This window comes from Theobroma cacao, chromosome 7 (genome assembly GCF_053813885.1).
Source record: "Theobroma cacao isolate CCN51 chromosome 7, ASM5381388v1, whole genome shotgun sequence".
In the NCBI taxonomy this organism is placed as follows: domain Eukaryota; kingdom Viridiplantae; phylum Streptophyta; class Magnoliopsida; order Malvales; family Malvaceae; genus Theobroma; species Theobroma cacao.
In genome coordinates, this window is record NC_142645.1 from 12,233,278 (window position 1) to 12,305,366 (window position 72,089).

The 72,089-nt window shown below is 34.3% G+C and overlaps 1 protein-coding gene, 1 long non-coding RNA gene and 2 pseudogenes across 4 annotated transcripts; 2 read left to right on the forward strand and 2 right to left on the reverse strand.

Annotated features, from left to right (window-relative positions):
* The first annotated feature begins 10,411 nt into the window (after positions 1-10,411).
* Positions 10,412-24,612, forward strand: LOC148761692 (uncharacterized). 2 transcript variants are annotated; one of them, XR_016027320.1, is made up of 3 exons: positions 23,111-23,233; positions 23,324-23,653; positions 24,007-24,612. XR_016027320.1 is itself a non-coding variant. In XM_088807810.1 (2 exons), exons 1-2 carry the CDS (start codon positions 10,879-10,881, stop codon positions 24,388-24,390), a joined length of 609 nt encoding a protein of 202 aa, XP_088663936.1. In that variant the 5' UTR covers positions 10,412-10,878; the 3' UTR covers positions 24,391-24,602. The 2 variants fall into 2 exon arrangements, 1 of the variants encoding a protein (XP_088663936.1); XM_088807810.1 differs by lacking the exons at positions 23,111-23,233; positions 23,324-23,653 and adding an exon at positions 10,412-11,103 and having other exon boundaries at positions 24,007-24,602.
* On the forward strand, positions 12,742-18,564 carry LOC148761693 (uncharacterized; annotated as a pseudogene). Its single transcript, XR_016027482.1, has 5 exons — positions 12,742-13,487; positions 13,614-14,232; positions 14,296-14,939; positions 17,755-18,018; positions 18,104-18,564. The product of XR_016027482.1 is annotated as an uncharacterized LOC148761693 (transcript).
* Positions 24,613-27,601: 2,989 nt separating the features above from the next.
* LOC18594637 (putative carotenoid cleavage dioxygenase 4, chloroplastic pseudogene) lies at positions 27,602-29,255 on the reverse strand (annotated as a pseudogene).
* A 37,305-nt stretch (positions 29,256-66,560) lies between these two features.
* LOC148761694 (uncharacterized) lies at positions 66,561-67,773 on the reverse strand. Its single transcript, XR_016027384.1, has 3 exons — positions 67,671-67,773; positions 66,940-67,013; positions 66,561-66,590 (listed from the first exon to the last, which is right to left on the reverse strand). It is a non-coding gene; the product is annotated as an uncharacterized LOC148761694 (long non-coding RNA).
* Between the last annotated feature and the right edge of the window lie 4,316 nt (positions 67,774-72,089).

Genomic DNA, 72,089 nt, shown 5'->3' on the forward strand with positions numbered 1-72,089 from the left:
GAAAAACTACGAATTACAAAATTGCCATATCATGTTATTGAGTTTTATTATATGGTGGATTATATATTAATTAATCACTGCAGTAGGGGGTTTCTGTGGACCAGCTTTTTAGAGGGGCACGGTAAACCCCATTATATTCTTACCTCAAATGGAGAGGCGCGTAGGGTCTCTCCTAGGGTAAAGTTTAGGGTTCACTTCACGCTAAACCACCACTTGAGGGGGAACTCAGCCAACGCCAACGAACGGCTATGTTTTCGAAACAAAAACATGATTTATGTGAAATGTGAATTTTAATAGTCTTGGCGGTCTCGGTAGGATGCCTCGGCCAAGGTGTCCCCGAGAATGGATTTATGGCACAAGCCTAGATTTTTATGAGATTCATAAGCCTTTTTACGTATTTTGAACGAGATGTGTTCTAATTGTATAACCCAGTTTATGATGATTTACTTTATTGTCTCCATGTACTCAACTCTAGATGTTTATGATGATGTCTGTTTACTCATTGAGATTTTATAATCTCACCACCTTCATTTCCACCCATTTCAGGTTCAGTATAGACTGTAGATAGCTGATCTCATCGAGGACTACAGTGGGATCTGCATTTTCCAAACCGTAGGTTCACAGTCCTCTTTACTTTTGTTTATTCGGGGGCACTCTTGTTATTGTAAATTAAATTAAATATTTTGGCTTACTGTATTTAAGTATGTATAAATTTATTTAGCTTTTACGCTATAAAAATTATTCACGTATAACTCTATAAATATTGTTTTATAAGAAAATAGAATATTTTACTTAATATTTCTTTTATTTTCTTATTATATTCAAATAACCATAATTTCGTTTTAAATGAAGATTTTAGACTTTTAAACTCATTTTGAATATGAATTGTGTGTTTTGTACTTGTATATTACGTTTTAGCCAATTTCGAAATTTTTGAGAAAAATGACCAAATTACTCATGTGAGACGAAAAATTAATATTTTATTTGTTTAAAGTTGAAAACAGCTTAAAATCTTTTAGAACACGATATTTGACAATGGTTGCTCACAAGGGAACAGAGAAACTGATAGTAAAGCCTTGCAGGGTTTCAGGTTGACATTCCGGGCAATAAGTGTCTACCGGGACACCGCGGCGGTTGTCACTGGCTCGAAGGGAGTACCAGGTCGTGACAAATTTGCTCCACCAAAACTTTAGAAAAATCTGGAAATTTCACTTAAGACTTGGATAAGTCAAAGGGAATGCATGGTGGAAAAAGTAGGACAAGTGGATGGCTAGAAAACAAAATGAATTAATAAAATATTTAAAATATGAATAAAATAATATTATTTCATTAAACAATAAAAAGGCATAAAAAAAAAATCAGCCCACCCATTCTTCTTCTTCAACATTCGGCCAAGCAAGAAAAAAGAGAGAGAAAGGAGAAACTAAAACCCTAGCCAAGAAATTTAAAGGGAAAATAGGTGGAAATTCAAAAATCAAGTGAAAAAAGGTAACATTTCTTAAATTTGTCTTGTGCTTTACCTTTCCCATGCATTTCCCATCATTTTTCATGGTTGAATCATGTGATTTGAGGATGATTTCAATTCTGGTCATATGGGTTTAGAGAGAGAAAGTTGTTAGATAAATTTGATTTTGAGCTATGTTAGTGTTTAATGTTAGTTTAGCATGTTTATGAGTAAAACAACAAGAAAAATATTTATCTTCTCCATGAATTTCTCTAGGCCGAATCTAGCCAATGGTATGTGAGGATGAGGTTGACTTTATTTTAAGAGAATTGGGTGGAAAAATGATGAATTATGAGGTTGAAAATTAAATGGGAATTTTCGGTGCAATAAATTGAAATTTTTACCCACTAGGGGTAAAAACGTAATTTATAGTTCGGACTGATAAATTAGACCAAATTCACAGTCATTGAGGTATTGTGGATATAATTGGATAATTGAAATTGAAATGGATGGAATTGGAGTCGAATTGGGGATTTTAAGACTTTACACCGTGTATAGGCGAGTTAGGTCGGACACCGCAATTAAGCGATTGTCTAGACATTTCAAATCCTATCTAGTGCATACGCATGGATAAGAGCCTAAAATAATTTATGATAAATTGACACAATTTATTGAATTTTGTGTCATAGATTAAGGATAGGTGGTGAGTCAATTGTTTCGGGTTAGAGACTACACCCGAGGGTGGAAGATAGGAGTATTTCTACTCCTAATACAGTGAGTAAATTTATTATCGTCTTAATTATCTAGAGTAGTTTTGTCACGACCCGGAACTCCCATCGAGCCCGTGACAACCGCCTCGACGTCCCGATAGGCACTCATTACCCCGAATGCCGATCGAAACCCCGCAAGGCTTAGCATCAGCTTCTGCATCTCCCCAGTGAGTGACAGTTATTAAATTTCACATTTCAAAAAAAAATCATAAGTCATTTCCAAATCAAAACAATAAAATATTACTTTCTGGCTCATAGGGGCATTTTCGTCATTTTTCTTCGAAAATACCAAAACTCGTCAAAAACATGATGTAAAAGCTAAATATATTCATACATACTTTAAATCAAATAACTGAAGAATAAAATTACTTTTTCAGTGACACGTGGGCCCCCAACTGACTAAGAAGATGTAGGGCTATGAACCCTTACTTCCTATGATGCAACTCCGAGATTAATTCTCGTCTTAATCAACTATCAACAAACTGTCCTGAGCCTGAAAAATGGATAGGAAGAGGGGTGAGATTAAATCATCCCAGTGAGTAAACAATTACCATCAAAAGCATCTAAAGCCGAGTAGATGGAGATAATATAAAAAAGTTATATCTCAATAATATTCATAACACAAATTTCGTTTCAATCTATACCAAACAATTTATTTTCATCAAAAATTCCCGGCTTATGAATTTCTTAAACTTGGCCCCTGCCAAAATCATTCTCGCAGGTACCTTCGTCAAGGTATCCCACTAAGACCGCCAAGGCTGTTCAATGACCCATACCCATAAACATGTTTTCACATCTAACACACAGCCGTTCCTTGGCGTTGGCTGAGTCTCACTCTCACGTGGTGGCCCGAACGTGAGGTGCACTCAAATCATACCTCAAGAGATACTTCACCCAACATCTCCCCCCGGAGGTAAGTATATAATTGAGTTACCATGCCCCTCTCATAGGCAGCCCACGGAAACCCCCACCACTGCAGTGACCGTTTAATATACCATCAGACCCATAAAAATTCCAGTAGCATACTATGGCGAATAAAATGTAATCCAGTCTACCAAGACCAATCCAAAACTGTTCATGTATTTCATGCCAACCTCAAAATTTTAGCCATCATGCTACCATAGTGTCATAAGCCATAATTTCAATAACATATAAAATCATAAATTTCAACACAGTCTCCATATACTCAATTTTCCCAAAACAATATTAGTTTTCAAAATCAGTATAAATCTCATTTTTTTTTAAAAACATTTTAATTGGAAAACATAATATTTTATAATTTAAACTCACCATTCAATAAAAGTATCAAACAAGTATAATTACTCTAGATATTTAAGACGATAAATTGTCCACTCACTGTTCTAGGAGTCGACGTACTCCTAATCTCAGTCTTCAAGCACAATTTTTGTACTTTTACTAGTGTAATTTGCTCACCACCTATCCATAATGTACAAAACATAATTCACCACATCAATGCTTGACCATTATAAAATCAATTCAGGCTCGGTATATATGCATGATATGACATGCAACTTATCCGACTACCGCTTAAATGCGGTGCTAACCTAATTCGGCCTATTACCCGATTAAATTTCTAACGCGTCCAATTTAATCTCAAATTAATTTTTTTCAGTTTCTATACCTCAATTGCACCCAAATTGACTTAATGTCCCTCAGTGTGGTGCAAATTATCAGTCCCGATAGCAAATTACGAAAATACCCCTAATGGGTAAAAATTCATATTTTTACTCCGAAAATTCTCATTATTTTTCTAAACTCATAATTCATCATTATTCATCATAATTCCTCAAATAAACATCAAGATCATCAACCAATATTCTCCTAGAAAATTCGGCCAATAATGGTAATGGACGAAAATAAATTCTTTTCTTGTTGTTTTGTTCCTAAATATGCTAAACTAACTTAAAACACTAACATAACTTAAAATCAAATTAATCTAACAAGTTTCTCTCTCCTAACCCATTTTTTCAGAATTGAATTCATCCTCAAATCACATGATTCAACCATGAAAAATGATAAGAAATGCATGGAAATGATAAATCTTAAGCTAAGCTTGAAAAATCATACCTTTAAACACTTGATTCCTTGAAAAATCACACTTTTTTTTTGAATTTTCTCACTCTAGGGTTTGTTCTTATTTCTCTCTCTCTCCTGCTGGTTCTGGCTGACCATCCCAATGAAAAATTCTGGAATTTTCAAGCCTTTTAATAGGCTTAATAAAATATTATTATTTTATTTACCTTTTAAATATTTTATTATTTTATTTTTTTCTAGCCATCTTTTTGACTTTCTTTTTCTACCACTCAATCCTCTTCACTTATCCATGTCTTCCATGAAATTTCTAGACTTTTCCAAAGTTTTGGTGGAGTAAATTTTTAAAAATTACACTTTTGCCCCCGTAAAGTGAAAAATTACATTTTTACCCCAAAAACTGAAAAATTGCCCATAGACATATTTTTCATCCCTTATACTCATACCATTCTCCAATTTGTCAAATGTGATCTAAATTCTCTCAAAATCTCAAATTTTGTCCGCGAGTGGAAAAATTACAATTTTGCCCCTAGATAGTGAAAATTTCGGTTTGACTCCAAATTGATCCTCGAACTCCTAATTACCATTTTGAGTCATCCCTGAACTGTGAAACTCTTAATTTCACCTTAAAATTCCTATTTGAACTAGTTCGAGGCTTAATCGACTTAATGATACCATTAGGGGCAATATCGTCTTTTAACGATTTCTCGAACTTCCTAAATATACAAACATTCTATCGAGCATGTGAATGATATTATAATTATTTTACAAAGCAGGGTTTGACAAGTTTTATACAATTGTGTGATTTTATAGAAAATGAGTTTAAATGGTAAATTGCTATGTTTTAAAAGAAATTGTGATTTTATAAAATGATTTTATAAATTTTCTGGAAAATCGAATATTGGTTTTGAAAATAGAGTAATTGGAGACTGCCTGTTTGTGTTGTAAATTTATGGTTTTAAATTGAATGGCTTATGACAATATATGAGCATGAATGGCTAAACTGATTTTGGTGTCAAAATTATTTATATTGTGTATTCAGCCTTGAGAGGCTAGATTGCGATAAATTGTCATGCCATGCTAGAATGAATTTTATTGAATTGGTGGAGTATATATTAATTATTTACTACAGAGGGGGTTCCGTGGACCAACCTATTAGAGGGGCACGGTAAACTCCATTATATTATTACCTCGAACGGAGAGGCGCGTAGGGTATCTCCTGGGGTAAAGCTTAGGGTTCACTTCACGTTAAACCACCACGTGAAGGGGAACTCAGCCAACGCCAAGGAACGGTTGTATTTTTCTCAAACTAAAAATATATTTTAAGTGTATACAAAATTTTAACAGCCTTGGCAGACTCGGTTGGATGCCCTGCGCAAGGTATCACTGAGTATGAGTTTTGGCACGAGCCAAAGTTTTAAGAAATTCATAAGCCAAGTTGATTACTCGATTTATATGGATTGATTTTATTTGGTTGAAATGAACTGAAAGGTAATGAAATTACAGTATGATGATTTATTTTAATTGTCTCCATTTACTCGGCTTTAGATGCTTTAGATGGTATCTGTTTACTCACTGGGATTATAAAATCTCACCCCTTCTTCCTATACATTTTTCAGGCTCAGGACAGTTTGTAGATAGTCGAGTAGGACGAGAACTAAGCTCAGAACTGCATTATAGAAAGTAAGAGTTCACAGTCTTACATCCTCTTGGTCAATTGGAGCCCACGTGTCATTGCAGATCAAAACTTATATTTTGGTTATTTTTATTTCTATTCATACAATTTTTACTTTACTTTCATGTGCAAAAAATTATTTACGAATATTTCTATAAAAATTTATTTTATGAGAAAATAGAATATTTTATTTATTATTTTTGAATAGTACTAGTTGTCAACAATTTACTTTCAAATGAACGTTTAGATACTTAATTTGTTTTTAAATCATTAAATATATATTTTCTGCTTACTTACTACATTTTTAGCAAGTTTTGAGATTTTTTATGAAAAATTACGAAAATGCCCTTGTGAGCCAAAAAAAATAATATTTTATTGTTCTTATTTGAAAATGACTTATGATTTTTTTGAAATGCGAGATTTAATAACTGTTGCTCACCGGGAAGTGTGAAAGCTGATACGAGAGTCTTGCGGGGTTTCGATAGGCATTCGGGGTGAAGAATGTCTGTCGAGGCCTCGCGGCGGTTGTCACGGGCTCGATGGGGAATTCCGGGTCGTGACAATATCCATACTTGGAAGATAACCATAACAGAGTTGAAAAGTCTTACTTCAATTATATTTGTTGTTCTCCTAAAAATGTCGTTGAAAATTTTGTTGTTTGGTTTTCAATAGGGATAGTTACCATCACATAATCCTAGATGGACAATGTATATAAAAATGAATTGACATAATCTAGTTTAAAAACAATTTAATGTTGTATTTTCCAAGTCATTGGTAGCAAAAACTAAATTATCAAATGTACTATATGAACATAAAAAATGAAATTAAAACAGAACCAATTGTATAAAAGTGTCAAAATAAAATAGTTGCTTCCCATGATGCAAGGTGTAGACATGTATAAACTGTCATGTCATTCAAGAGGGATTACTTTTAAACCATTGAAGGAGTGCATGAATCTGTAAAATGGCGGAGCAACACTTTTCACGAATGGATGGAAACATTGTATTTAGTTTTGATTTCCAAGGGTGTAGGATATATATATATATGTATGTATATGTATTGAAATCTAGCAGGAGAGAAATTATTGCATGTAAATATCACATAACAAATCACATGCATCGTTTGTGTCTTGGGTTCTCAAAATACCATGACATGCACGAATAAAACCTAAACTCCTTAGACACTTCTCTCCACCCAATTAAGCCTTAATCTTTTAGAATTCTACAAAAATATAAAAACTAATAAATAATAACTAAATTAAGATAAACAAACATAAAATTAAATTAATTAAATAAAAACAAAACTAAATGGAAAAATAACTAAAAATAACAAAATTCTAACCTAAACTCAAGAACTTAGCTAACTTTTAAAAATAATTTAAGATAAAAATAATTATATTTCATACAATTATCAATTCCAAACCTAGTTAATCGCATCAACTAACCTTTGAGGGGATTTCATTCCAAATCAATGATAAACGACTTATTATATGTAATTATATATAAAAGTTATGGATATAATACCCGAAAGGAAAGTAAATAAGTTCACTTGGTAAGATTTCTATACATGATCGAAGTATTGGGAGCCAATGACACTTTAAAGGTCAAGGGTCATGAAATTATGAAATCTAATAGATAAGATCTATCCACAAAGATTGATTTAATGGGATGCATAAAGATGCATAATTCATCTGTTAAATACAAACCATTACTAGGATGCATATTGATGCACTACTCATATAAAATGAGTCTACTAAATGACCCAATTGAATGATTGGATTATAATAATCCCTGTTTAATGGAATAAATTCAAAGTAGTTGAATATATTGAATAAGATAAAAGTATTTTGTGCACATCATAAGGTTAGTGAGAGTAAGATAAATTACTCATTAAAAGTGTATAAGATATATTTGCTAGCCTAAAAACAAGGAAATAAGACTAAACATTTAGAGCCTAAAAGAGGACTCAACAAAAGAATTTAGGATGACATGTTAAAGAAGCTTAACATAGAGAGAATCTTGAGTGTTAAAAGTGACATAAAGTCATGATCGAGCAGTTATAATCAAATGGTTCCAAAAAAGAGAGAACTACATTACTATATCTATAATTAGATATAAACCTTTTGTTTAGGCTACAAAAGGAGAGAGATTTGGATCATTAGTTTGATAAACCAATAAATGATTCTAAGTTGTTAAAGTAACAACAGAAGCCATAATAATAAAATCAAGGTCTCATTGTGACCTAAATTAGTATTTCGATTAAGACAATGGAGATTGTCAAACATATAAATTATCATATGCACAAATATTGCAATTTACGTCATCCTAGTAAAGATAGTTGCTAAAAGAAAGAGTTCGGTATTGGATACATTAGCAATTGACTCAAGTGCAAATGGAAGATTGTTGGTATATGCCCTTAAGCCAATTAGATTGGTCAAAGAATATATGCTGTCATTTAGTGCATTTTTAATTGCATAACTATATGTGATAGAGGTTTTCCTTCATGTTAGTGCAATAATAAGGAGTTAATAAGTACTAATTGGATGAAGCCCATGGAACATAAAGGCCTTAGAAGAGAATTGTAAAGTTGTTACAATTATGAGATCACTATGCATCAAAGTCCTAAAATTATTCTTAGTCATTGTATTGTCGAGATAAGGCATTAACAATGGTTAGAGATTGGTACATGTTAAGCCTCCTTACTTGAGAAATAAGCAATCGATCTCATAGATTAAAGTATATAGGATACTTAAGAATACATGTGGGTGCTTGTTAAAGAATAAGTTCACTGATCATGACTTGCTATGAGAACTTCACTTGGTATTTCACTAAAGTGCCTATGGAATATGTTCTCATTTGATAGTTGTGCAACTAATCCTCAAACTCGGGACACTAAGTCATATTGTATAGGGAATGACATATTTTAATGCCACCTTTATAGGTTGGAGGTGACCAGATGTCTAAATAAGGTGTTTTTAGGTATGCCATGAAACATGCACAACAAGAAAATTGGTTTTTTGCGACGAAAAAAATTCCATTGGAAATTTCCAATGGATATGAATTAAAAATTTTAATTATTTTTTTCGATGGATTTCCAACAGAATATTTTCGTTGGAAATCCGTTGGAAAATGTTTTGGTGCCAACAAAAAATTCCTCCCACCAAATTTTCCAATGAAATTTCCAACGAATTTCCAATGGAAAATTTTCCATTGGAAATCCGTTGGAATGTTGAGGAACCCAAAAATTTTGAAAGCCCGCCAAAGTTTCCAACAAAAATTTCCGTTGGAAAAATCTATTACCAACGGATATTTTCCAACGGATTTCCAACGGATATGAATAAAAAAATTTAATTATTTTTTTCGACGGATTTCTAACGAATTTCCAACGGAAGATTTTTCGTTGGAAATTCGTTGAAAAATGTCTTGGTGCCAACAAATAATTCCTTCCCACCAAATTTTCCAACGGAAGATTTTTCGTTAGAAATCCGTTGGAAAGTTGAGGAAAAAAAAATTTTGAAAGCCCATCAGAGTTTCCAACGAAAATTTTCATTGGAAAAATCTATTACCAACTGAAATTTTCTAACGGAATATGACCATTGGAAAATTCTGTTGGTAATAGTTTTTTTAAATTTTTATGCTTCAAATATGTTAAACTTTTTATAAATTTTATTAATCCTTTATAAAAAATAGATATTAATAAAAGGAAATATATTAATATGTGAAGTTTATAATATTTAAAATTTTAATTATGTTTTCTTATGCTAAATTTTATACATTTTTGAAAACTTTATTGACTCATAAATTATAAATTAATAATTCCAAATTCATAAATTCTATAACATTAAAAAATTGATAAAAAGAACAAAATAAATTTTTGTTTTTAAAAAAAGACATGATAAGATATAATAAAAATTTTTATAAAAATACTAATACTTTATATATGTTTTAATATTAATTAGTTAATATATATAAATTCAGAAGATAGATATATAATGAACTTATTAAATTAATATAGACTATATATATATAAACCTGCATTATTAAGAAAAAATAACTTATTCTATTAATATGAAATTAGAAGTTATGTTCTTTAATTGGTATAACTTTATAAGTTAATATATATATGTATATATAGGAGATATTTAAATATCATACAAACATATATATGAATATGTTTTATACGTAAGCTTATAGTAATTTTATTTATATGATTACAGTTATTAAATTTATTAGTTATTATCATATTTTTTATAAAATTATATTTGATAAGCAATTATACAAATTTTGTAATATATATAAAAAAATATTACATAATAATTGTGTCTTTAATAAATATAAAATAAATTTAGAATATACCATTATGTTTTATACTGATTAATTTTTAAATATTAATTTATTAATAAAATTCAAAATATTTAAATTTATGTTGTTAGGATGACTTGAACTTTGCCCAAATAAAAATTGAGTTAAAGTTTAACGAACCCTACCACCCGTCCAAGCTGACTTTAGAACTCCCCAAATTAATTTCAAACAAATTCACCCTAGCCATCTCATCATTCACTTTCCCCAATTCTCTAAACCCACCTTCCCCTTCTGCTGCTGACAGTAGAGTCTTCTTGCTGCCGGCGTTGCTCACTTTCCCCAAATCTCCTTTCTTGTGCGGAGAGCAGAGGCTTGTTGCTGCCTCTTCAAGCTACCCGGGTTCCCCATGTTTTGCCGACCGTACAGTGTTGTTGCTGCCGATCTCCGAGCGTAGAGTCAAGCTACCTGGGTTCCCCAAATCTCGCTTGTTGTGCCGAGAGCATTTGGTTGTTGCTGCCTCTTCAAGCTACCTGGGTTCCCCTTGTTTTGCCGTCTGTACAGTGTTGTTGCTGCCAATCTCCGAGCGTAGAGTCAAGCTACCTGGGTTCCCCAAATCTCCCTTGTTGTGCCGAGAGCATGTGGTTGTTGCTGCCTCTTCAAGCTACCTGGGTTCCCCTTGTTTTGCCGACCGTAGAGTCAAGGTACCTGGGTTCCCCAAATCTCCCTTGTTGTGCCGAGAGCCGAGGGTTGTTGCTGCCAATCTCCATCGCTTGCTCAGTTTCCCGAAATCTCTGTACTTTGCATCCACGTCTTGTGCCGAGAGCTGAGCCGATTTGCTGCAAATCTTGGACCGGATCTTTGGTGAGTTATTGCTGTGCTTTTCTGGGATTTTTTGTACCACTTGAAACTCGGTAAATGCAATGGCTTGATTGCTGCTGGCTGGTTATAGAATTTTGCTTTTGTACTGTTATGCAAATTTTTACACTGCAACATGCTTTCTTTAGATGTTTCACACTCCTCTTTGGCATCAAGGTAAAGTATATGCTAATATTAAATATATATTTGGTGGGAATGTACGACAATGTGGGAAGGAAAAAGTTGAAGTAAGAACTATAAAAGGAATGAGAGGAAGGAATCTTGTTTAGTATTTGATACCGAGGATGAAAAATAAAGAAAACAACATAGAAGGTTAGAGGTCAAGTTATAAATAAAAGGGTTTATATAAATTGATTAAGTACTTTATTCTATTTTTGAATGGTTGGATCTGGATGGAAAGGCGAAAGACATACTTTTTTTTGCTTCAATCAGACAAAAAAAATAAAAATTAAAGAAAAATAATGCCTTTATCACATGTAAATAGATATACGTATTTTTTTCCTATTTTTTTCTTTTATCTTTTCAAAAGAATAAAAGAGTAGGATGCAAAGTGAGAAGAGAGATGATGAACTGCATACTTTAAATATATGTTAAATTCATTTAAAGTATAATATTTATTAATAATAAATATAAATATTTTAAATATTTTAAATTAAAAATATTTTAAAGTATATGTAAATATTAAAAATACTGTATAAAATATTTTAAATTTAAATTTTATTTAAAGTATATTATTTATTAATAATATATGTTATCAAGTTGAGTGACACCTTAAATATATAGTTGAGAGCTTAATTAGACCTAACAATTTGTATTTTCGTTTTTTAACTATTTTGTGTAAACATAGAGTATTAATAGTTATATGGGTAAATATGAAAACAACACGATTAATTAATCGTATTAAGATCTTAAATACATATACAAATATGTTTAATAAATATGTAACATGATACGACACGGTTAAAACATTTATTATATGTGTGTCGAGTTAAATTTTATATAATACGATATGGTTAACATGATTCAAACTTATACAATTTATAACCTGTTTAAACAATTAATACACAATTCATACGATTAAAATGTTTAAAATAAATAAATGAAAATATGTACACGTAAAATATATAGATGAAATTTACAATTAAAAATTACAAAAATGAAATTATTATTAAATATAATAAAATAAATTTACAAGCTATAAATTTTAATAATCCTAAAAATATTAATGTTTATATAAATTAATAAAGAAGTCTCAACAATATACTACATATGTTTGAACTAAACACAATTAATCAAAACTTAAAAATTTTTAAATTGAGGTCGTATTTATACTGTCGATGTTGTATACAAAATTAATCAAGACATGACAGGCCCATTAACTTGACCTGTGCATTGGTCTAGTCAAACATTGCTTTTGTATTGGGACCGGTGAAGTAGAATTTCAGTATATTTCTTGTATCGATTCATTTTTACTATCCTCATATGTTATTATTATTTTTTTACTATATTTAAATTGTTTAACTTAGTTTTGCAAATTGGAATGTAGTTGTTAACAAATTTTATTATAAACAACGGTGGAAATTACTCTTGACTGTTATATTCTATGACACTTAGGATGACAAAATGACGGGAGATCGATCTTGGATGTACCGTCGTTTAACTTTTGATGGATTCATTAGAGATGAATTTGTAAATGAAGTTAATGAATTCATTAAGTTTGCACTTTCTAATTCTACATTTATGTGGGAGAATAAAATTAGATGCCCCTGCTTTCGATGTAGTAACAACAAATTTTTAAATTCTAATACGGTAATTGAGCACATCCTTAGAAAGGGTTTTACTGGTGCTTACACAATTTGTAGTTTACATGAGGAAGATGATGTTGGACAATCATCACGAAGTAGAGATAGAGTTGAACCATATGCCAGTAATGAGGAACATGAGGAATATGGACAATCTACATATGAAGAGAAAATAGAAAATCTATATACTATAATGGTTAGGGATGTTATTGGTCCAGAAGTTGCTTTCAATCATGGTTATGAAAATGATTCAAGGTTTGTGGAAGAAGATCCAAATCCAAATGCTTCTAGCTTTTACTCTTTGTTAAGTAATGTAGAGGAACCTTTGTGGTCAGGTTGCACAAAGCACACAACGCTTTCAGCTGTGTCGCAACTTTTAAATCTTAAGTCAGAGTACAATTTGAGTGAATCATGTTTTGATCGACTATTGGAGATAATGAAGAATATGTTGCCATCAGATGAAAATTTACCTACTGACTTTTATAGAATGAAGAAAACGGTAGCAAAACTTGTACTGAGATATATCAAAATTCATGCTTGCAAAAACAATTGCATGTTATTTTATGAGTAAACTGTTAATTTAGAGCATTGTATGATATGTGGGCATCCTCGATATAAATTGAAGAAATCAAGTGTGAAAAGGTAGAAAAAAATACCTTACAAGATATTGCGTTACTTGCCACTTATACTTAGGTTTCAAAGGCTTTATATGTCTTGCAAAACTGCTGAACATAGGACGTGGTATGTGCAAAAGCAAAGGGATGATGGAGTCCTTAGACACCCTGTTGATGGTGAGGCTTGGCAACACTTCAACCACACACATGAGTTATTTGCAATGGAACCTCGAAATGTCAGACTAGGATTATGTGCTGACGGTTTCAATCCTTTTGGACCGACTGCGAATCCTTATTTTGTTTGGCCAGTAATGCTGTGTTTACAACTTACCCCCATGGATGTATATGAAACAACAATATATATTTCTTAATATGGTTATTCCGGGGAAGAAAAATCCAAATCAAAACATAGATGTCTTATTGAGGCTATTGATAGATGAGTTGCAATTATTGTGGACCTAGGGTGTTGTCATGTATGATGCATATATGAAACAAAATTTTCATATGAGGGCAGCATTATTATGGACAATTAATGATTTTCCTACTTACGGTATGTTGTCAAGGTGGAATACTCATGGACGATTATCATGTCCTTATTGCATGGAACATTTTAAATTTTTCATATTAGATCATGATAGGAAGCCTTGTTTTTTTAATTGTCATCGGCAATTATTGCGAGCTGATTATCCTTTTAGGAGGTAGAGAGACAAATTTATTTAAAAAAGAGTTGAACATGACTTACCATTTCCTCGATTATCAAGTGAGGAAATATTGTCACGTTTGAATTCGTTTTCTCATCTCCCATTCGGAACAAAATCTGGTGACCAAAAGATTTCGGGTTATGGTGTAAGTCATAATTGGGTGAAGAAGAGTATATTTTGGGCTCTTTCTTATTGGCATACGCTTCTTATTCGTCACAATCTCGATGTGATGCATATTGAACGTAATGTTTTCGAGAATATATTCAACACAATGATGGATGTTAAAGGAAAGACAAAAGACAACTTAAAGGCACGATAAGATTTGAAGGTGTATTGCAAATGGCCAGAATTGGAATTGATGGAAAATAACGACAAAATTTACAAGCCTAAGGCTGCATACACCTTAAATAAAGAGAAAATCAGAAATGTTTGTGCTTGGGTGAAACAATTGAGATTACTTGATGGTTTTGCGTCAAACATTTTTCGGTGTGTTAATGAGATTGATTGCAAATTTTATGGGATGAAAAGTCATGATTGTCATTTCTTTTGCAATGATTGCTGCCAATTGTCTTTCGTGATATGGTGCATCACTCAATTTGGAATGCGATTATTGATATATCTCACTTTTTTAGGGATTTGTGTGCAATTGAAATACTTGTAGATTATCAAGCTCGACATTATAAAGCACTTGTTATGTCATTCATGTGATTGACAATATACTTGCATACTTGAAAAGCCTCGAAAAAAATCGTCAAAAGTCGATATTGTACCAAATGGTACTATTAAGTTGAATTAAGCCTCGAACTAGTCTAAATAGAGATTTTAAGATGAAATTGAGAATTTTAAAACCCCCGAATGACTTAAAATGATTATTTGGAGTTCGAGGGCTGAATTGGAGTCAATTTGGAATTTTCATGATTCGAGGGTAAAATGGTCATTTTGCAACTCGAGGTTAAGATGTTAGTGTTTGATGAAATTTTTGACTAAGATTGATCATTTGGAGTATAATTTGAGTTTGAGAAGTGAAACATTTTAATTTCGATAGTTTTTTGAGCATAAAGGGTAAAATAGTCATTTTCTCACTTCAGGGGTAAAATTGTAATTTTACACACCCAACACTTGTCCAGCATATGAAATTTATCCAATATTATCATGGATAATTGAAGAAATTTATATTGTGGAGAGAAAGCTTAATAGTTAAGAAATAAAAATGGACCAATGAAATGGTGACACATGGTAAATTTATAACCATTAAATATTTGACTTATAAATTAATACAAATCAGCTCATTTTCTCTTCATATGGCCGGCCATAGCAAGAACAAAGAGAGGAAAAGAAGAACAAGAACCCTAGGTTGGAAAATTGAAGAAAAAGTGTGGGATTTCGAGGGATTAAGCTAATAAAGGTAAAATTTTTTGATTTTATCTTGTGATTTACACTACCCATGCTTTCTTTTTCATTTTTCATGGTTGAGAATCAAGTTTTTATGATGAATCCCTTGCTGGCCGAACACCTAGGAGAGAGAATTTGATGATGATTTGGTTAAATTTTAATGTATTTTAGTGTTTTTAGTTAGTTAGTGATATGTAGCATGAAAAGCAAACAAGAAAAATTCATTTTCTCCCATTATCCATCATTGGTCGAATTTTCTAGGGAGGATATTGAGGCTGAAATTGATGATATTTCATGATATTTTGGTGGTATTTAATGATTGGTGAGGCTAAAAATTTAATAAGAAATTTTGGTATGAAAATATAAATTTTTACCTAATGTATAGACATGTGCGATTTATGATTTGGTTTGATAAATTGAATCATATTCACAGTATTGAGGTATTTTAAGTATAATTAGAGTGTAGAAAGTGAAATAAATCGATTTGGAGTTAAATTGGAGGTTTTAGCCAATTACACCGAGAATAGTGCGAATTAGGTCGAATATTGTATTTAAATGGCTATTCGGACATTTTGCATCACATTTCGTGCATTCATATAGATTTATAGAGCCTGAAATAGTTTATGATAAATTGACATAATTTATTGAAATTCGTGTCACGTATGATATATAGGTGGTGAGCCTTCTAACAAGGGTAAAGAGATTGTACCTGAAGATCGAGAATAGGAGTATATCGAACTCCTAGTACTGTGAGTAACCTTACTATCGTCTTAATTATCTAAAGTGATTTTTATCCGATTTTGTGATTTTATGAAAAATGAGTTTAAATGATAAATCTTTATGTTTTATAAACAAAATGTGTTTAAACGAAATGATTTTATAAATTGTCTTGAAATTGAATGATGGTTTGAAAATAGAGTAATTGGAGACTGTTTTCATGTGTTGTAAATTCATGATTTGAATCGAATGGCTTATGACAATATTTGTATGAATGGCTGAATAGGTATTTGTGTTGAAATGTATAAACTGTTGTTTGCCTTAAAAGGCTGCAAATTACAATAATTGTCATATCATGTTATTGAATGTTATTGAATTGGTGGATTATATATTATTTAGTCACTGCAGTAGGGGGTTTCTGTGGATCAGCTTTTTAGAGGGGCACGGTAAACCTCATTATATTTTTACCTCGATCTGAGAGGCGCGTAGGGTATCTCATGGGGTAAAGTTTATGGTTCACTTCATGCTAAACCACAACGTGAGGGAGAACTCAGTCAACGTCAAGGAACGGCTATGTTTTCTAAATAAAAACATGATTATGCGTACATAACTTTTTAACAGCCTTGGCGGACTCGGTTGGATGTCCGGCGCAAGGTATTACCGAGTACGAGTTTTGGCACTAGTCAAAGTTTTAAGAAATTCATAAGCCATGTTGATTTCTTGATTTATATGAATTGATTTAATTTAGTTGAAATGAGTTGAAAGGTAATGAAATTACAGTATGATGACTTATTTTGTCTCCATTTACTTGACTTTAAATGATTTAGATGGTATCTGTTTACTCACTGAGATTTTATAATCTCACAACTCTTTTTTTCAACCATTTTAAGCCCGAGGTAGCTTGTGGATAGTAGATATCGTCAGGGATTATAGTCGGCTTTACTACTCCAAAAACTGTAGGTTTACTGCCTTTGTGCACTTTTGTTCCTTGTGAGCCCATGAGTCACTGTAAAGTAAATTTCATATCCCGGTTATCTGTATTATAGTACGTATGAATTTATTTAGCTTTTATATTACAAAAATTATTTATTGATGACTATAAATATTGTTTTACAAGAAATTAGAATACTTTATTGAATATTTTTATTTTATTCAAATAGTTGCAATATCATTTTTAATAAATGTTTTAGACACCCAAATTTATTTTAAATCATGAAATATGTGTTTTTCAATTATCTACTACATTTTTTTGTCGGGTTCGAAAAATTTTGAGAAAAAATAACGAAAACGTCCTTGTGAGGCGAAAATTATTTTTTTCACGATTTTGAAAGGAAAAAAAGCTTAAAATTCTTTAAAAACGAGGTTTGGCGATGATTACTCACAGGGGAGATGAGAAAAACGATACTAAAGCCTTGCGGGGTTTCGGTTGGCACTCCGAGTAACAAATGTCTATCGAGACGTCATGACGGTTGTCATGGGCTCGAGGAGAATACCTGGTCGTGACATAGATCATATAGAAACTTTGCAAGGAAAGATATGTGAAACTATATGCAAACTAGAAAAGATCTTTCGTCCCGGTTTCTTTGACTGTATGGAGCATTTGCCTATTCATTTACCTTACGAGGTGAAGGTTGGTGGACCCGTCCAGTATCGATGGATGTATCCATTTAAGAGGTACTATAATTGTAAATTGTTTTCAAATACTTTATTACAAGAGTTTAAGGTCCTTTATAAGTTTGATGAATATTGTGATTTTTAGGTTTTTGCAACATTTGAAGAAGAAAGTAAAAAATCGAGCATCAGTTGAAGGATTTATATGTGAGGCTTATATTATCGAGGAAATATCCTCGTTTTGCTTATGCTATTTTGAACCTGCTGTGCGAACAAGATTAAATAGAGTGCCACGTAATGATGATGGGGGAGATGTGGACTTTCTAGGTCATCTTTTAATTTTCACTCATTCTGGACGAGCTTTTGGTCCATTAGATAAATCTCGATTCTTAGATGAAGATGAGTTTTATGCTGCTGAGTTATATGTTTTTGTCACGACCCAAAACTCCCCATCGGGCCCGTGACAACCGTCGCGAAGCCTCGACAGACATTCTTCACCCCGAATGCCAATCGAAACTTCGTAAAGTTCTCGTATCAGCTTTCGCATTTCCCCGGTGAGCAATAGTTATCCAACATCATAATTCGAAAGATTAAGAACTATTTCCAAATCAGAACATAACATATTGTTTTTTGGCTCACAGGAGCATTTTCGTCATTTTTTATCAAAAATTTCAAAACTTGCTAAAAATGTAGTAGGTAAGCAGAAAATATATATTTAGTGATTTAAAAACAAATTAAGTATCTAAAACGTTCATTTGAAGTGAAAATTTAACCATTTGAATATAATAAAAATATTCAATAAAATAAACTATTTTCTTGTAAAATAATTTTTATAAAGCTATCGGTAAATAATTCTTATAGCATAAAAGTGAATTATATTCATATATATTATAGAGCAAATAACCAAAGTATAAAATTACTTTTACAGCGACACATGGGCCTACTTCTAATCAAAATGCATCGGAAGCTGAAAACTTACAGCTTTTGCCGATTCAAGTCCAAAAGAAGGTCCTTGTCAAAGTCAGCTAACTATGAAATTTTCTGAGCTTGAAATGTGAGGAAATGAGGGGGGTGAGATTATAAAATCCCAATGAGTAAACAGCCATCATCATAAACATTTAGAATTAAGTACATGGAGATAATAAAGTAAATCGTCGTAAACTGGTCATAGCATTAGAACACATTTCATTCAAAATACGTAAAGAGGCTTATGAATCTCATAAAACCAAGCTTGTGCCATAAATCCATCCTCGGAGACACCTTGGTTGAGGCATCCTACCGAGACCGTCAAGGTTGTTAAAAATTTCGTATACACGTAAAATATATTTTTAATTTGAGAAAAATATAGTCATTTCTTAACATTGGCTGAGTTCACCATCACGTGGTGGTTCGGCGTGAAGTGAACTCAAATATCACCTCAGGAGTTACCCTACGCGTTTTTACAATCAAGGTGAGAACATACAAACGGGGTTACCGTGCCCTTCTTATAGGCTGATCCACGGAACCCGCCTATTGCAGTAAACTAATAATTATCCCACCAATCAATAAGATTCAATAATATGATATGCCAATTATTGTAATTCATAGCCTTTCAAGGCAACCAAACAATTCGTATTTCAATACAATTGCCAACCAGCCAATCATGCCAATTTATCATAAGCCAATCAATTTAACAATCAAATTGCAACAAATAGCAGTCTCCGTGTACTCTATTTTTCAAATCATTATTAATTTCAAAACATTTTATAAATTAATTTCATTGAAACTTGTTTATTCATAAAACATGAAAATTTACCTTTTTAAATCCATTTTTTCATAAAATTCATGAAATCATCTAAAAAGCACCCTAAATAATTAAAATGACAGTAAGTTTACTCACAATATTAGGAGTTGATGTACTTCTAATCCCAATCTTCAAGCACAATCTTTGTACTTTTACCAATGTAATTTGCTCACCACCTACTCACAATGTACAATACATAATTCACCACATTAATGCTTGACCATTATAAAATCAATTCAAGCTCGGTGTATATGCATAATATGATATGCAATTTATCCGACTACCGCTTAAATGCGATGCTGACCTAATTCGGCCTATTACCCGATTAGATGACAATTGTGTTCGATTTGGCTCCAAATTGCTCCATTTCATTTCTAATATTTCAATTCACTAAATACAATTTCAATAATCTAAAATTCAGCCTAATAACCCTCACAATTTTTCTTGAAAATTTCGGCCATTGTGGTGCACTATCACTAAAAATTTTCCCATTCCATTTTCTCACCATAAATCATCATTTCATCAATTTTTCAACCAATTCACTTGATCACAAAATCAATTCATTACTTCTACACTTCACATAGGGTTCAACCATTGAAGGTTCATGAGAAAAATAGATGCTTTTCTTGTTGTTTTGTTTCTAAATATGCTAAACTAACTAAAAACACTAACATAACTTAAAATCAAATCAATCTAACATCTTTCTCTCTCCATACCCATTTTGACTAGCCATGAATTCATCATAAAAACATGTAAAATAAGGAGAAATGCTTAAGGAAAATAGAATTCAAGCTTAAGTTGAAAAATCTTACCTTTTTCACTTGTTTTCTTTGATTTTTCACACTTTTTCTCTTGAAATTCTTCACCTAGGATTTGTTTTTCCTTTATTTCTTTCTCTTGCTTGCTTGGTCGAATATTTGGAGAGATAATGAGCTGATTTATGCTAATTTTTAAGTTAAATAATAAAATATCTTAAGCTTGACACTTGTTATTTTCTTATTGGTCTATTTTTCTTTTTATACTTTAATAATTATGTTTCCATTCTCCACCACATGATTAGTCAAAGGTCAAAATGAAGATAAGGAAAGACCATGTGCTGGACAAGTGTCCTGGTGGTGAAAAATTACAATTTTGCCCTTGTGGTGACAAAATTACCATTTTACCCCTATACTTCGAAAAATGCCGGGATTACAAATTTTTCACTTCTCAACCTCAAATCATACTCCAATAAGTCAAATGTGATCAAAATCTTTGAAAATTTTCTCATTTTTGTCCTCGAGTGGCAAAATTATCATTTTGCCATTGGATAGTGAAATTTTCGATTTGACTCCAAATTAATCCTCAAATTTCGAATCACCATTTTAGATTATCTCTGGACTGTGAAATTCCTAATATCACCTTAAAATTTCTATTTTAATTAGTTTGAGGTATAAATCGACTTACTTGTACTTCTAAGTACAATACCGACTTTTAAATATTCTTCCGGGGCTGTTCAAATATACAATCACTCTATCAGTCTCATGTGTAACATGGTAGATAATTTAGGGGCTGGGCTTGACAGTTTTAATGAATTGTGAAGAGGTGCTCCCATATATAAAGTAAGTACCATTCTACCATAAACTCAAATGAGTGATCATAAGAATGAACTTAATCACTAAATTGTGGATATGATGATAGGATATTTGATGACATTGTCAAGGGAGATGTTGTGCATATATTGAAAGATGAATTGGAGAAAGTACGTGATGCAAGATTCGTGAAATGGTTTAGAAATTATGTAAGTTTATGTAAATTAGAATTGAACTTTTAATAACATTGACGCATTCATTATGTAATATTAATTTTTGATCTTGTATGTCATGTTCGTAGGTTGCAACACGTAAGGATGAAATTGACCCACGTTTACTTGAAATCTCTTATGGTCCAAGACGTATGATAAAGTGCTACAAAGGATACTTTGTAAATGGTTACAAGTTTCACACACTAGATTACGGCCAAAATCGTAAGATAATGAATAGTAGAGTTTGCATAAAAGGGAGTTTTTACAATGATCATGAGCGTAATTTTTATGGTATTTTAGTGGATATACTCGAGTTGGAGTATTTTGGTATCGAAAATAGAGTTGTGCTATTTAAGTGTCATTGGTTTGACACTGAAAAAGGTATTAAGGTAGATCCTTTACATGGTCTTGTTGAAATTAAATACAACTCAATACTTGCCACTAATAAACTATTTGTTTTAGCTACACAAGTTCACCAAGTAGTTATCCATCAACCAAAAGAAATCGACGTGATTGGTGGGCAGTATTTAAAACAAAAGCTAGGAGTAGATTTCACATTCTTAGTGGTGGAGATAGAGAAAATGAAATTGACTTGAATGAATAAGTATACCAAGAAGATGTGTCTGCTTCAAATACTAGTACTCCATTGGATGAACTTGATAACTTTACAGTTTTAGCAAGTGGTGATTATGAAGAGGTTAATCTCTTGATTGAAGATGAAAAATATGACATGCAAAGAGATGAAGATGAAGAAGATGACATGGAAGAAGATGAAAATAAAGATGAAGATGAAGATGCAATTGAAGACGACGATTGTGAAACTTTTAATGAGGATAGTGATAATAATGAAGAACATGAGTTTGTTTATTTTGAAAGTGATTGATGATGGTAGGCATATAAGATATTGGTTTTATATTTTTTGTTATATAGTTGTTTAACTTTGATTTTATACTATTAACAAATGTTGACATGATGTGAAATTATAACGAAAAGTTTATATATATAAATGTTGAAATTAATACGATATAATTACAGCTTTGATTGTACAAATGAATAATCATACTTGTCATTGTGGGAAATTGATGATATCGATACGTTGATTCAATTTTATTGAAAATAATTTGTGTTTGATTTTTAAGAAAAAAATATTACAAGAACGATGGTTAAAGGGAAGCATTCAAAACCGAGACCTAGATCTACAAATGCCCCTGGAAGTATCTCTTTGCCTATAATGCTAGTGTGTTTGCTGATCTATCCATTCAACCACAGATGCAGTAGGAGTATAATGATATGCCCTTTCAGACACCTTCTTTGTTGGGTGCATCTGTAAAGCAAGTAGAAAATGAGACATCTACTCATGATTCTTGTAGATCCCCATCTACTGATTTAGGTGCAAGTGTAGATGACACATCCTCAAGGTCAAGGGGTAGGGGGCCTAGTGTAGGATTACAAACTCCTGTAGATCCATCCAACAGATTACGTATAACTCCTATTTGGGAGAGGTATGTTATCTTGCTATATTTGTTAATGAAATTATATTATTATTATAAATTTTAATATATAAAATTTTTCTTTTATATTCTACAAGTACTTTTTTTGAGCGAGGGGTAACAGCTACAATAACAAGGATCATCAAAAATCACTTCAACGGTCCATGGTCGACATGGAGGAAAGTCCTTAATGATATAAAGGAGTTAATGTTTTAAAAATTTTAGGTACTATGTTTGTTTTTCAATTAAATTAAAAGTTTTTGTTTTCAATTAATTTGTATAAATGTTTTTAATTACATTATTATTTTGTTGTAGGAAAAATATGTTTGGTCTCGAAATCAAGATGTTTTGGTTTAACGAATATGGAAAAAAATTTGTTTCGGTCGATTAAGAGACATGTTTTTAAAAGAAAAGAATAAAGTAATGGCAGAAGCCAAAACAAACAACATTAGGGATTGCAAAGGCATGTCAAGGGAATGGATCACAAATGAAATATGAGATGCCCTTATCGATACGGTATAGGGTACAGAAGAATGGCAAGACAAATCAAGAAAAGCAAGGCAAAATCGTTTAACGACAAAAGAAGAAAGCATCCCAAAGCACACTAGCGGTTCAGTTTCATTTGTGGTTCATGCAAAAAGGATGGTATGAAATAATCTTACTAATTTTACTTCGCATTTATATGTTCGGTTTTCTTTCAAACTAAATTTAAATTGTATGTTTAGTACTTTTACTTTGGTTTTTCCTTTCATGTTATTTATATATATATATATCGATTATGATTGAGTATATATAGTTGTAAACAAATGCAAGCAATTAAGATGAACGAGATGTTAGCTTTTTGGAAGTGTTCAACCGCACTCATAAGAGTTTAGGGGGTCATGGTGATTTTATAGATAACAAGTCCAAGTCTATGAGTGTACGTACCAAATTGATTAATTCTAAGATTAAAGTTGACGACTGTAATTGATGCTAATCTAATTTAATTTTTTTTGTAGGAAATGTATAATTCTGTACTATCGCAGAAGTATGGTGAGGATTCATCTTCTCAACCAGAATTTGATCTGAATGCTTGGACTAAAGCAATTGGAGGGATTGAGACTACACGTACTCACGTGTATGGCTTTGGTACTCAAGTCCTGCTACAACTTTACTTACTAAAACACACAGCAAATGTAGCAACATCTGAGTTTGCATGTGGCCTTATGCCCTCAAACGTTACCAGTCCCGCAATTGCATTGGAAGAGAAAGTAGAAAATCTTTCAGAAAACTTAGGTAAGATACGTGATGAAATACGTGAAGAAATTAAAAATGCAATGACGGAAAGCATGATCATGACTAATGCACTTTCAAAACAAGGCAATGCGGGACCTTCAAGCTAACATCTGGACAAGTAAGATCACATTTCATGATATGTGTCAATGTTTCACTGCTACACTTAGATACTTTTTAGTATAGCTGTTTAATAACAATTTTAGCTTTATAATCATATGTGTTAAACTTTTGTAGATTTTGTGTGTTAGGGTAATTTTGAAGTGTATGAATTTGATTTTGAATTTCGGTTTTTAATGTGTGTTTCTTTTATATAATATGAAATTCAAATGTCGATGTGAATGGATATTTTATTATCGAAATGAAAATTGGTATTTTTTTTTGGGGAAAGTAATTTTTGGTAATTTTTTTAGGAAATTGGTAATCTAGTCAAATAATTTCCGTTGGAAAAGCATTTCCAACGGAAAATTCCGTTGCAAATGCCTTTTTGAATATAAAAAAATTCCGTTGGAAATGCTTTTCCAACAGAATTGTTTCTAACGAAATTTTTCGTCGGAAGTTTTTTTCTAACGGAAATCCAATCGGGTACCCTAAAGGAGCTGATTTTTCCAACGAAATTTTCCCGTTGGAAATTTTCAACGGATTTCCAACAGAAAGTATTACCAACGAGGCTTTTACTAACAAAATTTTTCGTTGAAAATAGGCATTTTCAACGGAATTTAGCTTTTTTCAAATGAAATTTTTCATTGGAAAAAGCTGATTTTTTCGTAGTGATGCAAAGGTGGATGACTGGTCAAGAGAGGATTCATCACTCCAAGTGATATAAGAGGATGTATCCCACTTTTTCTCAATTCTAGATTAACTTGTATAAAGTTTTTGGCTAAAGTATGATGAATTTAAGGAAAGTTAGTTTCCTAAATTCATAAGCTTAGTCGTAAATGATGAGAACTAATATGGAATGTCATAAGTAAACATTGAGCCATACTTTATGACATATCCGGGATATTTGATGAAATGACTATATTGCATTGAGAAGCTTATCATTTAAGGGCTTTGTCAAATTCTTTAATTGACTCTCTGACATTTGACTGGTCAAGATATGTTGCTTGATACCGTTCATGATCTATAAATATAAATCAATTATGAAATTGATATTTGATTATGATTTATATTTATTGTCAACATGTTGGAAGCCTAATGGGTTGCACACATTAAGTGATATGATTGAGATTAAATAAGGATAATCGATTAAGTTGGACTTAATTGAAATAGACCAAAATAAAGTGAGAAATTTAATTCAGTTCACAAAGACTTAATTGAACAAAAATACAAATGTTCTATCTAGGGTTATAACTTAGTTTGGCTATATAAATATGTTATGTTAGACAACTAAAAACTCTAAGCTTTCAGCCACTTCTTAGTCGTTTCATAAAAATAAGAAAGAAAAGTAATTTTCTTTTTCTGACAGAAATAAGGATTAGTAAGAACTTTTGGTCTTTTGTTTTAAAAACAAAACTTGCTAGCACAAATAAAATCCTACCTTTGAGAATGTTTTATTCGGTTACTATGCAAATTACTGTTAGAGGCCAAACACTTGAGTAGCTGAAGATTTGACAAATCCTAAATGTGAAAAAGTAAAGACTTTGACTGTAGGGTTTCAGACTATCATATTCTCTTTTCGAGTTGCTTTCTTCATCACAAGTGTTTTTGGATTTAATTGGCTCTCGATTACAATATCTAGAGTAAGGTACATAATACTTGAACCTATGAGTGTTCTATCTAGGGTTATAACTTAGTTTGGCTATATAAATATGTTATGTTAGACAACTAAAAACTCTAAGCTTTCAGCCACTTCTTAGTCGTTTCATAAAAATAAGAAAGAAAAGTAATTTTCTTTTTCTGACAGAAATAAGGATTAGTAAGAACTTTTGGTCTTTTGTTTTAAAAACAAAACTTGCTAGCACAAATAAAATCCTACCTTTGAGAATGTTTTATTCGGTTACTATGCAAATTACTGTTAGAGGTCAAACACTTCAGTGGCTGAAGATTTGACAAATCCTAAATGTGAAAAAGTAAAGACTTTGACTGTAGGGTTTCAGACTATCATATTCTCTTTTCGAGTTGCTTTCTTCATCACAAGTGTTTTTGGATTTAATTGGCTCTCGATTACAATATCTAGAGTAAGGTACATAATACTTGAACCTATGAGTGTTCATTAATTAATCTGAAAATTACATATAAAACACAAATATTGATCTTGAGGGTTTCGGCTATTTCTCTAATTAAACATATTTTTATTTTTTCGCTGCATTATACTTTTATTTTTTTATTATTTTCATGTTTGAGCATGAAGGTAAATCCCAACAATGCCACCTCTATAAATCTAAACGTTCATCAATCAATATATCTGCTGTGCCTTTAAAAAGAAAGTTGTTCATACTCTTCAATCTTCAATGAGTATAAAGGTTGTCGAAGTGTTATTACCCGAATTCCTTGATTCCACACATCGATCACATTTGCTTCTTGATCATTGGTCAAAGAAATCCGTGTGAAGCCAAACATCAAGCCAAAAGAATATGGTGGATCCATTTCCAAGGGACCATTTGTATGCCACAAGATCAGATTTTGAGCATCTTGGATGGAGCGTGGTGATTACAGGATGTGTTCTTTCAAAAATTGATTAGTAGTAGTTTGGCAACCAAAAAATCAAATGTAAACACCATAAAACTCAATAGATTAGGTTGACCCACAGATAACCTGAAATTCAATAGCCCCCCACAAGAAAACCTACCTTTGCCATGAAATATAGCGTCAAGAAATCAAGCATGTTCCTCAAATAGAAAGCCCAAGCCAAAACCGACATCATTAGAGCCATAGATCATGGTAGTAGCACTAAAATGTGTATAGCTGTTATGTGCAGCGTAAGCCATAGACATATGTACAAAACCCAAGGAAATAAACCAAATAGCATCATCTCTTTAATACTCCTCCTTAAATGAATTTATCATATGGTTTAGACATTGCATATAGACATAACAAGCCTATCACAAAGAAATTAATAACAGAAGTTGTGTTGGCTCTGATGCCACGCATAACTCAAAGATATCCCCCTTTAATAAATAATAAGTTTCATACAAGACTTTACATGACTCAAAACTACCAAGATATTTGTACCCTTAAAATAATATTTAAATAAATTTATAAGTACTTACTCTTACAGTATCAGTGCACTAAGAATTATAGTTTACAATGTGAGTAAGGGAATCAAGCTGTGACCTCTCCAATAGATTAATTATTTGGCTAAAATTATATATGGATTTCTCAATTGGTCAAAAATAAACCATGGAAGCCATATGTTACACGTCTAGGCAACTTAACTGCTGCAATGGTAGTAAACTCGGGTGATTGGGCATCCATCAAAAGGAATATAGTTTCATCGGTATGCTCATTGTGAACATAGGTCATCACAAATCCATCATCTTCTTCGCATTCGACACCTTCATCATTGTTCTTCTCACAAAAAATGGCTCTCCTCCAAAACAACCAAGTCCATAAAACCTTCTTCCAACTTCATTCCCCGTTTCCAAGTCAATTTTCACTAAACCTGATGTTTTAGGGGTCTCGTCAAGCACTCCTAGATAAGCGTAACGACTCTTTTTTCCTACAGAAGCAGTATTTATGGACCCAAGTTCCAAATTTCTTGTGGAAAGAATATTTCTACAAACATTTCCTGTCTCGATATTAATTTTTACCTACTCCAAAACAACATCCAATTTCCTATTAAATAAAAAATCTTTTACAGACCTGACATTTGATGCCACGAACACAATCTCTTCCGTACCATTTTCCCAAGCATTTATGATATGAGCTGCATTAAACCCTGGAACCTCAAACCACTTCATCTCCGACTCACATTTAGCATACCATGGTATGACCCCAATTTTTGTTCTTTTGTTGGATCATAAACCAAAGGGGCACCTCTCCCTGTCAACACTTTTGCTAGTGAAAAGATTAATTGTGTCTCGTGAAAAATTGCAAAGCTCTTGGTTAAAGCGAAATCATGAATTAAACTTGGTTTATGCATGGAAAAAATGGGTACTTCGTTGTGTTTAACGCCCTTCTCATCGATCCGAAAGAAGGTAAGGTGCGGGAATGTGAAGCTCCAAGAAAAAGCAAAAGTCTCTTTCGTTTCCATGTCAACTTTGGGATGTGCAGTCATGTTGGAGAGTAACTTTTTATCGAAATCCCAACGTCCTAAGGTCTCAATGTCCCCCTGTTGAGTTAAATTAACTATATGTGGTAAGTCAGACTCGCATAGAGCCAAAAGTTTGCCTGAAACAAAGGCAAGGCTAGTGTTGGCTACACCAATCCCTTTCATGATATCTAGATGACCTATCATGATTCTCTTCATTACCATAAGAAAACGAAATATATCGAGTAGGCCGTAAAACCCAGATAACATATTTGGAATGATAGGAAAACCAGCATCTCGTTCAAGCATATATTTGTGAGTCTTGACGTAGCGGTTACAGTACGTTGCAAGGCCATTCGATAGTCTCAATGAGTGAAGCATGCCATCCCCTTCAAACAAATGTAGAGCACGACGAGCTTGAAGTTGCGGGTTCGGACCGTTTCGGATGTAAACACCATTTAAAGAGAGTGGGAGCTCACCCTCGATTACTTGGCAATTCGTAGGTTCCATTTCCTCCACCGGAGCCAAGTTTCCTTTGAAGACATGCATTAGATCGACTGATGGGTGAAGAAGCGGATCAATGATGTTGGAAAAAGAGTGTAATATGGAATTTTTCATGGTTTTAAAAATGGTTTTGCAATTGGATTTGTTCATTTGCCATGGATCTATTCTTTTTGAAGAAAAAAGTATCCTCTCCATTGCTTTGGGTTTTGGGGGTTGTCGTTGTATGACAACCTCAAAAGGGGAACTGGGAATTTGTGAGCATGTTGCTGATGATTTCATTTCGGCGTTTGGGTAATCTTTTGGTCGCTAATTAATTTGGCGGAGAAATAAGAAAAGCCTGGACTACTGAAGATGTTTGGTAATAAAGAAGCTAGAAGATAAGGGATGAGTTAGGCAGCTGAAGATGTTTGGTAATAAATAAGCAAGGCAAAGAAGATAACAGAAGAGTTAAGGCAGAGAAGGCCTAAGAGATAAGAAATCATCCTATGAGAAAGCAAAAACTTAAACATTTAACAAGCTTTTCACATGTTTCACATTTTTTTTTTGTTTTTGCACAAGTCATATTTATCGCAGCTACTCAATTGTTCACGTAGAATTATGTAATTTTTTTTTAAAAAAAATATTGAAGTTTAAGGATACTCGAGCATTTGGCTCATTGGTTGGTGTATAATCTCTTTGCGAGTAAGGTTCGAATCCGTCCCTCCCTCAATTATAAAAAAAAAATCTTAAAGTTTAAGAAATAAATGTGGATTTTATTTATGAGTTTATTATTAGAAGGTAAAAAACACTTTCACTTTAGACGCAATCACACTTTTTATGAGAAAAAAATTTATTACAAGAAAATACTTTAATTATTAGAACTTGAGAAATGGAATAAGAAAAGGCGGGGTTTATAAATAATTTTAGCCATAACTAAATGTATAGTATTTATAATTAATATTGTTTTTCCTATCCCTTAATGTTTAGTTTTTTGGGTCATGTTTTCAATACCTTTTGGGTCATGTTTCCAAGCAAGCTTGTCTTCTCTATTTGGAACTCAATGTAAAAAAATAAAAATCGATAAGCTGGCCTTGGCTGGGAAGTTAACCCATGGGAACAACTATGGTGCCTCCTTAAAGACCACACACTTGGCGAAAACTTATGTAATGGGTACGCCTAGTGGCACTCACATTCGCAAATCATTCTGCAAAATCAACATGGAAGATATGGAAGAGCGCAATGGACTTTGGAAACTAGTTTCGGTTTACTTGGCTCCGTATAAAGTGGAACTATTCTGCTAGCAGCTTTTATTTGAAAAAATCATTGTAAATTGCGACTTACAAGAAGAAGGTTGCTGAGAAATGAATCAACCACACGCTTGATTGGTCTCTCTGGCTTTTTCATAACGACATGGTCTTTAAGGGATATTCATGGGATCATAACCAACATTGTGATCTTATAAAGCTTAAGATTGCCATGTGGACTAAGACCAATTGCCCTATGGAAAATGGTGCTATCACTAACATTTTCAGAACTGCCCTCAATTCTTGTTTGTCGAGAGAGGGGAATAAGAGCAGTAAAGTAGTGGATTGGATTCATCCTTAGAAAAGATGGATCAAATTCAATGTGGATGGGTTTGCCTCCAGATGCCCAAGTGAACTAGGAATTGGAAGCTTTCTTAGAACTCACAATAGGAATCCATTGGCATTGGGGACTCAAACATTGTAGAAATCCTAGCCACTAGAGAAGCATTTTTAGTCTTTGCTACTTCAAGCTAGATTGTGTGTGATAATCTTCCCATCGAATCTGATTCTTCAAACGCTGTCAGCTGAGAAAATGGGTGCTGCACATTGAAAATGTTAAAGCTAGAGTTAATAGCTAGAAAATTGATCATGTCTTAAAGGAAGCTAACAAAGAAACAGATGTTTTGGCCAAGGCTGGAATCCAGAGAGCTTATGATTTTCTTCACATCCTTAGCCCCCTAAGTCAACTGAATAATTGTTTTTATCTGATCCCTGGTCTGATGTGATTGTTGTCTGCAGATTTCTATTTCCTGATATTAGGTGGCTATTTTCTGCTAATGGAGGTTACCTGTATAGTATAGTTGTTCTGTAACCGTGTTTTTAAAACATGAGGCTAATGTGACTTGTTGCAGGGATCTAAGCTGATGGGTTATCGGGTTCCTGCTGTGTGAATTTTTTGCTTAAATGTGTCTTGTAGGACTCCTGTTGTGTTGTTTGTACCTTGTTCACTTTTGAGTTGTTGCTTAACAGTTTGTATCTATAGGACCTACATACTCTTTGCGCATCCTCTGTTCTTGTGTCCGGTTGTAGGCGGGGAATGCAAAAAGACGTGATTTTTGTTTGTATAGCGCACATGTTGCCAGTATTGGGTAGGTTTTTGTTGCTCGGTGGCTTCATCAATCAATATATCTGGTATGCCTTTAAACTGAAAATTGTTCATACACTTCATTCTTCAATGAGTATAAAGGTTGTTGAAGTGTTATTACCTGAATTCCTTGATTCCACACATCGATCATATTCGCTTCTTTATTATTGGTCAAAGAAATCACTGTAAAGCCAAACATAAAGCCAAAAGAATGTGATAGATCCATTGCCAAGGGACCATTTGCATGCTGCAAGATCAGATTTTGACCCCTTGGATGGAGCATGGTGATTGAGAATGTGCTCTTTCAAAAATTGATTAGCAGAAGTAGTTTGGCAGCCAAAAAATCAAATGTGAACATTTTTCAAGTGTGATGACGCATGGAAGTTGTGGGCCGCATGGTGTAATATACGGAGGTTGTATTGGGTAAGTCCCGTTAATTCTCTTAATTTCATTGCTGCTTGGAATATGGTTGCTGCTGATAAAAGTAATATTGAGGCATGGCAAATGGGTTTCTTTGTCATTATTTGGTCTATATGGCTGTTTCGTAATGAGGTGATCTTTAATGGGAAGGCTTGGGATTTAGTGCTGATTTTTGAGTTTGTAAGGCTAGAGTTGCATGGTGAGTTTTTCTTCAAAAAAAAAAAAAAATCAAATGTAAGCACCATAAAACCCAATAGATTAGGCTAAACAGTTAACAAGCTTTTCACATTTTTTTTTTGCGTAAGTCATATTTATGGCAGCTATTCGTCCCAACTACACCAGTCCACTTGTTAGCTGTCCATGTCTATAAATCTAGACATAATTTTTCAGGTTCAAGATATTATTACAATAAAAAATAATTATTTGTAATTTAATTTAATTCTATTTATATATTATATTTATATTTTAATAATAAAAAAATTTAAATAGACTAAGAGAAGGAGACAAGCTAAGGTGAGTTTCAGCCTAGATTTTAAAGGTGCCAACATCAAGTCGGCCTGACCTAATCCATATATAGACACCTTTTCGCAATTTTTTTCTTATTTTCCAACAACTCCACCATCAAGAGTCGTAACGCTGTGAAAATGAAAAGGAATGGGCCAAAAACAGAAATTGGTGGGAATAAGAATTAAGAAGGATATCTTGTTGAAAAAGATTTCTTTCTAGATTTCTACCGATTCGGGAAATCAGGGTGATTTAAAGGAGGTTAAGGATTATCGCAATTTTCACGTTCAGACACGTTGAATGCACCGTGATAAGGTGGGACAGCATGCAATAAACAATTCTTATTCTTATTATGTCATGCAATAAACACTTCTTATTGGTTGTTAGCATACGCTACCGAAGCTCACAAAACTTGACCCGCACTTCACCTCCCACTTTCTTTCCCCTTTTTTTCTTTAATTTACTTATATATATTATTATTATTATTTTCTTCCCATTTCTATATGACATTAAATATTGTCACTTCTTCTTCAAACTTAATTTTTTCATCTGCGGATGATTTTGTCTTTCAAAATGAAAGAAGCATGTTTTCACTAAGTGACTAGTCCACCTGAAAAACAAAAGCGGCACAGCAGGGATGATATGAAAGGATATTCTTCATTCATAGAAGACCCTTCTAGGGTACTATATAGAGAATGTCAGACTTATATACAGAGAATTACAAGTATAAAAATATTACAGGTATAAAAATAAGAAAGCCTAACTAATTTTATACTTAACTAACACTAACTAACTAACTTAAATAAAATTTGAAACAAAGACTTATTAATTGAAATGGTGAGTTTCATATACAATATGACTCTGTCTCCTTGCTTTAGTTAAACGGTGCGTATAGGAAGAGTGGTATTCTCCAATGGCTTCAAGACTCGACAACCTCCTTGCTTTGTCTGACATTTTTCTTTTTCTTTTGCTCTTCAGCTATCTAGGTCAATCTTGAAGTTATTTATATGCTTCCATTTCTGATACTCCCCTTCAAGATGAACGATGAATGTTATCAACGTTCATCTTGCTTAACAAACTCTTAAATTGTTTTGGCTGTAAAGCCTTGGTGAAAATATCTGCTAACTGCAGATTTGCTGAAATATGCAAAGGTTTGATTTCTCCAGCCATTACCTTCTCGCGAATGAAATGGCAATCCATTTCAATATGTTTGGTCTTCTCAAGGAAGACCAGATTTATGCTGATGTAAATTGCTGACTGAATATCTGAATATAACTCTATTGCTCCTTGATGCACAATTCCAAAATCTAATAACAGAGAATTTATCTACACAATCTCACAACAGGTTGCTGCCATTGATCGATACTCAGCCTCTGTTGAACTCCTTGCAACAACTACCTGTTTCTTTGACTTCTAATTTACTCAAGAGTTTCCAATAAAAATATTATACCCAGTAATCGACCTCTTTGAATCAGGGCATCTTGCCCAATCACTATCATAGTAAGCTTTAATTTTGAAGTCTAATTTGGAACTCATCAAAATTCCTTGTCATGGTGATCCCTTCAGATCCTTTAGCACTCTATATGCTGCCATATGATGTTCTGTGAAGGCTTCTCCATGAAATGAGAAAGAACCTGAACAACAAAAGAGATGTCAGGTCTACTAAATGTTAAATAGAGCAGTTTACCAATGAGTTGTTTGTAACTTGTTGGTTCTGCTAACGTTTCCTCATCATTAGTTTTATGCAATCTATGATTGTAATCTATAAGAGTGCTGACAGGCTTAGCTCCTAATAAACTATGCTTCTCCAATAGATCCAAGGTATACTTCTTATGACATATTGAGATTCCTTCTGGTGATCTAGCAATCTCAGGTCCAAGAAAGAATTTAACAACACCAAGGTCTTTTAACTTGAACTGTGTACTCAAAAATTCTTTAGCATCATGTGCTGCTTTGGTAGATGTACTCCTAGTAATAATGTCATCTACATAAAGTAATAAAGTAATGAATTCTCCATCTACTATCTTCAAAGTTAAACAATGAATAATCTGAAGTTGACTGCCTGAAACCATAATGCAGGATTGATGCTGTGAATTTAGCATTCCATTGCCTTGAGACCTGTTTGAGTCCGTAAAGTGCCTTATTGAGTTTGCATACTTGTTTTGTACCTGTAGGATACTCCCCCTTAATGTCATAACCTTCAGGCATTTGCATGTAGACATCCTCTTCCAAGTCTCCATTTAAAAAGGCATTATTCACATCTAACTGTGATAATGTCCAATTACATGCAGCAGCCAATGCAAGGAATATTCTAACTGTGGTCTATTTTGCAACTTGGCTGAAAGTCTCTTGATAGTCAAATCCTGTTATTTGATTGTAACCCTTGGCTACAAGTTTGGCCTTACATCTTTCAACCTCACCATTGGCATTAAGCTTAGTTTTGCACACCCATCTGTTGGAGTAGGATCTTAGTGGATTAATGTGATTATGTAAAGCATGGATTTCAAAAATTTCTTTAACAAAGGAAGTAAGCAATCCAATTACACAAGCGGAAACACACATTATTATTATTGCAAGTAATATAATCACATCCAAAAAAAATAAAATAGGAATCTATTAAGTAAAAAAACTATACCTTTATTTTGATATTCTTATTTTCTGACAATACCACACCAATGAATGATTTCTCGACCAAATAAGTTTACCATTTATTCTTCAAGAATACTTTCAACTTGAACCTTGAGTGGACAAGGTGTGGAATGCAAGGCTACAAGATGGCAACTAAGTTTATTCTCTTTTCTTTGGAAAAGCTTGGAGGAGGAAAAGAGAAGAGATGGCTGAAACTTTTTTAAGAAAAAGTACGTTCATTTTTTTTTTCAATCTCTTCTCTTTTTATTAAAACTCTTGCTTTAAAGGTTTAATCAAAATTAAACACCTTTGAATCAATCTTGACCATCCATTCAAAGTTATGGAAGCATCAATAATTATCAAAATAAAAATTAAAGAATAAATAATTTAATTCTTTAATTATGATTTAAAGTTCTTGATAAAATAAAACTCTTTATTAAATAATAACTCTTATTTTATTATCATCCATCTTTATTTAAAAAGAATTAATAGTAAATAAAAGAGCAATAGTCAAACATGGAGTCTTTTTTTATCAACATGGATGTCTAGATTCATTTTACAAGAATCTTCCTAAAATTATCTTAATTTAAGACAACTCTTGTCTGTAATTAAGACAAAAAAAATATTTTATCTTGTCTAAATTAAGACAAATATGTTTTCTTGACTAATTAAGACAAAAAAATATTTTTCTTGTCTTAAATTAAGGCAAACATATTTTCTTGTCTAACTTAAGACCAAACATGTTTTCTTGTCTAAATTAAGACAAACATGTCAAAGCTGTCAATTTTGTACATAATTTAATTAAACAAACTAAAACATGCATTCCAACTTAAACAAGTTGAATTCTATGAAACTAAGTGGGGAATCTATTTGGACATAGATATTCCAAGCTCCAATAAACTTAGAATTATTCTTAATCTCATTAAAAATAATTCAAGCTTATTAACCATGAAATCCCTCCATCATAGATTCATGGTTGCACTCTTTGATTAACTATAATTACAAGAAATAATTCAATATTTGATAGTAATTATTAGTTGTCCAATTGCAAGTCTTATATTGTGAACCCTCATAACCATCCAATGACAAAAGGTAAAATTATCGTTTTACCCTTTATGTCAATTTTGTCCCCTAGTCTCAAATTTCATCCAATTAGTGATTCAATACTCTAGATCTAATCTTTTGAGTATCCAGATGTGATGAGTAGCTAATTCATCAATCCATTGGGCCCAAATTAATCACTAATCTTCTTGAAATCACTAGAAGTGATGTTAATGCTATGAACTCCATTATCTGGACATATGTTCCCAGATGTTCATCTCAATTATAATCCCAAAATACGGAGTCTAGATCAACGCTTTATGATGATCATGCTCATGGTAAATCAAAGATTATAAGGAGATTAAACACGAGTCCACTATCCATTAGGATTTCGGTTTTACTATAAGCAAATGCATAAGTGCGAGATCAAGATTTAGGTAACGGTAAAACTTAAATTTGATTCTCACATGATTCCAATTCATGTTATAGTGTCATTACTCGAAGTCAACCATTTCGATGATTTGAGACTCATCATTCCCTTGAAATGAATCACATTCGTTTCGTTGGAAGTAATCTGGACACTACAGCCTTAACATAATAAAGTGACCAACTTTATTATATGGCTGTGAACAATTTTTAGATTCAATTAAAATACATGTCTCCTATGTATGACTCTTCATACAAATGTATTTTAATATCTCAATAGAATCTTGGTACCTTAATAACTAGATAATGAATGCTTACTAAAACAAACTCTTCGTCTTACTATCAAAATGTACTTTCATTACAAATAAATTCAATGAATTTAAACATGAGAATATACTTGCTTTCCAGGGTACCATATTCTCAAAATTCCTAACATTATCTGCATCTTATAATGTGAGCATTGAAAGGCCTAGGCACTATTTTCCATGTATTATTATTCTCCATAACTTTCAGCTCTTGTCTTATAGCTTCTTTCCAATGTAAATGACTAATGGCTTCATGATAGGAATTTGGTTCATGTAATTATGACAATGTAACAGTGAAAGCTTTACGTGCAAGTGACAAGTATTTGCAAGATATGTACTTTGAAATGGCATAGGCTGTAACATTGCTTGATATAGAAGGTAAATAAGTGTAATATGCTTCTAGATATTTAGGAGGATGTTTTGATCTTGAACTTTTTCTGACTTGTAAATGGTTTGATGAATTGTTGTTTTGGTTACTAATTGCATCAGACACATTTCACATATTGTCAGCTGCAGTAGGCATGCTGACTGTGCTAGGTGAATGAATTGCAAAGTCATGAGAATTTGGTGTCATTGATGTTTGTGATGGTGAAATAGGTTCAAATGAAGTTGGTTTAACTATTGGTTGGTCTTGTGAAGAAAATTTTGGGTGATAAATGTCAAAATTGTCCAGATAATTAGCATGCACACCAGGTATTTGATAGAATGAAAAAGCTTGTGAATTATCTTGTTTTGAGTGAAATGGAAACACATGCTCATGAAAAACAACATTTCTAGATATGAGGACCTTATTTGCTTATAGATCATATACCCTATACCCTTTAATGTTGTTTGGATATCTTAAGAAAATGCATTTACTTGCCTTTTTTTTCCAATTTCTTCCTATTTTGTGCTAATGTGGATGTAAAACACAATGAACCAAAGACTCTAAAATAATCATATGAAGGTAATTCATTGTATAGAAATTCAAAAGGTGATTTGTTTTTAAGAATTCTTGATGGCATCCTATTGATTATATGCACTGTTGTTAACACTGCATCCCCCAAAATTCAATAGGAACCTTAGATTGATGTGTAAGTGTTTTTGCCACAACAAAAAAATGTTGTTGTTTTCTTTCAACAACTCCATTTTGTTGTGGAGTTTCTACACACGATAGTTGATGGACAATCCTAGTATTTGGATAAAGATCACTAAGTTTGAACTCTTGTTCATTGTCAGACTTGAAGCTTTTAATTGTTAAATTAAACTTTCTTTGAACAAATTTCTCAAAAGAAGGAACCACTATTAAAACATCTGATTACTTTTTAACAGAAAGATCCAAGTGAAATGACTATAGTCGTCTACTATAGTGAGAAAAAATCTTTGGCCTGCTATTGTTGGTGTCTCATATGGCCCCCAAATGTCAAAATGCATCAATTCAAAAACTCTTTCAGTATTTTGCACATGTACTAGAAATGAAAATCTTTTCTGTTTAGTGGGACAAATTTCACAAACTAAATTTTCAATGCATTTAACATTTGGAAATTTTTTATTCATTACATTGATTCTTTCAGCAGGAACATGGCCTAACCTAAAGTGCCAACGATAAAAAAATTTGTATCTTGCTTCACAAGAACTGATAGACAAAACCTTTGGAAATTTTACAAGTCTTTCCAAAGAGAAATTTGAAGAATCTTGCTCATCTTGACTATCTTGCATCAAGTAAAGTCTTGAGACAGCTCTAGCTACCCCAATCACAGTCCATTAATGAGTGTCTTGAACAACACAACATTTTTCAGTAAAAAACACACAATTTTTCTTGTTTATGGTCACTTGTCCTATTGACAACAAATTGATAAAGTTGGGGACACATAAGACATCATGTAATATCATTTTTTGACTCAACTTGACTATTCCTATATGTGAAACTAGAACTTTCTTGTTGTCTGGTAAATGAATAAAGCAGTTTCTTACTGGTTTAGCATATATGAAACATTTCAAAAAATAAGCTATATGATCTGTAGCCCCTGAGTCAACTATCCAGTGATGTTGTTTAGTCATGTCAGTGCTTATATTATTGAATCTAGAAGATATGTATTTGACAATGTTAAAGCAAGAGTGGCTTGAAACAATACTTGCAAATACTGAATTAACAAGTAAATGTTTGGTTGGTTGAGTGTTCGTGGGACATTCTTAACATCTTTGCCATTTGCCTCATTTACATTCAAAAACTCCATGAGCCTATTCACCTACTGCTGTAGGATGGATAATTGAGACATAGAACCAGCTCCTAAGTCCTCTTCTTGCTCAACATGTCTTTCATTCCCTGTACTAGTTTCATAGCTCTTTGATACACTATTAGCTGCCACTTTCCCTTTTTTCCCACTGTTCTTCCCTTTTGTGAACTTGAAATCTTCTGAGAAACCAATAATTCTGAAACATTTATCCTTAGTATGTTCCTTTTTTCCACAATGATTGCAAACAACTTTTTTTCTCCATTTCTTCTTGTTGTCTGCATTTACCATCATAGTAGAAGACTCAATGATAGGTTGTCCTTGCAGCATCATGTTTCTTTGACTTTCTTCTCTTAAAACTAAACTGTAGACTTTATCCAATGTAGGAATTGGGTCCATGAGGATTATCTAAGATCTAATAGCTGAAAAAGACTCATTTAAACCATTCAAAAACTTGAATACCATGTCTTTTTAATATTGATCTGTATACTTTCTAAAGCAGTCAAGATTACATTTCCCACATTGGCAGTGAGGTAATGGTCTATAACTTTCATTTCTTCCCAAATTCCTTTTAATTCAATAAAATAAGCATTTATAGTTCTAGTTCCTTGAGTCACATTTCCAAGGGAATATTAAAGATTACAAATTCTAGTGTCATCTAGCTGAGCAAAGATTTCCCTAAATGTTTTCCATATCTTAGTAGCAAAGTCCATATAAATTATGGTTGAAACAACTAGTTGTGTGATAGAATCTAACAGCCACACCATAATCAAATTATTGCAATAAGTCCAAGACAGAAAAAGAGGGTCTGAAACATCAGGTTCGGGGATTGTTCCATTAATAAATCCTATTTTGGTCTTGATGGAAAGAGCTAATAGAAAGGATATACTCCAAGCAACATAGTTGCTAGTTGTCAATTTAGGGTTAATGACTACTGATCCTAGATTATCATGGCGATGCAAATAGTAAGGTGATTGGGGGTCTGAAATATATGGCATCTAGGTGATTTAGGTAGAAGTTTATGAAGGTGAGGTTTGAGATGGTGTTGATGCAATTAAATCAATCATTTTTTGTATGAGTAATGACTAGTTAAATATGACTGAAAGATTTAAAGAAACTAGATCTAATAACCTTGAGAAAAGAGGTGATTTACTTACTGAAGAAACGATCTATATTCTTCAATGATAAATGTTTGTTAATCTAGAGAATCGGTTTGCTCTGATACTAGGAAAAACATGGTATAAGCAAAAGCGGCACAGTAGGGATGATATGAAAAGATATTCTTCATTTATAAAAGACCCCTCTAAGGTACTATACAGAGAATGTCAGACTTATATACAGAGAGTTACAAGTATAACAATAAAAAAGCCTAACTAATTTTATACTTAACTAACACTAACTAACTAACTTAACTAAAATTTGAAGCAAAGACTGATTAATTGAAACAGTGAGTTTCATATACAATATGCCTCTGTCTCCTTGCTTTAGTTAAACGGTCTGTATAGGGAGAGTGGTATTCTTCAATGGCTTCAAGACTCGACAACCTCCTTTCTTTGTTTTGACATTTTCTTTTTCCTTTACTTTTCAATTATCCAGGTCAATCTTGAAGTTATTTATATACTTCCATTTCTGATACCACCAATGAAATTTTCAATAAATTAAGATCATCCACTTGATTAGCTTTTTCATGCCGTTTGACTACAAGCAATTAGATGGGCTTGGGGTTCAAACTTCTTCTAAATTTTTTAAGACATTAGAGTTAAGAGAATAGGTAGTACTTGCCTTGATATTCTTTTTCTTTTACCTTGAGAAGAACTTGCCTTCAATTCTTCATTCTTTATCTGAACCAGTCTTGTGCTTATACCCATCGATTGTATGCGTTCAACTTGTTAGATCAAAATTTTACCTTTTTTGGGAATGCCTTGCTTTTCTTTGCCTCTTGAGCTGATGGCAATTGATTTTCAACAAGTGCAATGCTAATGTGTGTGAAATGTGGAAATGCATGTACACATCTTTCATATCTATCATCACAATTAAATTAAGATGTTTCAATGCTAGACCCAAAAATGCATAATAAAACAACTAGAAAAGCTTAAGCATATTTCTATTAGTGGAGGCCAAACCACGTGGTACAAGAATTAAACTTTTCTGCGCTTTTTGAAGGCTTAAAATTTGGATTTGGAGCTGCACTTATGTGCATCCATCATCTGACTTTGACTGCATTAATTAATTAACCTCTTTTTCCATCTCTCTATCTATTTCTCACCATCTCATCATATCATCATCAATCTATAGACCAAAAAACATGATATGGTGAGTAACAACATGTTATTGGGTTTACTGGTATTGAGTTTTTCAATTATTTAAATCTAGTAGAACATGCCTTGGCATGTAATATCAGTAGGAAAAAGAAGCTTTGGCATGTAATATCTGGTGTTGAAGCTTTGAACTTGGCATGTAACATTTAAGATTGAAGTTTTGGCCTTAGCATGTAGCATCTGGTGCTAAAGTTTTAGTGTGTAACATCTATTTAATTTTTTTGAACATAACAACAATATTTTTTAAACATGGCTTGTAACTAGCTCATTTGTATTTTACTACAACATAAACTCTTAAAGTTAAAGCATGTAACAACTTTTTTTTTCAATAGTAACAATATTTTTTGAACATAGCCTGTAATAATAACATTTTTTAAATGTAACTTGATATCTATTTTTGTACTTCATTTAGATATAAACTCTTAGAGTTAAATACCTTCATGATAGAGACAAAGTTTAAAATCAGAAAGGAATTTGACATGGAAAGGAAGATGTATTGAAATATTATTCAACGTTGAAATGCTTGGGATGAAATGGATTTGGACAAAAAGTTATTATCCAAAATCTTCAAATTTGGATAATTAGCTTTTGGGTTATTTTATTTGTTACATTTCTTGTAATCATTAAAATCATGTAACAACTTTTTTTTTTCTCAGATGGCGTGTAACAACATTTTTTTAACACTTGCACTTGAATATGAAGATGCTCATTGAGGGCAATTTTGTCAACAAATCTTTTCTCTTGACTAAAAATAGTAAAAATTAAAAAATTTTATTTTCGAAATCACCTTATCTTTGAGAGTTAAAAAAAATCATCTCTATTTTAAAATGGAAGCATGGACAAAGACATGGGACATAGGGATTATGTTTTTGCATAAACACTCTGGATTTTAAAGTGAGGGAGTATATCAAATTGAAGGTCTTGATTTTCTATTCAACTAGCCCGTCCAACTAAAGGATGGTTTTTTTCAAAAATATAACGATATTGGTATTAGTTAAGTATTAGATCAGCAAATAATTCTCGAAAGCATGCATTTAGCACAAGGAGATAAATATTAATAAAATGGTTCGAGGTTAAAAGGTTTAAATTTCACTGTGTACAAAACAGTTTTGAAAACTTAAATAACGAAATGGTCAAAATATTCTCAGTACGTCCTTGTATTATGAGATGTTTGTCAATTTTGTCCCTCTACCCCAATACTGGTCAATTTAGTCCCTCTGCTTTGAGATTTTGTGCATTTGAGTTCTTCCCCTAACGTCGTCCAATTTCACTTTTACTTTGCTGTCATCTTACTAACGTGTCATACTTTGTTGAAGTGGCAATGATGGCATGGTGTTGAATGCTGATGTGGCAACCCCAAAAAAATTTTAAAAAATTTTTGTATGCCACATTATAAGGACTAAATTAAACAAAATTGTAAAGTATAGGGACTAAATTGAACAAATATATATCATACAAGAACTAAATTATGTATTTTTTCTGTTTAACATTACATGTGTATAAAAAATGTAGTTTTACACATTAAAAGTCATCTAAAGGATTAATGAAAAGGTTGAACATCTATGTAAGGATTCATTTTCTTTATTATATATGTTCATGAATCCTCCTTTAATGTGATTATTCCTTGGAGCTTTGCTTTCATACTCAGTTCATGGCTTTGAATGAGGGCAAAATCATATGCAAAAGTATGCTTGACACTATATATATTGTTATGAAAATTGCCCAAGAAACAACAAAGATAAAACCCAAAGAAATCAAGCAAATAGAAAAATACAAGAATTTACATGGTTCAACCTCTTACCTACGTCCACCAAGTGAAACTATTCTTCTATTATTGAGAAATTAAAGTACAATAAATTGACCTCTATGGTTCCCCAAAACCAACCCAAGATCCCGTACACACTCTTTCTCAATAACCCCCTAAGAACACTCACTCAAACCACTCTAACTCTACCTAGAAAAAAAGACAGAATTACAAGGTGTCCTTTCTGTAGAGCTCTCAAAAAACTACTTACAATTCTAAAGCCTAAAGATCCACTTTTATAATATAAAAGTTCAAAATACAATGTGATTAGGACTCGATGTGGAATAAGAAGTTTAAAACTATACAACTACTTAATGTTGTACACAAACAAGAATCCTAATCAAATAAGATATAGAATTCTAGTCAGCCTAAAACTCAACAAATCTCCACCTTTGACTTGAATTCAAACTCCTTAAACCTCTTCCACCAATCGCACTTAATTGCAACTTCCTAACTCCACGTACTTTCCAGCACCTTAAACAACTTTTTAATTATAAGACTTTCCAAATCATTGGACTTTATAATTACCATGACTACACATACCGAATCAAGCATGGTCCAACACTCGATTCCACAAAACAGCCAATGCACCTGTGTAGCCATCAAGTCAATGGCACTAATTGGCTTTGGAAAGGGACCTTGATGACCTTTTCAATTCACTACTGACAAGATTTTTCGTCTTTTCACCATTGTTTATACCATGGGAACTTTTCATCACCTCATCGGCAAATGAAATCTCACTTTGGTAGCTACTATCCCCTGTGCACTGTTCCTATCCCTTCGAGGCCTCACATTTTAGATGATATAAGCCATTATACAAATTCTTCCTTATCAAGACCATGTCACCTTGTGTGACATTTACCACTCTGTCATAAGCAGAATATCCATATCCTTTGGAGTATAATAGGCTCAGTGATATTAGATTCTTATGCATCTCTGGTACATAAGCCATCCCACCCAAAGAGCGCACAACCCTATCAAACATTTTGATTTTCACCACTTCAAGACCCATGACCTTCACTATTAACTTATTACCCAAAGTCAAATTCCTAGCCACCCCTTCTTAAAGTAAATCAAAACAATCTTTTTGATAACATATGTGAGTGGTAGAAGGAGAATCTAAATACCAATTAGAATTTGCATCCATATTTTCTAAGATTGCAAGGACATCACAATCATCACCTTCAGCAACGAAAGTACACTCACCTTTGTTCTCGTTACTTTCATCCCTTTTTGTAAGATAATCCTTTTTAATATGTCCATACCCTTTGCATTGAAAGCACTGAACATTATTGGATCTAGACTTACCACCCTTAGATCCCATATCGATTGACTTTTTCCTACAAACCTCAGTTACCAATGCCAAGCCACTTGGATCTCTATCCACTTCCTTACCTTTCTTTCGGGCTTTATGAGACATTAACATTACTTGTGCTTGTTCTAACGTTATTGTATCAATCCCACATATCAGAGATTCCACAAATACCTTATAGGAGTTTGGAAGCGAAGCCAGGAACAACAGTGCCTTTTCCTCTTCCTCCACATGCACATCAACCTTCTTCAACTGATCAATGATCTTATCGAATTCATTCATATGCTTTATGAGGTCTCCATTCTCCTCCATCTTTAAGTGATACAACTTTTTCCTAAGTTGCAACTTGTTGGGAAGACTTTTCACCAAGTAAATCTTCTTTAAGTTTGCCCACAATCTTGGAGCAAAATCCTCATCAATAACATGGTTAAACATGTTATCTCCAATGCAAAGTCGAATAGTGCTCACACACCTTTACTCCAACTCTGTCCATTCAACATCCTTTATGTCATCTAGTTACCCTTCGTCCTTTCCTAGCAAAGGGTGCATTAAACTTTGTACCACGAGGAGATCTTTCATCCTTCTTTGCCATTGCATGAAACTAGTCTTCTTATCAAACTTCTCAATTGAAAAATTCGTAGAACTAGTAACTTTCGACATCCTTGTTGAATCTTGAATTTACCGAACCCAAAACTCTGATACCAGTTTGTTATAAAAATTACCCAGGAAACAACAAAGATAAAACCCAGATAAATCAAGCAAACAGAAAAACACAAGAATTTACATGTTTTAGCCTTACCTACGTCCACGGAGTGAAACTTTTTTTTTATTATTGAGAAATTAAAATACAATAAATTGACTTATATGGTCCCCAAACCAACACAAGATCCCTTACACACTCTTTCTTAATAACCTCCTAAGAACACTCACCCAAATCACTTTAGCTCCACCTAGAGCAAAAGACAGAATTACAAGGTGTCCCCTCTCTAGAGCTCTCAAAGCACTACTCACAATTATAAAGCCTTTTGATCCACTTTTATAATATAAAAATTCAAAGTAGAATGTGATTAGGATTCGATGTAGAATAAGAAGTTTAAAACCATACAACTACTCAATGATGTACACAAACAAGAATTCTAATCAAATAAGATATAAAATTCTAGTCAACCTAAAACTCAACATATCAGTACTTTCCTTGACTTTTTACCATGCTTTGTCGAGATATACTAGCTGCATAAGTACAAATTTTCTATTGGTATAAATAAAAAAAAAAAGAAAAAAAGACAAAAGTTTTCAAGGTTGCTTTTGATTTTTTTTGTTTTCTTCCTCAAGTTTCTTTTTCCCTGTTTTGATGTATTCAATTTTTTTTTTCTTTTTTTTCTCTCATAATTAGATTAATTCATTTCGAAGAACAATATATCTTCATCTTTTATCTTCTTTTAAAGAGATAAAAGACATAATGACTTTTATTTGAGTTACAGGTAAAGACTAATCTTCATTATTAGTATTATTTTTTTTATACACTTCGAATTTCTAATTCTTAAATACTTGATTGTGGTGGCCTTCATATTTCAAAACTCCTTTTCTCTTTTGAACCTCTGATCTTGATTTTGCAAAACAACTTTGGAACATAATGAGAGTAAGAGTACCCTTATATAAATTTGCATGAAAAGAAAAAATGACATAACTGACTTACAACCTTGAAATCATCAAAATTGTTGTTTCTTGATTTTATTTTGTATCTTGCAATGAATCTTCGAATAAAATTAAGGTCATACATATGAATAACATCCAAATTCTCAAATTATTGAACACCTTCCTTGCAATTTACAAGAGAATATTTCATAATGGAGTGTATATATATAGTTGCCTACTTGCATGTACTATATCTTGGTGCAAATGTTTATAGCAGATTAATTTTTATATTATGATTTTGTAGTGCTCGTTATACAAAGATGACCATCACTCTGAACCCATCTCAAGGGTTGTAAACGAAACCACTTGCTAACTACAAGGAGCATGACAAGCTCAGTTGTTGTGCTGAATGCACTTTAAATTCTGAGAAAGATGTACAGTTGTTTAAATCTGGCTAGCAAAAGCTTACAATAATTGAGGATTCATAAACATATATAATAAAGAAAATGAATCCTTACATATATGTTGATGATTAATCTCTTCTCTAATATTTTAAATGACTTTTGATGTGTAAAATTATATTTTTTATATAAATTTAATGCTAAACAAAAAAAATTTCCCAAGTTAGTTCCTATATGATAAGTATTTGTTCAATTTAGTCTGTATATTATTGAATTTTGTTCAATTTAATTCATATACTATACATTTTTGTTTAATTTAGTCTCCATGACGTGGCACAAAAAATTTTCAAAAATTTTTTTTTGGCTCTACCACGTCATCGTTGCCACTGTCGTGACGTGCGGGTCCGGGAACCCGTCCGTCAGACCCGGGCAAAAATTAAAATCCGTGTGGGAGTCGCCACCAATCTTTTCTATCTAAGGTGTGATTAGTCACCTATTAATTCGATTCTATCGACGAAGTTCTAGATTGATTTTAGATTCGTCGACAGAACGAGAACTGGTCCATGTTTTCAGAGATGGGTTCGGGAGTGCGGTTACGCACGGAGAAGGGTTAGCACCTCCGTGGCGCCCGTTCCACGAACGGTACCATTTAATCTTAAGTTATCTTAATATAGCCTTTTCTTAATTTAATCCCTACTTTATTAATTAAATTTTTATTAAATTGACAAACTGAGTTTTTTATTTGGTTTTACGTATGCACATGATGCAAGCGTAAAATGATGTTATGACTTGTTTATTTTAAATGATGGAGTCGGTAATCTTTTATTGGAAAATTATTCGAAGACCATCCCAACGCTTTGGTGAAGTCTCGAAATTCTCCTCACCTAGAGATATCCCTAGAAGAACTCGTCTCTACAAGCTCCTCGGGGAAATCCCATCATCGGGACTCCCGCACCATTTGCAAGATAAATGTGGTATGCTATGACAGGGTAAAATGATGATATCTACATGCGCGCGTTTATTGGTTAGTTGGTTGATAATAATAATAATTTCAGGTAATTTATTGACTTATGTTTATTATTATTTTTTATTATTATATACCAATTTTTTATATACATTATTTTAAACAACAATTACTCGGATTAATGGGTATAGGAGTATAGAATTTGGATTTATCCCGACGCTTCGGTGAAAATTCGTTTCGAACTCCGCACTTAAGTGACCCACCCAAAAGAGACAACTCTTTGCCCCTTTTAAGTGGTAATACTCAAATAATTGTTCCATTTATATTATTTGTTATTATTAATATATTAGTGTTCCGGATTATTTTTATTATTATTATTTGCAAGCCTCTAAGTATAATATAAATATTTTTTTTATTCACTTGTTATTGTTGTTATTTATATATATTTTTTAATTTTTATTTTATTTTTTATTTTTATTATTATTATGAATTTTTTTATTTACTTACTTATTTTATATATATGTTCTTCTAAGCCATGCATTTTTACCATTATTTTTTATTACTATCATTATTTTTTATTTTATTTTTTTGATTTTTTAATATTAAATATAAGTGTCCATATTATATAAATATTTCTTTCCTAAAAAATAAATGCATTTTAATTAAAATGGGCTAGACCCAACACTAACAAACCCAAGCAAAAAAGAAAAGGGTTATACCTTGTTGGGCTGCGATTAGCCCAATTCGGTGGCCCGCAGGAGCCCAAGTCTGTTACGCCCGGCCTGCCTCCTGAGATCCACAAAGCAGCGTTCAAAACGCACCGTTTGGTGCCTGTGGGGGTGCTCAAAACGACGTCGTTTGGGCTTAGACCTTCCGTCTTCAGCTACCCACTGAAACGGCACCGTTTTGCTCTTTCTCCTTTGGGTATAAAAACCCCTTTTTAGCTTTTTTTATCCATTTTCCAATTTCTTTTTCTCTCTCTAGCCGCACCCTCTCCCTTCTCTCTAAAAAATTTTCTTTCTTCTCTTCGCCGGCGCCGGGGTCCTCCCCTCTCTTCTCGTCGGCCTCTCTCTCTCTTCTCTCTACTCGCCAGCCGATCCCTCTCTTTCCCTCTCTTTGGCTTCCTCTTCTCTTCTCTCTCCCCCGACAGATCTCTCTCTTTCTGTCGGCCGATCCCTCTCTTTCGTCGGCCTCTCTCTCTCTTCTCTCTACTCGCCGGTCGATCCCTCTCTTTCTCCTTTCTCAGATCTAACCCCTCTTTTTTGCTTTTTGTTTTATTTTTTGGTTCTTTGTGGCTAGGTTCTTTTGCTAGTAGATCTAGGATTTTGCTTTTTTCGTGTCTCTCCTTTTTTTGGGTTTTTACAGGTGGTCTTTTAAAGAGCCGGGTTGTCAAAAAATTTGGACAACCCGACGAGGGGGTTCTGGCACCAGGGAGTTGGTGGCCAGAACCCCATCATGCGTAGTGGGTGGGGGACGCCCAGCCATCCCTTTTTTTTTTTAATTTATATATTTTTCTTTATTTATTTTATATATTTTATTTGGTTTTATTATAATTTAATTTTTTTTGTTTTAGGTGTCTACAGTTGCCCCTCTTTGTACATTCTTGAGAATCAAGGATAGTGCAAAGACGTAGACACCACATTTGGCTTATCTCGAAGCCAGTTGGTTTAATCAAATCGATCTAGACTCGACTTATCTCCAAATAAGTTCAATTTAAACAAAAATGAAATTTCTAGAGTTGATCTGGGCTTGACCCATATTAGAACAAATTCAATTAAAATTCCTAGACTTAATCTTGGCTCGACCTATCTCACAACAGGTTCGATTTGAACAAAATTAAAATTCCTAGACTTAATCTTGGCTCGACCTATCTCACAACAGGTTCGATTTGAACAAAATTAAAATTCCTAGACTTAATCTAGGCTCGACCTATCTCACAACAGGTTCGATCTAAACAAAATTGAAACTCCTAGACTTAATCTAGGCTTGACTTATCTCACAACAGGTTCGATTTGAAATTCTTAGACTTAATCTAGGCTCGACCTATCTCACAACAGGTTCGATTTAATTCTTTAATGCTAACTTAATTGGAATAACATGAAATGAAAAGACTCAAATCCTTCCATTGAAGTTTTACAATCTCAACATTTTAAGTCGAGTGAATTTCGACCTTCAAAGCTTGGGACTTGAATTAATTTTGATTCTTGTCGAGTGCATGGCTAGGCATGTATGCATGATTGACATGATAGAATGTTTTTCATGTTTATGATTCATTAAGGTTCCAAGACCTTCTCGCTTCATTCGATTTTTCACTGCAACTTTCGATCTTCTTTGCCTGTTTTCTTTCCTTCTGTAGAATTCAGGTAACTCCAGACTTTCCCTAAGTACCCTCTCTTTTGACATCTGACTTTACATTAGGTTCAGGGCTTTGTCATTCCTTTTTCATTATTAAGTCTTTTGCTGAACAATGAGTGTAATTTCTTGCTTAATTAGTTTATTTCTTTTACTAATCATCATTCATTTCTATGACAACCACTATGTGAATCATGGGATGGTAAATAACAAAAGGGTTGAAATAAAGAGGCGAAGGAGAATTTCATATATAAGAAATCAAATAATTCAAGGCAAAAAGAATTTACAGGGCAAACATTAGATCTTTAAATAATGAACACTTAGACCACTAAGAGAAAACAATCTGATATTCGACTTCAAGAATTGTCCTTGATTGATGCTTTGAGTAAATCTGTAGGTTGCAGATTCCTTAACTTCCCCTACTTTGCGAAATTGTGGAACTCCATTCATGGTGTATTTCTACCTCAATCTTGTGCTCCCTTTAGGTTGACATCCTCAAATTCCATTCTAACTTCCTGCTTTTCATCCTCAAGCTGCCCTTTTCGGGTTTTCAGCACGAACCCCCTCCGTTTTTTTTTTTAAGCATAGTACTTCTTCACCGCATCCGCATTTATCGGATTAGGCAAATCTCCCCCATCCATGTCAGCCAAAATCAAAGCTCCTCCTGAAAAAGCCTTCTTTACCACGTATGGCCTTTCCCAATTCGGCATCCACTTTCCCCGAAAATTAGTTTGATTAGGGAGTATTCTCTTGAGAACCAACTCTCCTTCTCGGAACTGCCTGGGATGAACTTTTTTCTCGTATGCTCGCATCATCCTTCGTTGGTACATCTGACCATGACAAATAGCCGCAAGCCTTTTTTCCTCAATCAGATTCAACTGTTCGTAGCGGGAGCGGACCCACTCAGCATTTTCCAATTCTGTTTCCATCAACACCCTCAATGATGGGATTTCTACTTCAACAGGTAAAACTGCTTCTGCACCGTATACTAATGAGTACGGAGTTGCCCCGGTGGAGGTACGCACAGAAGTTCGATATGCATGTAAGGCAAAAGGAAGTTTCTCATGCCAGTCTTTATAAACTTCAGTCATCTTTTCGACAATCTTCTTGATGTTTTTGTTGGCTGCCTCTACCATTCCATTCATCTTCGGACGGTAAGTTGTCGAGTTATGATGCTTGATCTTGAATTTAGCGCAAACATCCTTCACCATCGCACCATTCAAATTGTTTGCGTTATCCGTAATGATCCTTTCTGGAAGCCCATACCGACATATGATCTCCTTTTGGATGAACTTGCACACCACATTTTGTGTCACATTAGCATAGGAAGCTACTTCTACCCATTTCGTGAAATAATCAATGGCCACCAATATGAATCGATGTCCATTAGAGGCTTTTGGCGTAATAAGTCCAATCACATCCATTCCCCACATTGAAAATGGCCAAGGTGCTATGAAAACATGCAATGGGGCTGGTGGAGCATGGATCCTATCAGCATATACTTGACACTTGTGGCATTTTCGAGCAAAGTTTATGCAATCTGATTCCAATGTCAACCAATAATAACCAGCTTTCATAATTTGTGTAGCCAACATATGTCCATTAGCATGAGCTCCACAAGTTCCTTCGTGGACTTCTTTCATTATTTCGTTGGCTTCCGCAACATCCACACATCTCAAGAGTACTTGATCTCGACTCCTTTTGTAGAGCACTTCTCCGCTAAGGAAGAAACCCATTGCTAATCTTCTAAGAGTTCGCTTGTCATTATCCGTGACATTCTCAAGATATGCCTGGTGCTTGATGTATTGCATGATATCATGATACCACGGCTTACCATCAACCTCTTCTTCAACATTCAAGCAGTGTGCGGAGACTTCACGGACTTCTAAATCAAAAGGGCGTACATCAGCCGCCTCTTTTATTTTGAACATCGCTGCGAGGGTGGCCAAAGCATCAGCAATCTGATTCTCTTCTCGAGTCAAATGGTTGAAGCTGATTTCTTTGAACTGTTTGCTTAATTCTGTAACTAGCTTTTTATATGGAACTAGTTTAGAATCTCTAGTTTCCCATTCGCCTCTCATTTGACATATCACTAAAGCCGAATCTCCGTAAACATCTATCGCGTCAGCCTTCATCTCAATTGCTGCTTGTAATCCCATTACCAACGCCTCATACTCAGCCATATTGTTAGTACAATTGAAATTCAATCTCGCCGTGTCTGGATAGTACTTTCCATTTGGAGAAATTAACACTGCCCCAATTCCGTGTCCCAAAGCATTGGATGCTCCATCAAAATACACCTTTCATGGATTAAGTTCATTGGGACCAACCTCTTCTACATGCAAGACGGCCATCAAATCTTCATCTGGAAAATCGAAACTTACAGATTCATAATCTTCATTAGCTCGATCTGCAACGAAATCGGCGATGGTGCTCCCTTTGATTGATTTTTGGGACATATACACAATGTCATACTCAGACAATAGCACTTGCCATCGAGCTATTCTTCCGGACAGGCAGGGTTTTTCAAAAATATACTTGATGGGATTTAATTTCGCCACCAACCATGTTGTGTGATACAACATATACTGTCGGAGCCTCTAGGCAGTCCATGCTAGCGCACAACACATCTTTTCGAGCGCAGAATATTTGGACTCATACTCCATGAATTTCTTGCTCAAGTAATATACGGCTCGTTCTTTCTTCCCAGTTTCATCATGTTGTCCCAATACACATCCCATAGAATTCTTGTTCACAGTCAAATACAAAATAAGAGGTTTTCCGACCGTCGGTGGCACCAACACCAGTGGATTTGTGAGATATTCTTTGATTTTATCAAAGGCTATTTGACATTCTTCATTCCACTCTCCTGGGTCTCGTTTCCGAAGCAGCTTGAAGATTGGATCACATTTGCAGGTGAGTTGGGATATAAATCGAGCAATATAATTCAACCTCCCTAAAAATCCTCTCACTTCTTTTTGCGTTTTGGGAGGTGGTAGCTCATGAATAACTCGTATTTTATCTGGGTCCACTTCAATTCCTTTTTCACTTACTATAAACCCCAACAATTTCCCAGAAGTTACACCGAAAGTGCATTTTGCAGGATTTAACTTGAGTTGGAACTTTCGCAATCTCTTGAACAGTTTCTTGAGATTAACAGTATGATCCCTTTCTGTATGAGATTTTGCGATCATGTCATCCACATATACCTCTATCTCTTTATGCATCATATCGTGGAACAAAGCTACCATTGCCCTTTGGTAGGTGGCGCCTGCATTCTTCAATCCAAATGGTATTACTTTGTAACAAAACGTTCCCCACATGGTTACGAACGTTGTTTTTTCCATATCTTCGGGTGCCATCTTAATCTGATTGTAACCAGAAAAGCCATCCATAAATGAGAACAAAACATGTTTTGTTGTGTTGTCCACAAGAGTATCAATAAGTGGCAAAGGGAAGCTATCCTTCGGACTCGCTCTGTTCAAATCCCTATAATCGACGCACATTCGAACTTTTCCATCCTTCTTAGGAACTGGAACTATATTAGCCACCCATTCAGGGTACTTAGCCACCTCTAAAAATCCAGCATCGAATTGCTTTTTTACTTCCTCTTTAATCTTCAGCAACATTTCTGGCTTCATCCTTCTCAACTTCTGTTTAATAGGCTTGCAATCTGGTCCCATAGGTAACTTGTGGACAATAATGTCAGTATTAAGACTTAGCATGTCTTGATATGACCAAGCAAACACGTCCACATATTCACGGAGCAATTCTTCTAGCTTCTGTCGTTCATCAGATGACAGCGAGGTGCCAATCTTAACCTCTTTCTTCTCTTCCCCATTTCCGAGGTTAATCATTTCTGTGAGTTCCTGATGAGGTAAAATCTCCCTTTCCTCCTGTTCCAACATTCTCGACAAATTAGGGGGTAAGCTATAGTCATCCACCTCCTCTTCATTTTTCAATTCATCAATGTTCGGAATCATCTCAAAATCGATATTCAAATCGTTGTCTAGATTGTCTTCGTGTTCATTATTTAAAGACCTGCAAACAGGTAAAGTTGGACGGGTGTATGGGCAAGTATTTATTGGCTAAAAGAATAGATGAAAGGAAATATGCAAAAAGATTGATGAATTATGAAACACATTATGCATTGTCATTTATTTAAATGATGAAGGTAACAGAAAGCCCTACTTAAACAAGAAATTACTCTTAACACCCTTGGGTATAGGCATTTAGATAAAATTGTTCATTACATTTCGGAAGACTTAAAGATGATGGGCAGTTCCGTGGTTGTCCAATTGCTTAGCTCCTCTCCTGGCAGTACTGGATACACCATAGGGATCTTTTCGTGAGGTTCTCCATCTCCGATCATATGGATTGATAGCTTATCAAATATCCGTAGAACTTGATTGACCTTTGGTGGTGCTTCAGGATGAATGAAACCTGCAGAGCGAAAAGTCTCATATAGGTGTGGGATTGTCCGTTCCCCGAATTCTTCTTCCTTTCCCTCAAGTTGAGCCATCCTTTTAATCTTCTTTTGAGCTGTCAGTTTCCTTCTCTCTTCTTTGGTAGGCTTGTACCCCAAACCAAACCTTTCTTCATTCTTCATTGGAGTCAGAGGACGGTTAATTCCTTGTAAATTATTTCCTAACCCCAAACCGGCACGACATCCTTTACCCACAGTCTGCTTAACTCCCATTTTAGTGGCTACTGACAAACGAGGGGTCGGTATCACTTTTCTTTCCCCCACATAAGTAGCATTAACAAATTCAAAAGATCTGAAAGAGCATTCTGGGACTTCTTCTGTTGCTTCTACATAGGGAGCAGATGATGGTTGAATAGCCAGTATGTCTTCTTCCGCACATACACTTATCAGTTGGCCTTCGGCTATGAATTTAACTTTTTGATGAAGGGAAGATGGTATGGCTCCAGCCATATGAATCCATGGACGCCCTAACAAGCAATTATACGATGGGGCAATGTCCATAACTTGAAATTGGACCTCAAAAATGCAAGGGCCAATTTTTATCGGTAGTTCAATGTCCCCTACCACCTCCCTTGTGGTCCCGTCGAAGGCCCTTACAACCATGCGGCTGGTTCTCATATACGACACATCTACTGGCAACTTGCTTAAAGTAGAGCGAGGCATGACATTTAAAGCTGAACCATTATCGACCAAGACCCTAGGTACGGCATGGTCCTTGCATTTGATGGTGATGTGCAACGCTTTGTTACTTCCTCGACCACCCAATGGTATTTCTTCATCATTAAAGGCAATGAAGTTCCCCACTGTAATGTTTCCCACGATGTGGTCTAACTTTTCCACTGATATATCTTGTGCCACATAAGCTTGGTTCAAGACTTTGAGCAGCGCGTTCCTGTGTGCTTCTGAATTCAACAGTAAGAACAACAAAGAGATGTGAGCGGGCATCTTGGTTAGTTGTTCTACCACGTTGTATTCACTATGTTTGATAAACTTGAGAAATTCACCCACTTCTTTCTCGGTAACAAGATTTTTGACCTCATTGTTCGGAGCCACTACAGATTCGTCAACTTGGTCCTTGGAAAAGGTATCTGCTTTCTTTAGGCCTCCCTCTCCCTGTGCTGGTTTCCCTTTTCCAACTATTTCCGCTATCTCAGGGGAATAACATCACCCACTTCGTGTTATACCCCCCACACCAGTTAGATCTTCAGAAGATGCTTGGGGGGCGGATGAAGCTGTGCCCAAAATATTACACTCATAATTCCATGGGACAGCCTTATCGCTCTTGTAAGGGAATGGGTTGGGGACTTCGATGGTAATACCACTTCTGATCATAGTTGGGGATGTATCATTCATCGGGCTTCTGTTTTCTTCATAGAAGATGGTGAGAGGTTTAGGTTTGTTCCCCCCGAATGAACTTGATGCCACTTCAGCTGGGGTGTCTCGATTTATGGTTCCGACCAAATTCTCTTCGGCTTCTTCATAAAACTCAATTACTGATGAATCCATCAATTCTTGCAACTTACGACGAAAGCTATCACAATCTTGAATGGAATGCCCAATTGCCCCCATATGAAATTTGCAAGAATAAGCAAGATCATGCCCCAATTCCTTTGTGTCGATGGGTTCTGGAGTGATGGCATTTATCTTGGACAACGCCTCAAACACTTTATCCATTGGCGTTTGAATCTCATCAATACCCTTTTTCACCATTCGAATCATCCCTTCATGTATGGCATTCACAGTCGGTCTTCCATGATTAGGTAACGGGTTCCCATCAACACTCGAACTATCTTTTTTTGCAAAATTTAAAAGCCCTGCCTTGATGAGCGCTTGAACTTTATGTTTTAAAGTAGTACAATTCTCGGTGGAGTGCCCTTGAATTCCAAAATGATAATCACAATGCGCATTCGGATCATACCATTTCGGGAAAGGTGGTCGGAGTGGTTCTAAAGGGGTTCGAGCAAGGAGTCGATTTTCTATGAGTTGTGGTAGCAATGTAGTGTAAGGGACTGGAATAGGATCAAACTTTGGTCTTTCTAGGGTAGTTTTAGGTCCTCTTTGACCATGGCCAGGATTATTGGTTGAAGCTACCGGTCTTGGTGGTGGAGTTTGTGGAAGAACATTGGTTTGAAATGTTGGTTGCGGGACAGGTTGGTACACATATGGGTTTTGTGTGATGTTGCCTATGTTCGGATAGAAGGGTTGGTATGGGGGGTACGGGTAATATGGGTTAAAGTTGTGGGCTTGTTGGCTGTCGTGAGCGACTGCTTGCACATCCCCTTCTTTCTTCTTGGGCGTACTCCCTTTCTTTGAGCTGGCAACTTCATGCCCTTCAATTTTTTCACTTTTTATAACTCATTCTATTATTTCTCCCGATAAGACCAAATCTGTAAAGTTTTTCGTGGCATTGCCGATCAAGCGCTCATAGAATGGAGCTCGGAGTGTGTTTATGAACAAATCAATCATCTCCTTATCAGTGAGAGGTGGTTGAACTTGCGCTGCTGTATCTCTCCACCTTTGGGCATATTCCTTGAAGTTCTCGCTTTGCTTCTTTTCCATAGTCTGCAATGACAACCGATCAGGGCCTAATTCAGCTACATGCTTGTATTGAGCTATGAAGGCTCTTGCTAAGTCTTTCCAAGTCTTAATACTGTTTCGATCTAGCTGTACGTACCACCGAGCAGCTGACCCAATCAAGCTGTCTTGGAAAAAATGGATCAGTAACTTATCATCGTGAGACTGTGCAGCCATCTTCCGACAATACATGATAATATGTGCCATGGGACATTTTGTTCCGTCATAGTTTTCAAATTCCGGAACCTTGAACTTGGCAGGGATCAATACATCCGGCACTAAGCATAGCTCGGTTGCGTCCATGGTACCAAACCTATTAACTCCTTCGATAGCACGAAGACGTTCTTCCAACAGATCATACTTTTTCTGGTCTTTTTCATTTTCTCCTATTTGTGACGAGTCCTTTCTTAGTTTTTCTTGCTCTTTTGGATCGTCTAAATCTGGGACATTTATTGGTTCAACAGGATTTATCCCAGGATATGGCCCAAATTGCCCATGAGTCGGTTGATGGCCTAGCGGGGGTGGTGCATTGTAATAAATGGATGGCATCACTTGAGGGTGGACCCTTTGAGAGGTTTGGGCATGTGGTGGAGTGAACCCTGGGGGATAGGATGGATCATCCCTTTGGTTTCCACTATCTTGTGCTGGTGGGTTTTCTGACGGAGCTGGCTCTTCGATCGCTCTTTTTCCTTTACTGAGACTCATCATCAATTCCATCATCTTTGCTAACTGTTCTCTCATTTCTTCCTGAGCTCTTTCCATTCTGTCCATTCGCTCTCTTTGTTCTTCTTCCATGATCCTTGCTCGCTGACGCGTATTATGAACACGTTGGTCACTTGGCTTAGGTGGTCGAGCTATTTTGGAACCTTATTATTGATCATAAACATGAATTAGATGCGTATTTGATGCATGAATGAACCCATTATCTTTATTTTTAGATGCAAATACTCATTGTCATGAAATGATGATTTATGCATGTATGAATGATTATGTACTAAAAGTATTTCTCACATGACACCCAACAACAAAGTCATCCATTGCATAAGATATTTGTCTTTGATTACAACTTAGAAGCCATCTAGAAATATTCGTCAATCTTATTATAATGGCTATACACCTCATCTAAATGCTTGATCAACTGTTGCTCTTGTTTTCCAACTGGAAAGATCTGGCTTCTTAATATGTCCGTCTTCCAAGCCATGCTTCTCGCCTTGTAAGCCACCTCCCTCATTTGCCAAACCAAGTAATCCATCTGGTCGTATTTCTCTGTATAAGCTTGTATGTAAGATTCACCCCATTCTTGAATTCTGGTGCTCTGTTGCTTGAGGCGTTCATATTCCTGTTGATAAGTCGTCATGACCCCTTCGAGCTCTTCATACTCCTGTCTTAGTAATTGGATGGACTCTTGTTGGAATCGCACTTGTCTTCTTAGCCCATCATTGTGCGTTTGAAGTTCATTGCCTCGATTTTCTCTCACCTGTATTTCCCTTTGAAGTTCACTAGTTATGGCAGAAAACTTATCATTCAGGCTCTCATACATCCCTTCCATTTTTTGGATTTTCTTTCTTTGCTCATTTACTTCTCTTTTCATTTTCTCACACTCCTTTTGGAGGTCTTCATACCGTTGCTTCCAACTAGCATTTTCAGCTTCGGACTTCTTTCGAGCCAACTCACTTTCCAGCAAAGCGTCTCGCGGTTCTAGATCAACTGGGCCACGTAGTGCATCTTCTTTCGGATATACCACATCCTTAACTTGTTGGTCATGCCATATCTGATATCCGGTAGTCACTTCATCGGTGTACCTCCCTTGATCAACTCGGCTAGTTTTCTTCCAAGCTTGCGCAATCTCCTCAATCTTTTTCAAAAAACCCGGCTCTCCAAAGGTAAACTCCAAAGTATTAAGTCGGTGTGTCATCGGCACAAATTGCTCTGACCCAAATTGTCTTCTCACCATAATTGGGGCATAACTGATGGCTCCCCATGGCCCCATTAACGGTACCCAAGGTTCATTTCCGCATTTGTACAAGATCGGGTGATGCGGCATCCACGGGGCTCTCCATGTTACTTCCACACTCATGAGTTCCCGAAGTCTAGAGATCCATTGTTCCTTAGTCCTATTTTCTGGCCATTCACTCTCACAAAATTCTCTGATAGGGGCGGTTTGCGGATGAAATGGCTTTCTGAACTTATCGACCTTGCATTCAAAGTGGCTCACTATCCAGATGGAAAGAAGCTGTGCACATCCCACAAATCGTCCCTCACCTTTTCTTCGACAGTAATTCAGTGATCTGAGAGTTTTCGCTAGAATAGAGAGCGAAGGATTGGCCTTGTTGATGACTTGCTCGAAGAAGTCTATAATTCCGACTTCTATATGTCCCAAAACCTTGGGAAAGATCACTAGCCCGTAAATTCCCAAGGCCATCACAAGCTGTCCTTGCTCGGTGTCCCGATGCTTCATGATATAGTTACGTAGAAAACTCCACGGGATACATTCATTGTCCCCTTTTTTCCTTAGATTCTGATCAACTTCCGCCGGGGTAATACCCATCATTTTGGCTAACTTTCGCCTATGTCCGGTTTTCTGTCCTCTCCAATATATCTTGTCCGGATTATCAAGATCGATTTGTAGGAGAGCTGAGTACTCTTCAATTGTGGGAACCATATCCACTTTATTGAACACGAAGCATCTATACGACGGATCCCAGAATTGCACAATGGCCTTCAACAACTGTTCATCTATCTGGACCTTAAGGAGTCGAGCTATGTGGCCATATTTCTTATCAAAATTTGCCCGAGTGGTAGCCCCCCACTTATCCCATATGTTGAGCAAATTGGTGAAGTCGTTCCGTTTGAGATCAAGGTGGACCCTATCAAGTAGTGATGAGAAATGATCTTTTGACAAGCAATTTCGTTCACTTTGTTGGGCACTCGCCATATGATGAGTCACTTGATAAATTCCGTCGTAACTTGAGGATGGCCATGATGACTCCATGTATGCAACTGGATCTACTTTGTTAATGGTTGTCAGGTGACAAATACTTTTCCTATTATGATGCAAATATGCATATGACAAAAAATTCCAGTTAGCACTATAAACAAAAATTCCAAAAGATGAATGAAAGTAATTAATAACCTGATACCTTTATTATTCGCGGAGAAGAATTTAGGACAAGGGGATTATGAAAATTCCTTCATGTGTACCTAGTCAAAAGGTATATTCTCACGGGTGAAGCTCTACCTAAGCAAAGGCGACTCTCGGCATTCTACATGCTGAGTTTGGGTTGAAAATGGAGCTAAAGGTTCCCAAATCGCTCCTCACTGTCGTCCACACGGACTAGTAAGGCACCCCGGTCTTCACCCATTACAGGCTTCAAACGGACTAGGTTCGATTTGAGTGGGAGTCTTCACTAGCCCATGCGGAGGTTATCACCTCACGAGAGCGTAGCTACTTAACCCCCTCCTAATTAAGGACAAAGCCCGGGTGGAAGGCTTATGCATGAATGCAAGATGTGTAGTGTGTGAGAAGGAATATACTGACCTTGGACCAATAATTTCACATTCCCCTTATCCTAAATTTCCCGCAATTATTAAAAACAGTGAAGTAATAATAGCAAAATAAATAAATGCATTAAACAAAAATATGCCAAATTGATGCTAGGGAAAACCACAAATTATTCAAGGCTAAAGATAACTTATGATTAATTAATGGCTTGACTCTCGAAGATCCCCAGTGGAGACACCATCTGTCATGACGTGCGGGTCCGGGAACCCGTTCGCCAGACGCGGGCGAAAATTAAAATCCGTGTGGGAGTCGCCACCAATCTTTTTTATCTAAGGTGTGATTGATCACCTATTAATCCGATTCTATCGACGAAGTTCTAAATTGATTTTAGATTCGTCGACAGAACGAGAACTGGTCCATGTTTTCAGAGATGGGTTCGGGAGTGCGGTTACGCACGGAGAAGGGTTAGCACCTCCGTGGCGCCCATTCCACGAACGGTACCATTTAATCTTAAGTTATCTTAATATAGCCTTTTCTTAATTTAATCCCTACTTTATTAATTAAATTTTTATTAAATTGACAGACTGAGTTTTTTATTTGGTTTTACGTATGCACATGATGCAAGCGTAAAATTATGTTATGACTTGTTTATTTTAAATGATGTAGTCGGTAATCTTTTATTGGAAAATTATTCGAAGACCATCCCAACGCTTTGGTGAAGTCTCGAAATTCTCCTCACCTAGAGATATCCCTGGAAGAACTCGTCTTTACAAGCTCCTCGGGGAAATCCCATCATCGGGACTCCCGCACCATTTGCAAGATAAATGTGGCATGCTATGACAGGGTAAAATGATGATATCTACATGCACGCGTTTATTGGTTAGTTGGTTGATAATAATAATAATTTCAGGTAATTTATTGACTTATGTTTATTATTATTTTTTATTATTATATACCATTTTTTTTTATATACATTATTTTAAACAACAATTACTCGGATTAATGGGTATAGGAGTATAGAATTCGGATTTATCCCGACGCTTCGGTGAAAATCCGTTTCGAACTTCGCACTTAAGTGACCCACCCAAAAGAGACAACTCTTTGCCCCTTTTAAGTGGTAATACTCAAATAATTGTTCCATTTATATTATTTGTTATTATTAATATATTAGTGTTCCGAATTATTATTATTATTATTTTTTTTTTTATTTGCAAGCCTCTAAGTATAATATAAATATTTTTTTTATTCACTTGTTATTGTTGTTATTTTTATATATTTTTTAATTTTTATTTTTATTATTATTATGAATTTTTTTATTTACTTACTTATTTTATATATATGTTCTTTTAAGCCATGCATTTTTACTATTATTTTTTATTACTATCATTATTTTTTATTTTATTTTTTTGATTTTTTAATATTAAATATAAGTGTCCATATTATATAAATATTTCTTTCCTAAAAAATAAATGCCTTTTAATTAAAATGGGCTAGACCCAACACTAACAAACCCAAGCAAAAAAGAAAAGGGTTATACCTTGTTGGGCTGCGATTGGCCCAATTCGGTGGCCCGCAGGAGCCCAAGTCTTTACGCCCGGCCTGCCTCCTGAGATCCACAAAGCAGCGTTCAAAACGCACCGTTTGGTGCTTGTGGGGGTGCTCAAAACGACGTCGTTTGGGCTTGGACCTTCCGTCTTCAGCTACCCACTGAAACGACACCGTTTTGCTCTTTCTCCTTTGGGTATAAAAACCCATTTTTAGCTTTTTTTATCCATTTTCCAATTTCTTTTTCTCTCTCTAGCCGCACCCTCTCCCTTCTCTCTAAAAAATTTTCTTTCTTCTCTTCGCCGGCGCCGGGGTCCTCCCTTCTCTTCTCGTCGGCCTCTTTCTCTCTTCTCTCTACTCGCCGGCCGATCCCTCTCTTTCCCTCTCTTCGGCTTCCTCTTCTCTTCTCTCTCCCCCGGCGGATCTCTCTCCTTCTGTCGGCCGATCCCTCTCTTTCGTCGGCCTCTCTCTCTCTTCTCTCTACTCGCCGGCCGATCCCTATCTTTCTCATTTCTCAAATCAACCCCCCTTTTTTGCTTTTTGTTTTATTTTTTGGTTCTTTGTGGCTAGGTTCTTTTGCTGGTAGATCTAGGATTTTGCTTTTTTCGTGTCTCTCCTTTTTTTGGGTTTTTGCAAGTGGTCTTTTAAAGAGCCGGGTTGTCCAAAAATTTGGACAACCCGGCGAGGGGGTTCTGGCACCAGGGAGTTGGTACGCCCAGCCATCCCCCTTTTTTTTTTAATTTATATATTTTTCTTTATTTATTTTATATATTTTATTTGGTTTTATTATAATTTAATTTTTTTTGTTTTAGGTGTCTACAGCCACGTCAACATTTTAGACTCATGCGATCACCATATCAGCAAAATATGAGATGTTAGCAAAGTAATAGTGAAATTGGACAACGTTAGGGGAAAGAACTCGATTGCACAAATCTCAGAGTAGAAGGACTAAATTGACTAATATTGAGATAGAGGGACTAAATAGACGAAAATTCCACAATACAAAAACTTGTGGGATACTTTGACCATCATGAAATAAATGCTTTAAAACCAGTGGATTTGGGCCTTGGGAGATGTTTTTATCACTTTGGTGGAGAACTAAGAAAAGCCCTAACTAATATAAAAAATAATTAAACAATCAAAAGGTCTTCCAACAATTAGGCATAAGAAATTAAGAAATTTGAAGCTTGGAAATACTTTTCGATTTCTATTCATTACATTTTTATCAACAGGAAAAAGCAAAGTTTTTGTTCCCCAACAACTGCACACAAAAATTATACGTGAATATTTGATTTTTATTTTAAATAATAATTATATATATAATACAATTATTTCTAAAATGTAATGCTACTTTATTAAATAAATGCTATGAAGTGATTTGAAATGAAAAAATGTTTGTAAAATTAAAAAAAAAAAATTATATATAAGATGCGAGTACAATGAAAACCACATTATTCAAAATCATGCAAATTAAAAGGTAAAAGATTTAGTGAAACTAAAATTCTTTTTAAGGGTAGCAAGGATTTCGCGTTTAGAGAAGAAGGTTGAGAGGCTGTCGACAGAAAGAGAAAGTGACGAAGAGAAATGGGGACATAAAAGGGGAAAAAGAGTTTATATACTTTGGGTTAAGATGGATAAAACAATGCCATTTTGGTTAGGTTGGCTTGGAAGCTAAAGAAACCTAAAACGGTGCCATTGCAAAAGCAGTGAAACCACTCTTTTGGTCTCTGGATTGCTTCCCGCAAAAGGGAGTTGGGTTGCTGAAGTAGATTTGTGGGCTCTTCCTAGTCCAATTTCTTTGGGTTAATCTGGGATTAGATTTTGTGTAAGCTTCAGACCTTTGGTTCATTGGGCTTGTGAGTTGGATATTTGTGTTGATTGGTTGTGTTTTAGACAATTTTAATATAGATTTATGAAAATAATATATATGAAAAAATATATATAATAAATAATAAAAATATAATATATTTGTGGCAGCATGAATATTATAGGCATGGGAGAGGAAATTATTGAAATAGGGAAATCTATGTAAAAATAATATATATATATATATATATATATATATGTAAATAGGAAACAATAGATATTCACGTAAAATAGATAAAAAAATAACAAATAGAAAAATGTATCTTTATAAAAAAAAGATTTGAGCCTATATAAAAAAATAGAAAAAATGTAAAGAAAATAATATTTAGATTTAATAATTAAGAAAGTAGAATAAAAATATGTCTGTAAAAAACGCATGTACATACATAATATTACTAATGGAGAGAATATCAAATTATACTGATGATGAAATGTTCATTCGAAATGCGAGAAGTCACAATCTCAAATGAATTTTTCTAAATAAGGGATTTCAATTAAAACCCCATCAATACGATGGGATGGTTTTAATGTTGAGTATCGATGTTTACGATCCTAGGTAAGTGAAAAGTGCGTTAATCTAATTACTAATTGAACAAAAACATAGAAACAAAAAGAAATACCTACCGTCTTCTTTGTTCTCTCTTTCTGCTTTTCTCTTTCATTCAACCGCTTAGGGATTTTTTTGTTCTCTTCATTTCTGCTTTTGCTTTGGAGCTGTAGGGTTGTTTTGGAGGTCATGCTAAAGGAAGTTTTGCACGGGCTTCCCTCAAGTTGACAAGTGGGTGTTTTAAAGGCTTGACATTTGGCAGTCGTAGAGGGGCTTTCCAGATAGTTATTGCTGATTTAGGGTTTCTTTGCTGTTTCTTCTCTCTTCCCTGGTAGTACTTTTTGCTGTTGTTGTTTATTGTTGTTCTGTGTTTGTGTTTATTTATGAGAATGAATAGATGAATTTTTTTTTTTGCATATTTGTTTTTATTATTTTGTCTGTGATGACTTTTGTTTACTATGTTTTCAGTTTTTGTACAGATTTAGGGTTTTCTATGTATAAAAATGATTTGTTGTGGGTTTATTTATTTGGATCATTAGATGGATATTGTTGATTTTGGGTTTTAGTATTTGTGTCGATTTAAGGTTTCTTTGTTGTTTCTCCTTTCTCGCTTCTTAATATATTTTATTGTAGTTGTTTATTGTGGTTTTGTGTAATTGTATCGATTGAAGGTTTTTTTATTGATAAAAATTATTTGTTTTGGATTTACCTATTTGAATCATTAAATGAAAATTATTAATTTATTTGAATCAAAAATTTATCTGTGTCAGTATGAATAGAGATGCTACTTTAATTGTTGCTCACATTATAAATAGGGTTCTTACACCTATTTAAGACACAAAACACATTTTTAAATGTTTTTTTATAAAATACCTGCATTTTCTCATCTTAACGTTTTAGGTTCTCTATGTTTTGCATCCACCTTATCATATAAAAAGAAGTAGTTTGAACCTAGGGCAAGAAAATATATTTTTATATGATATCTAGTTGGTATGAAAGGTTAGAAGCTTCATGACCTTGTTAGACATAGTGCTTTTGTTTCAAGGAATGTTATTTTTCATGAACGAGTAAAACCTTGTGTTTTACCTTTCAAAAACAAGAAAGTAAAACTTTATGTTTTACTTCTATTTCACAGAGGTAACGGTGTTATACTTTTAGTTAAAGTTTTTGCAGAAAGAGAATAAAATCTTTATATTTAAAAATCTTATTTCTTGCTTTTGAACACTAAATTTCTAAATTCTTCTTAGTTGAACATATTAGAATGAATTTTAGTGAAATATTAATACTTGGTACTACATCTTGAAAGCAAAGAAATACAAAAAAATCGAAATAGTAGTTTTAATAAAGTTAATTGCTAGCATCTAAATTTCATCTCGTTTAATAGTACTTGGGATTTTTTAAAATTTTAAAGGAAGCATAGGTAGAGCGCAATGGGAGGAAAAGGGTGTTGGCAAAAGTAGGAACAATACAACAAAGTAATAAAAATATACACACATGAAAAAAAGTGTCACGACCCGGAACTCCCATCGAGCCCGTGACAACCGCCGCGAAGCCTAGACAGACATTCTTCCCCCGAATGCCCTTCGAGACCTCGCAAGGCTTTCGTACCAGTTTTTCCATTTCTTTCTCTTCTTTTCTTTTCTTTTTTTTTAAAAATAAAATAAAATAAAAATATTAATTAAAATAATCTATTTTAATGTAAAACAATATATATATATATATTTGAAACATCAAAAATTAATTTTCTGCACATAAAAACAAAATAAATTTATACATACTGTAATATAGAAAATTGGAGTATGTAATTTAAATTACAATGACACATGAGCCCCCAAATAACTGAGAAGGTTTAAGTTTATAACCTTACTTTCTAGGATGCAACTTCGAAATTTACTTCTCGATGCAATTGATAGTCTATTGCCTATTCTGAGCCTGAAAAATGTATAGGAAGAAGGGGTGAGATTATCAAATCCCAGTGAGTAGACAGACATCATCAAAATAATCTAAAGCCGAGTAATAGGAGACAATTAAAATAATTCATCTCAACCCATATAAATAATTGGATTTCATCTGATTACTCAACATGGCTTATGCACTTTTCAAAAACTTGGCCCTTACCAAAAATCCATTCTCGGGGATACCTCGCGAAAGCATCTTACCGAGACCGCCAAGGCTGTTTATTGTCACACACACAAACACATTTCACCTCTGACAACACAGCCGTTCCTTGGCGTTGGCTGAGTCCCACTTTCACGTGGTGGCCAGCGTGAAGTGTAATCAAATCCTACCTCGGGAGTTATCCTACGTGCCTCTCCAATCGAGGTAAGCTCAATAATTAGGAACTGTGCCCCTCTAATTAGGCTGGCCCACGGAACCCCCGTCACTGCAGTGCCCACTTTATAATCTACCAACCAATAAAATCACAATAGTATGACATGGCTCACTTAACACATTCAAGGCAAATCAAAACAGTTCACATATTCTTAAAATCATAAAAATAACCAGTCATACCCACATTTATCATAAGCCATTTAATGTAAAATCATGGATAAACAACACAATCATAGTATAGGTCTCCAATTACTCTATTTTTGAAATCATTATTAAATTTTCAAAAAATTTTATAAAATTATTTTATAAAATCCCATTTTCTCATAAAACACAATAATTTTCCAATTAAACCATTTTTCCATAAAATCACACAATTAAATAAATTTACTCTAGATAATTAAGATGATAGTAAGTTTACTCACTGTACTAGGAGTAGATATACTCCTATTCTCGGTCCTCGGGTGTAGTCTTTTACCCGTATCAAATAGCTCACCACCTATCCACAATACATGACACAAAAATTCAATAATTTGTGTCAAATCAATATATATTATTTCAGGCTCTTATCCATGCGTATGCACTAGATAGGGTGTGAAATGTTTGGACAATCGCTTAATCATGTGTCCGATCTAACTCGCCTATACACGGTGTAAATTTCTAAAATCTCCAATTCAACTCCAATTCCATCCATTTCAATTTCAATTATCCAATTATATCCACAATACCTCAATGACTATGAATGTGGTCCAATTTATCAGTTCGGATCACAAATTACGCTTTTACCCCTAGTGGGTAAAAATTTTAATTTTTTTACACCAAAAATTCCCATTTAATTTCCAACCTCATAATTCATCATTTTTCCATCTAATTCTCTTAAAATAAAGTCAACCTCATCCTCACACACCATTGGCTAGATTCGGCCTAGAGAAATTCATGGAGAAAATGAATATTTTTCTTTTTGTTTTACTCATAAACATGCTAAACTAACACTAAACACTAACATAGTTCAAAATCAAATTAATCTAACAACTTTCTCTCTCTAAACCCATATGATCAGATTTGAATCCATCATCAAAACACATAATTTAACCATAGAAAATAAGGAGAAATGCATGGAAATGATAAATCTTAAGCTAAGCTTGAAAAATCATACCTTTAAACACTTGATTCCTTGAAAAATCACACTTTTTCTTTGAATTTTCTCACTCTAGGGTTTGTTCTTATTTCTCTCTCTCTCCTGCTGGTTTTGGCTGACCCTCCCAATGAATAATTCTGGAATTTTCAAGCCTTTTAATAGGCTTAATAAAATATTATTATTTTATTTACCTTTTGAATATTTTATTATTTTATTTTTTTCTAGCCATCTTTTTTACTTTCTTTTTCCTCTTCACTTATCCATGTCTTCCATGAAATTTCTAGACTTTTCCAAAGTTTTGGTGGAGTAAAATTTTTTTAAAAAATTACACTTTTGCCCCAGTAAAAGTGAAAAATTACATTTTTGCCCCAAAAATTGGAAAATTACCAAAATGCATAATTTTCACTCCTTATACTCATATCATGCTCCATGTAATCAAATTTGATCTAAATTCTCTCAAAAAATTCAATTTCATCCTCGGATGGCAAAATTACCATTTTACCCCTATACTCCAAAAATATCAAAAATTCATATATTTTCACTGCTAAATCTTCCAATTGTACTTCAATACTCATATCATACTCAAATATGCCAAATGGGTCTAAGAAAATCCTTTTTTTAAAAAAAAATTCCCATTTTGTCCTTAAATTGCAAAATGACCATTTTACCCCATAACCGGTCAAAATTCCTGATTGATTCCAAATTGATCCTCGAACTCCGAATCACCATTCCAAGTAGATTTTGGGATTTCAGAACTCTCAAATCCCTTTTAAATTTTTCATTTGAACTAGCTTGAGGTATAAATCAACTTCACAGCACCTCTAGAGGCAATACCGTCTTTTGTCGATTTCTCGGGCTTCCTCAATATACAAACATTCTATCGAGCATGTGAATAACATCATAATTATTTTACAAAGCAGGGTTTTACAACACTACCCCCCTAAAAAAAAAAAAATTTGTCCCCAAAATTTCACTTATCAAACTCCAAGAAAAGATAGGGGTATTAGCTTTTATCCAATGTTCAACATCTCATGTCATCTCCTTCGTTTGAGCATTCTTCCACAATCCTTTAACTATTGAGATGTTCTTTTCGTTGTTCTACCTACATCACTCATCATACATGAAATTTAAATCTTGAACCACTCAGGATCATTCTTCACTTTAGTTACCCATATTACTAATCCCTACACATGCGGGGTTGCACTTTCATTCTCATCAATGCCTCAAAGATTCATCTTTCATGTCTTATGCATTTCTGAACTCCAATTTCCACAATACATTAAGAAAATTTCATAGTGATATTCTACATAAACTCATTTATTATATTATTCTTAAAAGCTTTATTTACACTCTCAGAACTTAGTATTTACATCTCTTATCATTATCTTACATTTCCACCTAACTTTTCATTCACTTTCTCTAGGTTGGACTCGTGCTTCATCTTCCATTACAGTAAAAACTTTTGTTGACGCACGAGTCTGTGGTTTGGAAGGTGGGTATACTGGGGTGTTACTCTCCACATCAGGCCGGATAGCTACTCCCTGCCTCGATTGTGCTCCAGAGGAATCTCTCATCTGCAAGTCCGTACGAGTTGATGAAGATAGAGCAGCTACAGTGGCTTGTCCTAACTGTGGACAATTAGTTCTAAAGTGACCCGTCTGGCCACAATGAAAACATCGCAAAGGCCCCCAACACACCCCGCCATGAAATCTTCCACATTCTCTGCATCTATCAAAACCTCCGAAACTTTTTTCAGAAGTAGTCACTACAGATCCGCTGAATCTCGGAGGCCTTTGCTACATTTGTGAAAATGATGGTCGAGAGGATGTTACCGAAACAGAAGGAGCACTCCCTGAAACAAACGAGCCTTTGCTCCTCTTTAGTGGCTGACTGGAGGACATATTCGGATTTTTCCTTTTTGCCAACTCAGCTCGCATTCTCCTATTTTCTTTTGCGAGCTTCTCAGCCCTTAAGGCCATTTGTACTACCTCTTTATGGGGCTCCCTACCTGTCACAGTCATTCGCTCTCTTATCTCATTGCGGAGCCCTTCCTTGAAATAATCGGCCTGATCCTGTTCAGTCCTCACTAAATCAGGCACATAAGACAACAGCTCGTTAAATTGAGTCTCATACTCTTCTACAGTTAAATTCCCCTACTTCAGACTCAGAAATTCTCTCTTCTTCTCTTTTTGATGGAAATGGGTATAATATTGACTATCAAATTCCCTCAAAAAGTCTGACCAAGTTAGGAGAATAGTGGAACGAGACTTCACCGAATTCCATCATGTACGGGCTCTCTTCTCCAATAACCTCGTAGCCACTATCAGCTTCATCTCATCCTCCAATCTCATATCAGAGAGTGTCTCTGAAACCTGATTAATCCAATCCTTCGCTGCGGTGGCGTCCAACTCACCCACAAAGGACACGCAACCCAGTTATCTAGCCTCCTTCAAGTTTTTAGAAATAGAGACATCATGTGTCAATGGAACTGAAGGAGTAACTGGTGGCACTACAGGTGGGACCTGACTAGTCTGAGCTTGACCAGCCATTGCGGTAAAGAAGGCTGCCATTGTCTGGATTACCTCAGAAGACACGGCAGGAATGCCAGTAGGTGGCGGAGGAATCTCTATCGGTTCAGCAGCAAGTGTTGCTCGAAAAGGGGATGCAGTCGATTCCTCTGCTCTAAGGTCTGGCTGACCCTGCCTAAGACGACCTCTGCCCCTCCTAGCTGATCTAGTAGGGAGTGGGCACTCACGTCGAGGAGGCATGGTAATCTAAAAAGGAAACGAAGCAAGTTTAGGTAATCTCAGACTCTACATACATGCAACTTTACCTAACCCAACTTAACTTAATCTAGTTTAACTCAACCCGGGGCCACGCAGTGTCAGTGTGAATTCTGAAAATAACTATAAAAACCAAAAACTTGAAAACCATGCTTTGTTAACCAAAAGCTCTGATACCAATCGAATTGTCACGATCCGGAACTCCCATCGAGCCCGTGACAACCGCCGCGAAGCCTAGACAGACATTCTTCTCCCGAATACCCTTCGAGACCTCGCAAGGCTTTCGTACCAGTTTTTCCATTTCTCTCTCTTCTTTTCTTTTCTTTTTTTTGAAAAATAAAATAAAATAAAAATATTAATTAAAATAATCTATTTTAATGTAAAACAAAATATATATATTCTTAGACCCATTTGGCATATTTGAGTATGATATGAGTATTGAAGTACAATTGGAAGATTTAGCAGTGAAAATATATGAATTTTTGATATTTTTGGAGTATAGGGGTAAAATGGTAATTTTGCCATCCGAGGATGAAATTGAATTTTTTGAGAGAATTTAGATCAAATTTGATTACATGGAGCATGATATGAGTATAAGGAGTGAAAATTATGCATTTTGGTAATTTTCCAATTTTTGGGGCAAAAATGTAATTTTTCACTTTTACTGGGGCAAAAGTGTAATTTTTTAACAAAAAATTCTCATTTTGTCCTTAAATTGCAAAATGACCATTTTACCCCATAACCGGTCAAATTTCCTGATTGATTCCAAATTGATCCTCGAACTCCGAATCACCATTCCAAGTAGATTTTGGGATTTCAGAACTCTCAAATCCCTTTTAAATTTTTCATTTGAACTAGCTTGAGGTATAAATCAACTTCACAGCACCTCTAGGGGTAATACCGTCTTTTGTCGATTTCTCGGGCTTCCTCAATATACAAACATTCTATCAAGCATGTGAATAACATCATAATTATTTTACAAAGCAGGGTTTGACAAAAAGAGAGATTTTCATTGAAAAGACAATTAAACATGAATAAGAACTTCAAATCTTTTAAGTAATCTTTTTGGAATGGCGTTGTTGTGCACCACTCCGTTTCATGTTCTTGGTTACTAAATGACTAGATGGCATTCTAATATTGTGGACAAGTATTTCCAATTCTTTCTATTTTTTATTTTATTTTTTATTGTGGAAATTGGGAAGAACAAACAAAGAAGCTTTAGTTTAGCAATATTATTATTCTTTTGAATATAAACTTTTTCTTTAAGCTTTTGTAATATTAATGAAGATTTTAATCCTCTTTAATCAAAGTTTATATTAATATATAACCGTCCCTTTGCACTCTCATATATTGCAACTTTTGATACTTCAATTTATTGTTTTTTTTCTTAAGATTTAAATTTAAGAAATAAATAATTAAAAGTAAAGTTATAATAAGTTAAAAGTAACCAAATAATTAATAAGAAAAAAAGATTATTTTCCTCTAGTTAATAGAATTCAAAAATTTTGCAACTAAATTCATATGCTTACCAAGTACAGATTTAATTATAAATAACGCAGTCAAAATTGGAGCACTAAATTAATATATTAGTAAAAACAATTCATAGTAAACATATAAATATCAAATTGGATGATGCGAACATATTTATTATAAT

Coding starts and splice junctions, on each gene's coding strand:
- LOC148761692 (XM_088807810.1), top strand. CDS start 10,879: ATGTGGTTGTTGCTGCCTCTTCAAGCTACCTGGGTTCCCCTTGTTTTG. Junction 11,104..24,006: donor AATCTTGGACCGGATCTTTG/GTGAGTTATTGC, acceptor TTTTTTTTGTAG/GAAATGTATAATTCTGTACT.